Below are 71,096 nucleotides of genomic sequence, written 5' to 3' on the forward strand. Positions count from 1 at the left end.
GTGGAGAGTGTACTAACTTATGGTCTGTGCGTGTGGTTTGGGAGCTGCACGGCCAGGGAAAAAACAATGCTATCCAGGGTTGTAAAGACTGCAGAGAGAATTATTGGGTGCACTCTTCCCACTTTAGATCAAATCTATGCTGCCAGGTGCCATAAGAAAGCGGCAGAGATAGCGCAGGATAGTATGCACCCCGGAAATGATCTCTTTCAGCTTCTGCCTTCTGGAAGAAGGTACAGGGTTATAAAGGCCAGGACTCACTGCCTGAAAAACAGTTTCTATGCTAATGCAATTCTGGTTCTAAATGCAGCATAAGTATAGTGTATTTTAAAATGGGGTTTTAGAGTTTTGTAGGGGTTTTTGAATGTTTTATGTAGTTTTATGTAGTTTTTATGTAGTTTTGTGGTAGTTTTATGTAGTTTTTATGTAGTTTTTATGTAGTTTTTCAATTTCATTGTTCCGCAAGGGACAATGACAATAAAGATATCGTATCGTATCGTATTACGTTATGCATTTTGTGTTTTTATGCTGGAAGCCGCACTGTGACCTTTGGAAAAGGATTTCACCCCTTGCCAACCTGCACCGGCTAATGTAATAGGCTTGTAGTTTTACCTTTAGGCTTGTAGATTTAAAGATCCATTTCAAGAAGCACGAATTGAGCCGTGAATCAAAGACTTTGCTCTGCCTTTCCTAATGGATGAACAGCCCTGGGAGGAAGGCCAGCTCTAGAATTCCAGTGGTACAGCGCCAGACTGCAGCTGCTCAGTGGTGAGTGAAAGGCACTCTGCACATGCACAGAGTTACTTTAAAAAAAAGTATTACTTCATACAGGTTGCTTTACAAATGGGCTTGGCCAAAGAGGAGAGATGGTTGTGCTCAACAGGAGGTTAAAAAGGCTATTACACTAAGGTCCACAGCACCTGCAAGAGCTTGCCCCCCCCCCCAATAAAGATCCTACTCCATAGCATTCCTATATCTAGATTTCTAGAAAGGAAGGAGGACCAGTTGCAGACCATTGAGGCTGTGTTGGTGGTGAAAGAAAGCCTACAATGTCACTGGCTACAGCTAGCTACAGAAGGGGTGTGTGGGCTCACAAAACAATAAACAACGCTTAAGCGAAATAAGGATGTTTGTTGTTTCCCCCCCAAACACGGTCTTAAATAATGAACAGATCAGTTAAAACATTTCAGTACTTTTTTTTCCCATTTCAAGTACAAAATTGAGGGGAAATTAGAAAAGCAAAGTTCTATACACTACAGGTGCCGGGGCTTTGGAATTCCAGATGTAGTAATCTGAAGAAAGCAATTCTCGAGCTGAAATTAAAATAAACACACACACACACGGAGAGAGAGAGAGAGAGAGAGAGAGAGAGAGAGAGAGAGAGAAATAAGCTACTATACAGTATCTCAAAACACACAAAAGCACAAATGATTAAAATACATTTGAGATTGTAATTTCATAATTAAAAAAAACATGTTTATAGTAGACATAATAAATAAATCATATAGTTGAAAGCTACATTTTGGAGCATTTGGGCAGCAATATGCTAATAGCACACAGCTCTATTTCTCCTTGACATCTGCGGGTGAGGCAGTGGAAGCACTGCACCGGTGTCTTTCCTTGGTAATGGACTGGATAGAATCATAGAATCCTAGAGTTGGAAGAGACCACAAGGGCCATCGAGTCCAACCCCCTGCCAAGCAGGAAACACCATCAGAGCACTCCTGACATATGGTTGTCAAGCCTCTGCTTAAAGACCTCCAAAGAAGGAGACTCCACCACACTCCTTGGCAGCAAATTCCACTGTCAAACAGCTCTTACTGTCAGGAAGTTCCTCCTAATGTTTAGGTGGAATCTTTTTTCTTGTAGTTTGGAGCCATTGCTCCTTGTCCGCTTCTCTGGAGCAGTAGAAAACAACCTTTCTCCCTCCTCTATGTGACATCCTTTTATATATTGGAACATGGCTATCATATCACCCCTTAACCTCCTCTTCTCCAGGCTAAACATGCCCAGCTCCCTTAGCCGTTCTTCATAAGGCATCGTTTCCAGGCCTTTGACCATTTTGGTTGCCCTCCTCTGGACACGTTCCAGTTTGTCAGTGTCCTTCTTGAACTGTGGTGCCCAGAACTGGACACAGTACTCCAGGTGAGGTCTGACCAGAGCAGAATACAGTGGCACTATTACTTCCCTTGATCTAGATGCTATACTCCTTTTGATGCAGCCCAGAATTGCATTGGCTTTTTTAGCTGCCGCGTCACACTGTTGGCTCATGTCAAGTTTGTGGTCAACCAAGACTCCTAGATCCTTTTCACATGTACTGCTCTCAAGCCAGATGTCACCCATCTTGTATTTGTGCCTCTCATTTTTTTTGCCCAAGTGCAATACTTTACATTTTGCCCAAGTGCAATACTTTACATTGAGCCAACAAACTGAAGCTCAATCCAGGTAAGGCTGCGGCTCTGTTAGTGGGCAGTTCCATAGACCAGATGGGTGGCAGGTGCCCAATTCAAAGTGCTGGCTTTGTCCTATAAAGCCTTAAATGGCTCAGGACCACAATACCTAAGGACTGCCTCTCCCTATATGAACTGACCCAGACCCTGCAATCAACATCCGAGGCCCTTCTTCGTGTGGCCCCTCCTCGAGAGGTCCGGAGGGTGGAAGCACAAGAACAGGGCCTTCTCTGCAGTGGCTCCCTGCTTGTGGGATGCTCTCCGAAGGGAGGTTCGCCTGGCGCCTTCATTATATATCTTTAAGCGATGGGCAAAAACCTTCATTTTCTCCCAGGCTTTTGGCTAATTAAATCTATTGCCTTTTAAACTGTGTGTGTTATTGTTTCTGTTGCATTTTTGTATTTTATACGGCAAACTGCACTGTGATCATCGCACGATGGGTGGTGTAGAAATTTAATTACCAACAAGAATGATAAATTCTGCAGAAGGTAATTTTGAAATGGAGGCTCCGAGGCAAGTTCACCTATATACACCTTGCTAAAGGTGTCCTTCTGTTTTAACGCAAAACCAGCGGCAGATGTGACCCCGCTCACCTGTACTGATCTTTGGTTTTCCTGAGGAAAAGACCTGGATGGAATGCTGGTCTGTGTAACAACCGGTCAGCGTGAAATCCAGGATTCTAAAATAAAGCTAAGCGCAGCAAAGCAGAAAACAGTAAGATGTACAGATCCTCTGCTCAAACACCTCCCTGTCCCCATCAACTAGGTAGAATATACCGTATTTTTCCGTCTATACGACGCCCCCATGTATAAGACCCCCTCTATTTTGGGGGACTCAATTTTAAGAAAATGAGAGGAGATGGCCCAAAGTTGTTGAGCTTCTCCCTGTTACGAAAAAGGACCAATGCAGCAGCGAGCTGCAGCTGGCTGGAATGCCAAACAGGATGTTGATGTTTGTGGCTGTGCCATGGGAACAAAGGGATAGCCTATTCACTGTACTGAGCACCGGATGTTAGCTCAGAGTGTCATCTGATCTGTACTGGAAGTACAGGGGTGGAGTTTCTCTCTCTGCTGTGCGTGTTTGGAGAGTGCAGACGTGTTTCTCTGTACTGCTGCATAGACAGAAATAAAGGCATGTAAATACATTTCTGTCTGTCTCTTTCCCCCTCCTGGGGAAGACAGGGAGGAGTGAAGAGTGGTGTGTTCTTCTCACATTTGAGGAGAATCGCCGATAGAGACCTTGCCTGTATCCTGCCGGGAGTTGCTGACAGGGAGGTCAACAAGGAACTCAAGCCGGGTGCCTGGACAGTGGCAAATTCCTCTGACAAGGCTTGAAGATTCCAACACTCCCCCCATGCAGCTGCGGGCAGGAAACACTCCTTAGATCATTTCCCACGCACAGCGACATTGGAGAAAGTTGCGCTCCCAACCGGCTGGGTGGTGTGCCGCTTCTCCCCCACCCCCAATGCCACTATCCATGTATTGGACGACCCTAGTTTTTTGACATGATTTTCGAGTCAAAAAACCTCGTCTAATACACGGGAAAATATGGTGTATCTAATCTTTGCATGGGGACGCAGGTGGCGCTGTGGGTTAAACCACAGAGCCTAGGATTTGCCGATCAGAAGGTCGATGGTTCGAATCCCCGCGACGGGGTGAGCTCCCGTTGCTTGGTCCCTGCTCCTGCCAACCTAGCAGTTTGAAAGCACGTCAAAGTGCAAGGAGATAAATAGGGACCGCTCTGGCGGGAAGGTAAACGGCGTTTCCGTGCGCTGCTCTGGTTTGCCAGAAGCGGCTTAGTCATGCTGGCCACATGACCTGGAAGCTGTCTGCAGACAAACGCCGACTCCCATGGCCTATAGAGCGAGATGAGCGCGCAACCCCAGAGTCGGTCACGACTGGACCCAACGGTCAGGGGTCCCTTTACCTTTACTTAATCTTTGCACAAGGAGGTTACTTCCTACAGCTAGTGAAGGCTCTCACACCCCTTGAACTGTTTCGGTATTCCTGCACATAAGTGAGTAGAATTGGATGACAGGAACGGAAAATGCCCATGTCCCTCTTGTTTCCTAACATCCACCCATATCCAGGTTGAAGGCCCTTACAAAGTTTCTTGATGAAAACAGTGCCTAAGTCCATCCATATTTTTTTTTTTGGGGGGGGGGCGACGACGACACACAACTGCACAATTAAGACCCAGCTTCTCTTGAAGCTGACGACTTACTTTGATGTAAGTGGTGTTTCCAGTACACACAGGGTCAATCTGCTGCTCCTGATTCAAGGTGCCAAAAGCGACAGTCCCAGAAAGGGATATTTCCAGTGACTTGGGGAATTTTTGTCCTTTAAAGGAAAAAGAAAGGTTTCAGAGTTGTAACAATAGCAATAGCATTTATGTAAGACTTCTAAGAAGGGAGGCGGGTGGCGCTGTGGGTTAAACCACAGAGCCTAGGGCTTGCCAATCAGAAGGTTGGAGGTTCGAATCCCCGCAACGGGGTGAGCTCCTGTTGCTCGGTCCCAGCTCCTGCCAACCTAGCAGTTCGAAAGCACGTCAAAGCGCAAGTAGATAAATAGGTACCGCTCTGGTGGGAGGAAAAGTGGCATTTCCATGCGCTGCTCTGGTTCGCCAGAAGCAGCTTAGTCATGCTGGCCACATGACCCAGAAGCTGTATGCCGGCTCCCTCGGCCAATGAAATGAGATGAGTGCTGCAACCCCAGAGTCGGTCATGACTGGACTTAATGGTCAGGGGTCCCTTTACCTTTACGACTTCTAAGAAAGGGGGGGGGTGAAGCCCAAGATTTGGAGCCCATGAGAACCAGCTCCTAAAGGGACCACTCGTAACTTGAAAGAACTGTTGGGGCAGCCCCACCTGGGGTACTTTAAGTCCTGAGCGAAGGCTGAAAGAAGCCCAGCCCATCAATCTTTAAATCAGTCACCCTCCCCACTTCCTGCCTGGTTTAAACACATGGATCTGGCCACACCTGCACCTCTGCTTTGGACCTAAATCCAAATAAGAAGAAGAAGAAGAAGAAGAAGAAGAGGAGGAGGAGGAGGAGTAACTGTTAGTGGTTCCCCATGGGTTGAATGCACAACAGCTCATAACCAGCAGGAGCTCTGTGGAACTCCCTTCCAGTTGAGGTCAGGCGGAACCCCCCCCCCCCCGTTTATTTATTTTATTTCATAAAATTTATACACTGATTGTAAAAAAGAACCACACACACACACAACCTCAAAGTGGTTTCAAAAAGAGAAAACAATAAAACCAAGAAAAATGTGCAGCCATACTTTAAAACGTACAAAAATTAAAATACTGAAACAGATTAAAATTTCCTCAATTTTCCAAGCTTGTTTCTAATAATGTTTTTAGCAGGCGGAGCATAGTGAAGTTGCCTGCTTGATCTCACCAGGCAGGGATCTCTAAAGTTTAGGCACCGCAGCACTAAATGACTGAGCTTTACAAATGCGGCACCTTCAAAACTTACTTTAAAAAAATATTTTTTTGGCAGGCATTTTAACTGAATTCTGATTTTAAGACATTTTTGTCTTATTGTATTGGCTCACCAGCACGCTACTCCGAGACAACTGTGTGTAAGTGGTATACAAATTGCTGAAATAAATACATTGCATCATTTAGAATTGACACCTGACATTGGAATATTCCAGGCGCTTCACATTGTTAAGGTTTATTTCAGTCCCCCTTACAACAAGCTTCATAATGTAGGTCAGTATTTTTTATCCCCATACTGCAGATGGAGGCAAGAAGGACTGAGGCGGATAGAATTGTTTGTGGTTTGCCTAAAGGCAACCTAGGAAGGGACTGCAGGGCATAGAGGGAATTCGACAACCAAGAGGAAAATATCCTCAGGTGCCATTTAAGATTTTCCGAGGCTGAGCCAAGGTTTTAAATTTTGGCTAACCCAATTATCAGAATAAGCAGTTCCAAGAATTAAGTGTCCCGTATCTGACAAATGCAGCTTGGGAACTTGTTCACAAAGTGAGACACCAGTGATGCTAATAAAGTACAATCCAGCTCTTTTCATGGGAATCAGAGTAAATGGGAACTACAATAGGCCTGTGAAATAAATCAGACCGAGTGCTGAGAATTATTTGCTCAAGTCTATTCAAGGAGTCGCTGGCTGCACATGACATCATGGGCTGTCCTCGAAGTTCGCTAGATGACATCGCGGGAGACCGCTGCCTCAGGAGAGCGAGGAAAATTCTTAGGGACGACTCACACCCTGGCCAGCACTTCTTTAATCTCCTACCTTCGGGCAGGAGATACAGAAGTATCGCCTAATAGACTTTTATAAAAATAACAAACCCTTGTCAACACAAGAAATACAAGACAAACTAGAAGACACCCAAATGCCCTGGTTAACACAACACCAACTACATGCCCTCTTAAACAACCCAACAGTAAAATCAGCAGCAACTAGGCCCCTGACAACCTTTGAAAACCTCCTCCTAACAACAAAGGGAAATGGTAAAGGGACAGTATCCGCAATATACAAAATACTACTCCAAAATCCCGCAAATCCCCTAGACGCAATCAAAAAACAATGGGAGAATGACATAGGCTATGAGATTAACCCCACTCAATGGACCAGAATGTGGTCTAAACCCCCCTTTAAATCCATATCAACGAAAAGAAAAGAACTCACACTGAAACTCACCTACAGGTGGTACCTAACACCAAGGAAACTAGCGCTAATACACCCAGGAACCTCACCAAAATGCTGGAGAGGGTGCACCTCCACAGGCACATACCTCCACATGTGGTGGGAGTGTCCCAAAATCCAACTATTCTGGACAACAGCCATACAAGAAATATGTAAAATAACAAAGCAAGTATTAGACTTCACCCCAGAATTGGCCCTACTAAACATCTTCCAAGACAACAATGCCCATTTACTCCACAAAGAACTCATAACCCACCTACTTTCAGCAGCCAGAAACACCATAACCAGACACTGGAGAGACCTGTCAGGAGTAAGCATGGACCAATGGTACCAAATAGTATGGGAAACAGCCCTACTAGAAAAATTAACTAACAAACTGAAACTGACACGGGGACAAACAGAAGAAGACACCTTCACCCCGGTATGGCTCCCCTTTATCACATACACAGCCCAACAGGACAATGACAATAATCCACCAACAGCATACAAATCAATATGGCTAACTTGATCCAAAACACCCACCCACCTCACTCACACACGAAAACAAAGATCACCACAGCCAATCACAAACAAACAATCACATCCTAGGCCAACCCCAACCTCTCTCACCACCAAAGGAACACAAGTGAACAACACAAGCACGCTGACACCAAACTACATACATTAAGCATAATAGAAACACCGCTACCCCACCCCACCCCCATCCATCTCCCCTCCTTCCACCCTCCTTTCTTCTTCTTTTTTTTCTTTTCTTTTTTCTTCTCCCCCTAATGCCTCAACAAATGAAATGGATTTGTAAAAATGTTACACGGGAAAAAAAAATACACGAGGCATTACACTTACACTGTAAAACAAGAAAACCCTTAATAAAATATATTAAAAAAAAGAAGAAGTATAGTCAGCCGCACCAACAGGTTAAAGAACAGTTTTTATCTGTGGGCTGTTGGGCTGCTGAATGGAAAAAAATAGTGGTGTAATTGACTTCAGACGAGCACACAGAGCGTGAACAAGGCTGAGTGTATATGTGGGGGGGGGGAGGGGGGCTCGTTTAATTCACTGCACACAGGTGGTGTAGTGACAACAAAGGTTTGTTGTTGTTGTTGTTGTTGTTGTTGTTGTTGGTATTATTATCATCATCATCATCATCATCATCATCATCATCATCATCATCATACCTCGGGCTACAGACGCTTCAGGTTGTGTTTTTTTGGGTTACGGACTGCCAAAACCCGTAAGTACCTGTCAGGGAACTGCCATCGGAGCCAGAGGGAGAGGGAGGGCTCCAGAGGGATTACGGAGAGCATCCCAGAAAGGAGAGAAGCAGCCCAGCTATTGGGGAGGGAAATCAGAGTAGCACCAATGAAGAAGGGGGGCAGATGGGGGAATCGGCGAGGTGGCTCCATGACTCCTTGCCAGGGACCAGCGGGGAGAGCACGGGTCCTCCGCTGCCCACACCCTCCCTGCGCAGAAGGCTTCCGCGCAGGGAGAGTAGGCGGAGACTAGGCGTCAAGGAGCTTCTTTGCTGGAAACGCCCACTGACGGATTCTGCCAGCGACTGAGACAGCCACGGGTGAGTGGCTGTCCGAACAGAATCGGGTTCACCCAGGTAACTCAGCCAGGTGTGGCGACGACTTACGCACGAGCAACCCCTAGAACCATTACAGTACCGGAATGGGTTACTTCCAGGTTTAAGCAGTTGCTCATGCGCAGAAGCGCTAAATCACTCTTTGTGCATGCGCAGAAGCGCCGAATTGCAACCTGCGCATGCGCAGACGCTGTGAGTTTTTGCCTGAGATGAGAGCATGCCTGGCCTGAGTTCAGAGCTCACACTCTTGGCCACCAACTCTATGCTAGAGAAGTAAAAGAAGTCCTGGTTGGCAAAGCCCACCGGGAGGGAAAAGGCTTTAATGAGGACTTGGCTAATCTTCCCATGGACCAAGAGTGGATGGAGCAGCCAGCAAGGTGGCTGTGATGCCTTTTCAAACAAGTTCAGTAAGCAGCCATGCTTCAGTAGGAAAGGGGGGGGGGAGGATAGGTTTTATCTTACCTATGACCCAAACCAGCAAGCTTTTCTCTTTCGCCACCTCCAGCTGGCCGTAGCTAACTTTGTATTCCAGGTGTGTAATGGGTCCCCTGTCGCCAACAGAAAAACAAACCCCGTTACAGCAACCTGGGGCTTACCTGGAACCCCTTCATTAAATAACCGGTAACAATACACAGTTTTTGTACAAGGTGAATTTGGTGCAAATTAAACATTTGCACCAGGAGACGATGTAAGCAGTAGCCTTCGTCACTCCTCTGTTATAAATTGTTCCAGCTGTAGGGCGAGTGGAGACACCTCTCCCATTTCCATCATACTGGTAAAAGGTGAACTGCTGGTCCAGTCCTTACTCATTGCCCATTGTGATGAGCAGCACTGAGCAACATCTGGAAGGACAGTGGTTTCCCAACATTGGGCTAGATATGATCTGTCCTATGCTCTATTTCAAAACTCGTTCCAACGACAACTTTTACCTGCACCCAAGGAGGGAAACATGTTGGTTCTTGAAAATCCCACTCCCAGAAAAGAGGGGACAATTGCATGATTCTCACCTGTTGAGAAAGGGAATACGGGCCTCACAGTACTCAAAAGTGTTTTTCACACTTTCATGAAGCTTCAGGTGAACGGTGAACTTCCACTGTGATTCTTCCTCTTTTAGCTGATAAAACCCCAAAATTGGTGGAACAGGCACCTGAGCGGGAGGAGAGAGAGTTGAATTCCTTATATTCATATTTTAAAACCATTCTTATGCGTTTTATCAATTGATGGTTGTAGGCTTTTTTATGGTTGCGGGTTTTCAAGTTGCCCAGAGGCCTCTTTGGAGGCATGATAGAGTGCAAATTCTAGAATAAAGTAAAATAAATAAAATTAAAATGGGTTGACAGCGTCCAGATGTCAGATATAAACTCTCTGATTGCTAAACAGTAAGATAATTAGGCAGAAAGTGCTTAATTCTGATGGAAAACAGGAATTAACAACTCATTTGCAAGCTAGATTCTCTAAACCACCGATCAGCAGGGTGCTGGAAATATTTCTAGGATGGAGGCCAAAAACTTGCCCAGTGCCACACTCAAAGCATGTAATGAGATGGAGGGCCATTGCTAACTTGCAGATTCCTTTCAGAGAGACAAAGATGAGAAGAGACCAGGCTTTGTTATGGGAGGCCATGTTATTATACAGGAAGGTGTGATTGTAACTTTGCCTTCCATCGATGTAAATCTCTGTACGTGCGGCTGCATTTAAAAACAGTCCGGAAACCACAGTTGGTCCGGGAAAGGGGCGCAAGATTATTAACCGGGACTGATAATTTGATGATATTGCACCTGTGCTGTGTCAGTATGACAGCGCCCAGCTTAAAAGTGCTGCTTTTAACCCTTAAACTTCACATTACGTGGTGCCATGCTGTAAATAAATAACCCAGGCCAAGACGGGCACATATGATAAGTATTTTTCAGTGGATAACTGATCAGGCAGGCAGGCAGGCAGGTCTCTTGCTTCTGCAGCCTTCATAAATCTGGTAAGTGTGCCAGCCCAGATTCTTTCCTGCTCATAGAATCTTAGACTTGCAAAGGATCCCAAGGGTCACCCAGTTCACCCCTTGTAATGTAGAAATTACAGCTAAAGCATCCATGACAGAGGGCCACGCTCCTCCCTCTCCCCCCCCCCTTTCCTTCTCCAGATCAGGTCCCGATCACCACCACTTCATCAACAGTGGTGCAAGCTGCTTCTTATCCTCACGGCTGTTGCTGCTCACTTGGTCATCCTCACGAGGCCAGAGGGTGGGAGAAGAGGGAGGAGGAGGGCCAGGGGATCTTGCTGGGGTACCGACTCTGGCAAGTGCCTGACCCTGCTGCCGGATTAACATTGCAAATCGTGCAGCCTTACCTGGGAAGTATAAAAGCACAGGTCGAAGGGGTCTGCAGGAGGTATTAAAGGGAATTTGTAAGGCCCGCTGAAGGCAGAGTCGTCCATTACGTCAACGCTGCTGGAAGTCAGAACGGCGGAGTCGAGGGACGTAACGCAAGGGTGGGCCAAAATATCCTGGAGAGGAGAGCCGTTGGCAGGGAGGTTCAAGCTGATGGTCACGTTGGGAGCAGTGCCTTCTATGTCGCACTTCAAAGACAAAGAAAGAGAAGTCTTCAAAGCATCCCTAGTTATCCATGAGAACGGAAGAGACCTCCTTAGAGAACGGCCCAATTCACAACCTCCTAGAAAGGCTTCCCTTTAAATAGTTAATAGCTATAATAGCGGGGATGCGGGTGGCGCTGTAGGTTAAACCACAGAGCCTAGGGATCAGAAGGTCAGCGGTTCGAATCCCCACGACAGGGTGAGCTCCCGTTGCTTGGTCCCTGCTCCTGTCAACCTAGCAGTTTGAAAGCACGTCAAAGTGCAAGTAGATAAATAGGTACCGCTCTGGCGGGAAGGTAAACGGCGTTTCTATGCGCTGCTCTGGTTCACCAGAAGTGGCTTAGTCATGCTGGCTACATGACCCGGAAGCTGTACGCTGGCTCCCTCGGCCAATAAAGCAAGATGAGAACCGCAACCCCAGAGTCGGTCACGACTGGACCTGATGGTCAGGGGTCCCTTTGCCCTTTAAGAGGAACCTCCGACCTTCCAGATGTTGCTGACTATAACTAGAATTGTATTATCGCTTTCATTACTATTCTTACTATTGTAATTTATTACAAGTATAACCTACAATGTCTGAACTGAAACAGTGTCTCTCAGCTCGCAGGGCTATTATGAGGATGAATAATGCAAGCGCCGCAGGATGAAATCTAAACACTGAAAAATGATATCGAAATTAGCAGTGGCATCTTTTAACTCTTTATTCAGCTAGCAAAACTAGGAGGGAGATATGCAAGAGCATATCTGTAAAGCGGGATTTTCAGTTTGGTATAGTTCACAAATCTAAAAAAAGAAGCATTTCCTCTGCGGCATGCTGAAGCATTAAAAATATTAGGTTCAGCTTCCCCATATGCCAAGATAAAAATGAGCTGAATTTTTGCTTTTCCAGGTGCATTCATGTGTCAAATAGGTTAGAGAGATTTGCGCCAGAAAGTGTCTCACCTTGCAAGTTACAGTTCCATAAACCTGCCACATGTCTGACACATCCCTTTTGTCATACTGCACAGACTTGACTTTTTCAGTAATGCAGACATTAACTTGAGGCTTTCCCTTGTACGTGCTGGTTCTCCAAGCTGGTGGTTTCTGAGGATGGCTACTTGGAGCAATGTGATTGTTTTCCAATGACGAGCCGTTCAAGTTCATATCCAGCGGGGTGCCAAAAGGACAGCTCTGCATAAGCAAGCCTGGGAGCTGGCCAATTTTGGAAGTCCTCTCTGCTTTGTTCTTCTGGCTGGAGTTCATGAAAGCCAGCAGCCCCGACAAGACCGCAAAAGCCTGAGAGACCCCACTGATGCTGATGAGAGGTGGGCGTGGTGCCAAGGGCTGCTCTACCAATGGGAGGCCGACGTAAACCAACCCGCTCTTCTGGAAGGCCACCACAGGCCAAAGTTCGCCGCTTTCAGTCTGAAGGGCATAGACCGAAGTCTTGTTGATTCGGGAGCAGCCATCCCTACGCTCTATGAAGCTCTGGTCTTCATCGGCCAGCCTCAGTTCGAAAAGCAGCGCTTTAAGGAAAGGGCCGTCTTCAGGCACGGCCACATAACTTGCTCTGTTGAGGCATATTGCTCGCTTTTCAACCGTGGGGTAACGCCTGCAATGTGGAAGCACACAGGTTGCAGGAAAGTTAACATTATGTTGCTTGAGACATTCAGCCAAACACTTAGGCCCAGCTCCAAAGGCCTTCTGGCAGTTCCCCCACTGTGAAAAGTAAAGTTATACGGAACCAGGCAGAGGGCCTTCTCGGTGGTGGCACCCTCCCTGTGGAACGCCCTCCCAGCAGATGTCAAAGAGATAAATAACTATACGACTTTTAGAAGACATCTGAAGTATATGGAAGTTTTTAATGTTTGATGATTTGTTGTGTTTCTTTATCTGCTGAAAGCCAGCCAGAGTGGCTGTGGCAACCCAGTCAGATGGGTGGGGTACAAATAATAAAATTGTTATTGCTGTTGTTGCATGCTCCAAATTGGTCTGAGCTGCATGGCACCAAACTGACCCAGCTCCTAAGGGGTTGGTTCACCAAGCTGCTTTTACAAGTCCCAAGCGAGGTGAAGGCTCCATGAAGACACCTATCTGCACAATGGCTGTTTTGGCACAATCCTTTTCTGGGGGGAAATGACAGCATGAATCAGGCCATTGTACACAAAGGCCTTCATCTGAAGTTCCACTTCACACAAGATATTATCTAGACCCAGGGGAATGAGGCTTTGCAAGCACTCCAAGGCTTGAGTTGTGACCCAATACTTTGGTAAACCTAGAGCCCTGCCTGTTTACAGTTCTATTACCAATAAGACAGACAATTCATTTGCTTCTGTGCTCATGTCCTTTTCCAGCCCCCTAAATTTGAGAAACCTTTACTGCTTTTTGTAGGCTCTGATTCATCAACTGATTGTCAACTGCTTCTGTATCTTCCTTTATTAACTACAGCTCCATAGTTAATTCTCCTCTTATTCAGAGGAGTAAAAGAAATATCAAACCCTTGTAATATCCACGGGAGAACAGAAAAACCTTTTTTTATATATTAAACAATTGGATTTAACTACTACGTTGTACAGTAATTATTTTTAAAAGACGCCACTGTCAGAAGCTCAATTTCCCCCCATCAAAATTAATTTAATTCCAAATATCAAGTTGACAGTGTCACTTTAAAGTACAGTAGGAATGAACAAAAGGGGATAATTGGCATTATGTGGAATCGGTGTTTGAACCTGGCATGGTGGAAGGTTTTTATTTGTTGTCTCTAATTCCCATTTTGGCTGAAGGATGGCTGAAGTATTCCTGAGTCTACAATGCAGACTACAATTACTGCTGAACCTCAACAATCACAAGCACAGTTTGTGTAGAGATTTTACAGAACTGGCATATGCTCTTTACGTTTCTCTTTTTAACTCTCCCAATGCTCATGTGAAAGTAACAGAGAACTGCGAGTGAAAGTGCGTGCAATGTTCACATGCTCATCACGATTTTGTATACTGGGATAGACCCTTCTTCCCCTCACATCCATAACATGGGCACTCCAGGCAAACTCTTCCCCTCCTTTCTGAGGAAGCAAAATTAGGTATAGTCATACCTCGGGTTGAAGTTGCTTCAAGTTGAGCGTTTTTGGGTTGCGCTCCACGGCGATCCGGAAGTAACGGAATGCGTTACTTCTGGGTTTCGCCGCTCACGCATGCGCAGACGGTCAAAATGACGTCATGCACATTCACAGAAGCGGCAAATTGTGACCCGTGCAGATGTGGGTTGCATTCGCTTCAGGATGTGAACGGGGCTCTGGAACGTACTACTGTATCCAGAGGTACCACTGTACCTGCATGACTGCACAACCATGTGCCACATACATATTTTATGGAATGTCACATGCATAGCGATTGGAGAGGTGCTCGCCACTCCTCCACCATGCAAAAGCATGGCTGAAACCCTAGACAGCTGCTGCCAAACAGTGTAGACAATATTGAGCTATGTGAACTAATGCTCTGACTCAGACTAAGGCATTTGTTCCTATGTAAATGCAGGACCCAGGGCAAGTAGCCCATCCAAGGTTGCCAAGAATTTGGTCCCCGTGGGGAAACAGGAGGAAAATGGTATAATATTGGAGGTAGAGTACACATTATGTTTAGGACACGATGTGGTTTCTGAGGTCTTTCTCTGCAATACGGAGGAACACGTCACCAACCTGTTTTATACATTGTTCGGAGTGTGGCTATTCCAAATAGCCACTCCAGAAAAACGGGGAAGGGCTCCATGATTCTGCTTGCAACTGAGAGTGTTCCACTGTTTTCTGCTAAGCTCCATGAGCTCCAATCTCTTTTTTCCAGCCATGAAGGTGGAGAGGAGGCAGAGCTCATAGTCAATTACACTGGCCTTTGGAGCAGCTGAGACACAAACACACAGAGCAAGTTGCCACTAGGGTTTTGTGATTGCAAACTTGAACTGGTGACAACCACATTCTTGGTCCTGTTCAGGAAGACAATGCTGTACTAGAGAGCTAGGAATCCCCTGGCTATTCCTTTCATGCTTGCACAACGCAAACTCCCCAGCATAGACCTGGAACAAAAACATTGGTGATGATAAATAATTGCCTCCTGTGGCCCCCACCAATGTACCTCACCACCCAAAATACAATATTACTGTACTGTGTATCCGTCATACAGAGGAGCCACTATCAATACAGTGTGCCCGCAACGTATGCACATTCACCTTTACGTACAAATAATAAAAAGAGGGTGGATGTCCAGGAAAAAAAGTCTCTGGCAATCCTACTCACCATTGCACCCAATGTCTTTTGACTATATGCAATTTTGGCTTTAGGCACAGTCCCCAAAATGCAACCTGTGCGTGGGTTGCAGGCTTACTATATAGGAAGAATAAAGGAAGCTGCCTTATTGCCCAGTATTGTCTTCCCCCAAGACACTATAGAATTTTAACTGCCATGACTTTCGAAAAGGATCTTGGTAATTGTAGCGCGGGTTTGTTAGAGCGCTATCCCATGCAGATGCTCCAAACTACAATTGCCTGGAATCTTTGGGGAGAGGGAACGTAGTGTAAATATGCCCTTTGTTTTCAGATGGCTCGCATGCTAGGAAACCAAAATCACAGTAAATCACAATGTCATTGGTGGGCTGGTTCCTCTAAGGGAGATCACCCCCAGTCTTTATCTCAAGCTGGCAATCCCAGGGGAAACTGGGCAGGAGAAAGGCTACGCAGGAACAGCAACCACAGAAGTTGTTTTGCATCAGTTCAGACTATTCGCCCATCCAGCCCAATGCTGCCTACTCTGACAGGCAACAGCTTTTCAAAGTTTCTACTCTGACTGGCAGCAGCTTTTCAAAGTTTCAGGCGGAGGAGGGTCTTTCTCATCAAGTCTGCCCAATCTATTTTGACTGCAGATGCCCAGGGTTGAACCTGGAAACTTCTGAATGCAAAGCACAGTGTTCTGTCATCGAGATATGACCCATCACTTACAGAGATGCTCCATATGTGATGGCTCAACTCACAAGAGGCCGTTCTGCTTCACAATGGCCGAGAGAGGGCAGAGAAACAGCCACTGGGTGGGGGAAAGGAACATACTGACCAGACTTACATGTAGGTTCACTACAGCATATTACCTGGAAAACAGCACGGTGCCACAGGACCCTTGTTCGTGGCCGACGAGCCAGAGTCCCCTCAAGGCCATTGCGGGTGGCTTAACGTAGCCTAGGAACGTCTTCTCGCAGGCATCATTCGGGTGCCAAGGGAAATTTCGGATCCGGAACCGCCCAGGTCTTCAACCCCAGAGCCACTGCTAGCTTCTTCCCTGTTCCTCAATCAGAATTTGGCCCACAGGTTAGGGCACCCCTCTCACCGGCCATGCCCCAACCCCAAATCTACTTAAATAAACAACAACCACCCTCCGAAGATTCGCTTCCCCGGGGTAGCAGGCCTTCCAAAAGTCGCAGGCGCCCCAAACTAGCTATGCAAATCAGCAAAGGCTACGCTCCAAAAGCAGAGAGCCTCTACCAGTTCCAGGCTGAGGACCCCCAACCCCACTATCCCCTTGCAATGGGGAGCATGCACCCTAATGGCACCTTTGCAATCAGGAAAAAAAAAGCAGACACAAGGAACCAGATCTCTCTCTCCCTTTTTCTGTTCTTGCACAAAGCAGAACCTCTTGCAGTGCACAGAGTAGGGGCAGTGGCGTAGCGTGGGGGGTGCAGGGGGGGGGGCGGCAGCACCATCTGGGGGTTAGGGTTAGGGGGCGCAAATCCATGGGTTAGGGGGCGCAAATCCATGGGTTAGGGGGCGCAAATCCACGGGTTAGGGGGCGCAAATCCATGGGTTAGGGGGCGCAAATTACTTGCCTTGCCCCGGGTGCTGACAACCCACGCTACGCCACTGAGTAGGGGTCCCCTATTTAGAGCTCCCCTATTTAGAGGGATAGAGCAGATTCCTCCCCCCCCCCAAGCCCTGCCTTAAACTCCCCAACAGTCTTTCAACATATATATATATATGGAATATAAATATATATATATATATATATATTCTCACCTTCCTACCCTTGTTACCAGAAGGAGACCCTCCCTCCCCACTTCGCTCCGTGGGACACCCCCCTTTTCAGAAGCCCCCCACTGACGCTGCTGACAGGCCGGCGCCCCTCCCCTCGCCCCTCTCCTCAGGCCGCCTTCCTCCGCCGGGCCTTCCCGCTACCTCCGAGGCGCGGCTTTGGGGCCTAGTCGGCGGCGGCGGCGGCAGCAGCAGCTGACTGGGGCGCCTCTGTCTGGGCGGAGCCGCCTGGCAGGCCCCGAGGAGCCGGGGAAGCGCCCAGCCGCGGCCTGGCGAGGGACGGTTTCCGGCGGAGGAGGAGCAGCGGCGGCAGCAGCGAGAGGAGGAGGAGGAGGAGGAGGAGGAGAGCTCGGGACTGGGCCTCGAGAGGCCATGGAGGAGGCCTGGTCCGGGCGGCGGGGGGCGGCGGGCCTGCGCGGGCGGCTGAGGGACGGCGAGGGAGCAGGGACCGGCGCCATGGCGGCCGTCACGCCCGAGCTCTTCGAGGTGAGGGGTTGGGGGGCCACCCGGGGCGGGGTGAGGGGGGAGGAGAGAGGGGGCTGTCACTGGGGCAAGATGGGGTGTGTGTGTGGGGGGGTGATGCCCGCTCCCCTCTCCTCCTCATGGGGTGGGGAGAGATGTCTCCCTCTCATGTGGGGGGTATGCCTCTCATCATGGGGGTATCCCTCTTCTCATGTGGGGGGCACACCCTTTCCTCATGTGGGGTGGCACCCCCTCTCTCATGTGGGGGGGATATCCATCTTCTCAGTGGGGTGGCACCCCCTATCATGGGAGGATACCTCTCGTCATGTGGGGGATATCCTTCTCATGTGGGGTGGCACCTCCTATCATGTGGGGGGGGTATCCCTCTTCTCATGTGGGGGGCACACCCTTTCCTCATGTGGGGCGGCACCCCCTCTCCTCATGTGGGGTGAATATCCATCTTCTCAGTGGGGTGGCACCTCCTATCATGTGGGGGGTATCCCTCTTCTCATGTGGGGGGCACACCCTTTCCTCATGTGGGGTGGCACCCCCTCTCCTCATGTGGGGTGAATATCCATCTTCTCAGTGGGGTGGCACCCACTATCATGGGGGGGATACCTCCTTTCATCATGTGGGGGGATATCCATCTTCTCATGTGGGGTGGCACCTCCTATCATGTGGGGGGTATCCCTCTTCTCATGTGGGGTGGCACCCCCTCTCCTCATGTGGGGTGAATATCCATCTTCTCATGTGGGGTGGCACCCCTATCATGTGGGGGTATCCCTCTTCTCATGTAGGGGGCACACCCTTTCCTCATGTGGGGTGGCACCCTGTCTCCTCATGTGTGGGGGATATCCCTCTTCTCATGTGGGGTGGCACCCCCTCTCCTTATTTGGGATGATACCATGTGGGGTGATACCCCCTCTCCTGCAATGGGACACCCCCTAGGGAGGGAGTGTTTTCTTTGAGGTGAGGAAATAGGCAGATTGTTTCTTTGGGGGGTGGGGTGGGGTGGTCTTGTTCCTCTGGGGAGTGAAGTATTGAAGGCAAGCAGAGTGACAAGGGGTGGTTTCATTGATTTAGTTACTGCATTTTCTATACTGCTTTTCGTTCACATGAATCCCGGAGCGGCTTACGGACAATGAGTGATAGCAGTGTAGAATGTCTCAAACGCAGCATAAATCATATAGAATAGTTAACAAATCACCGGAGAAGCAGTCGCAACCTGCAAAAAACGCTGTTGACAAAGCAACAGCTAAGAAATAAACAAAACACCAGAATTAAAGCAAATGTCGTATGATTAACAAATCATATGATCTGTCTATAATCTATTAACAAGCATTTATAATCTATACAACCATATTAACAACATAGCAAGAATAGCAAGCAAATAATAATAATAGTAGTAGCAAGCAAAAAATAAGCAAAGCCCTATTAAGTTCATACATGGAGATGAGGGGAGAGGAAGATGGGTGGGCAAAGTCCCAGCCTCAGGCGGCAAAGGGGTGCAAATGGCATGCTCCTTTGTCTATAAACTTGCCTTTTTCTATGTCTGCTGAGGGAGGAAGAGGGTTTAGGTTGAGCTGATTTTGGGGAGGGGGGAGTGTCACTGTAGGGGAGAGGGAAGGGAAGGCAAGCGGTGGTGGAAGGGAGCTGTCAGTGGGGCAGCGAGGGTTTCCGGAGAGAGCAAAATGGGTGTGTGTTTTGCAGGGAAAGGTGGGGGGGGGCAGCTGTCAGCGATGTAGTGGGGTAACATCTTGTATCTGTTAGGTCAGAAATAGGGAGGCATAAGGTTGGTCTTAGAGGGGAAAGGATGGAGGGGGGGTAAAAGTGTCTAGTACCTGGACTTTCCCCTCACCCCTTACTTTGACAGCCACGTGAAATGGAGAAATGACCCCCCCCCGTCCCTGAGATGGAGATGCAGCGACAGGCAAAAGATTCTCCTACTGGGTTATTTGCTTGCCATGCAGCTGTTGGTGTTTATGCTTTACTAGGATTAAATAATAATAACAAATTGGGAAGCCTCATGTGTGGCACAGGGCGAATGAGATGGGGAGCAAGAGATTGTGAACGGTGGGTGGAAATTGGGGAGCCATTGTTTTGAAGGTGCAGTAGGGTGGGTGAGATGCTTCATTGAGTTGTGTCTGCGAAGATGATGAAGTTTAGCCAGAGAGACAAATTCAGAACATTAATAGTAGTAGTAGTAGTAGTAATAATACATTAATAGGCAAACCCCCCCCCCGAACTGGTGGCATTGCTGCTGTTCCCCCCAAAATACTGTAGTAGAACTTCTAAGGTTATTTTTATTGGAGGGGAAAGGTCTTAAGAGTTTGTTTGATAAATGATGTCTTAGCCCACTTTCCTCCAGTATTGAGGTAATCAGGGCATTGAACAATCCCTGGTCCAGTGCTGACGGGACTGAAAGGGCGGAAAGCAAGGCGGCCAGGGTCAGAAAGAACCAACAAATTCCAGTTTCATCTCCATCCTCTTTCCTGATGAGTTCTCCTAAGGCAGCAGACTAAAGGAGGAGGAGGCTGACAGCCAGTGCTTGTAAATAAGAAGGCTGGCAGGTGGGGGAGTGCCCCATCTGCCCTGCTGGAATTGCCTCCACTGCTCTGGCCTTGAGTATTCTTTGCAGCCCTAAGCTTCCGAAGAAGTCATATACCGATTTGTATTAAGAGATGGTCTATGGTTGCCACTCTTTCTTTTCTTGGCATGTCTTCCCCTTGGGCCCATAACATCTGCATTTCAGGCAGAAGTGCAGCCGGCATGGAGATGGGATTTCATTTGCTGCATTTCCTCTACTTCTGTAGCTGTTCAAGGACAGGATCCCTGCTAGGAATGATACTGGCTAAACGAAGTGACCAATCACGCCTTAGGCCGGACACGTTTCTTTGAAACACCCTGCAAACGGATGTGTGTGTGTTTATGTTTACAGGCTACAAGAAGCAGCTGGCATATTTTATTAATTTTTGTAAACATTTCTCCACCTTTCAGCCCATGAAGTGGCCCCAAGCATCTCCCAACTTATAGATAATATATATGATAAAAGCAAGGCACGTTAAATAGCCTCAGTTGGTCTGTTAAATTTATATCCCTGTGTTTCAGTTTGTACCAGAACCCGTGGAGTGGTTTTCATTGTGAACAAGCATGAAGATACACGGGAGTATTTTACCTTTGGAACAACCCCCAATTCCAGAGCCTGACTGTAACTGTGCCTGTAACTTGGCCTAAGCACATGCAACCAAAAGAACCTTGAACTCATTCCTTGTTTTACCCTGCCTCCATTTCCTTCCACTTCCTCGGTAGTTTCCTCTAAATTGATTCCTGCATAGCAGAGGGTTGGAATAGATGACCCTCGGGGTCCTTTCCAACTCTACAATTCTATGATGCTGTGAACGCTGTAATATTTATCTGTAAATGGGAGGCGTGCTAAGGAAGCATAATCACCAGAAGTAGAGGCAGTGAAAGGAAGATTGCATTCATTGTGTGATGGTTCAAATGGCAGTTCAAATGCCTGCCAGGACTCGCCTGCCAGGCAGTTTGAGTAACCCAGACATAATGTAACACTGGCATGCACTCATCGTACTGTAACATGACCTATGTGATTAGTGGAAGAGAGGGGGAAACAGATGATTTCATCTGTGCAGATCTATCAGCCATCCTTAAATACAAAGAGGTTTCCAGAGAATGTGAACCTTGGATCTCTAGGTCTGTGGCGCTCTGCGTACTTAGCTGGAGAGTGTGTCTCCTAAATTCAGTTGGGCTTAATTTCTGAGTAATGGTAAGGGTTGCACTGTAAATGTACCACTGTGGTAGACAATATGCCACTTGCCTAAAGTTTTTAAGAACCTTTGGCATGATTACTGGCTTTACAATTAAGTGTAGGCCATACAGAGTCTTCCAGTTTTGCAGGCAGCCCCATTAGCTAGCAATGCAATATGTATTGTTATTAGATTACAGAAAAAGTGGGCAGTGTAGAATGTTCTCACAGTTGGCAGGTATAGAGAAGAAATTGACCTTCCATTAGAATAAACATTCCTCCTCTGCATTATATCATAAATGTTCCAGGTAGTGTTCAGTTTGGGCAACATATGCCCTAATGATTCATTTTGTGCTGTTTCCATCCATTTCACGACCACAGTGGACCTTGCCCAGCACATTGACTATCATTTGGTGGCCTGCTTCCCACGTCATTGTGCTTTGTTGTACTTACGGTACCTGGGAATAAGTCCTGGGCACTCAGTAAGGTTTGGGTGCTTCTGTAGAGGTAAAGGGACCCCTGACCATTAGGTCCAGTCGTGACCGACTCTGGGGTTGCGGCACTCATCTCGCTTTATTGGCCGAGGGAGCCGGCTTACAGCTTCCGGGTCATGTGGCCAGCATGACTAAGCCGCTTCTGGCAAACCAGAGCAGCGCACGGAAACGCCGTTTACCTTCCCGCCAGAGAGGTACCTATTTATCTACTTGCACTTTGGCATGCTTTTGAACTGCTAGGTTGGCAGGAGCAGGGACCGAGCAACAGGAGCTCACCCCGTCGTGGGGATTCGAACTGCTGACCTTCTGATCAGCAAGTCCTAGGCTCTGTGGTTTAACCCACAGTGCCACCCGCGTCCCTGGGTGCTTCTGAATGGGGACTTAATATTGTAAATGGGTATTTGGATATTGCAGATGAGTTGCTGGCAACAGGATTTTTTTTAGCATGTTGGGTTTTCTTCAGAAAGGGTAAATCTGGCTTAATTTTGAGGTGGAGGGAAGTACAGGCTGGCTTTTATGCTAATAATGTTGTTTGGACACTGTGAGCTTGCACACTTGAGGAGCACCAATCTAACAATAAACCCAGGTCTGGAAGCAACCTTTTTGCTTTGTCAACTCACATGTGATTGTGGTGCATGTCTCCCAGGGTGGCATGCTATGCAAACAACAAAGCACTATGTTAAATCTGTTCGGATCCTAGAAGCAATAGCCAGGGACCAGTGAAATCAGTAAATCCATAAAACTAAAACTGACGGATATAAAACATGCCGGATTGCCCCTAGGAAACAAAAAAGCATTTGCCTGCTGCTGAAAATACATCAAGGTTGGCACCAGGCAAGTGTCTCTGGGGCGGGCATTCTATTGACAGAGCTTCACAGCCGAGAGCACCCTCTCCCCAGTCACCACCTGCCTAACGTCACATAGCACATGGACCAAGAGGAGGGTCTCAGAAGATGAACAAAGGCTCATGCTGAAATGGACTGACAGGTAGTGCTGCCTGTTTAAGAGACCTGCTGAGCTACCTTCCCTAAAGATGTTCCCAGTTAGCAGCATGGCAGCTGCACTTTGTGCTAGCCGAGGTTTCCAAGAAGTCTTCAGAGGCAGTCCCATATAACAACACATTGTGGGAGTCCAGTCCATAGGTTAGTAGAGTATTAATAATACAGCGGTACCTCGGGTTACATACGCTTCAGGTTACATATGCTTCAGGTTACAGACTCCGCTAACCCAGAAATAGTACCTTGGGTTAAGAACTTTGCTTCAGGATGAGAACAGAAATTGTGCGGTGGTGGTGTGGCAGCAGCAGGAGGCCCCATTAGCTAAAGTGGTGCTTCAGGTTAAGAACAGTTTCAGGTTAAGAACGGACCTCCGGAACAAATTAAGTACATAACCAGAGGTACCACTGTAGTGATCAGACAATCTCTGTTGAGGAGGGAACTGCACATCACACTTGCCTGGTGAAAGACTCTACGGGGTGCAGAGGCCATTTAGGGAATACACATTGTTCAATCAAGAGGCACGTTGCAACACTTTGCTTGTGGGCGTCTGGTTGGGAAACAAGATATAGGACTAGGTAGGCCTGTTGTCTGATCTAGGAAGTTTTTTAAAACGGGGGTCCAACAGGTACTTGAACTATAAACAGAAAAAAGTTTTGTAAATGTGATCAAAGACCCTTGAGGCTCCTTAGAGACTAATAAATTTATTATGACGTAATTTTTACGGTGCTACAAGACTCTCTGATTGTTTTTGCTGCAAGGGCCTAACATGGTTATTCCTCTTGGAAATATTTGCAAATGTCCATACGAAATTTCACAGTGGTCTCGTGATCTGTATTGTCACTTTGAATCAGATACGAAATTCATAATGGGTTTCTGAACTTGTGATTTAAAACTGTGTGGTGAGCATGTCTACCATTTTTTTTTAAAAATCTCTATGCCGCATGGAACAATCGCATTACAAACAAATGTAGCAATGGAATGCTAAAAAGACAAGTTAAACCAAAGGAGAAGCTTGGCTTTGCCACTAAACAGAACAAGCTTGTGGTATAGCTTCAGTGCACTGTAGGTGTGGAATAACTTGTCTATCTAGTCAGGTATTGTTTTTCAAGGTGCTAACGCTTGGCACTGATATTAAAAATGTCTGGAATAAAAAACTGCTTGTGGCCTCTGAGCACTTTGAATTTGGAAAAAGATAGCTTATTGCTATTGCCCTCAATATCATGTTTTTAAAACCTCATATCACTTTCCAGTAATCTAGGTTTTTAAATTAGCTCAAAGACATAAGATTACATTTTCTTTGCTTTTTTCATTTTATTCCTTTTTTGAAAAAATATATTGCAATTAATTTTTTAAAAAACCCATAAGATCTATTCTTGATGAGCTTCTACAACTCTGTGTAGGACTGTTCTGTAATTTATTTTAAGCTGTTTTTAATACTGACTTTTGAATTGCTGTAACCTGCCCTTGGACCTTGTGGTGAAGGGTGGATTAGAAACCTATTATTATTATTATTATTATTATTATTATTATTATTATTATTATTATTGTTGTAAATGTAAAAACCCTCTAAAAGTAAACAGAGTGTGTTCCTGGTGCCATACAGAAGGGATACAGTCTTCCTATGAAGTCTACAATCCACATGAAGATAGGAATGTGCTCAGGGTTTGGGACAGAGAAATGAATAATGTGGGGTGGCAGGTGAGATTCACAGCAGTGAAGGAACAGGCAAGGAAAGAGGCTTCCTGCTTCCTTAAATCTTTGAAAATGGAAATGGTGGCAGTGAGCCTGGCCCTTTTTGCATTCAGAGCGTGTTCCCCTACAACTGAGATACGGCCTCTCCACCCATAAGGAGCTGCATGGCAGAAAGGCACACGATTAGAGTGTGGCAAGTTGATAGCGGAGGCTGACAAACTTAAGGGAACAGCTTGCGACTTTCCTTGTCTAATCCAGCCTCTCTCTGAGCTGATGGATTGGAAGGTCCCTGTGTGCAAATCGCTAGCGTCACCACTGAGTGAGCACACTCTTGAATGCATTGGGCCTAGATCCTGATTGGGCTTTGAAGTGAATGACAGGTCCTGGAGTGTAAAAGGCTGGGAGCCGCTGCTTATAGCGGGCCAGTTCTGCAAGCGCTGAACGAGATGTTCACTATATTCAAAATGCCTAATTTTTAGATTACGTTCACAAATGTGTAAAGTGCCACTGGCCCTATTATCTATGGTTTGTAAAGCATTCACTGCAGAAAAAGCTTTTAGCCGCTTTCACTCGGCGAGGTGTAAACAATATGTATCTTGCGCTTCCTGCTGTGGCTTGCTGTAAAAAAGTGATTCTTTTCTTGTGTGGTTAGGAGCCCTTTGTGGCAGATGAGTACATTGAACGCCTGGCGTGGAGGACTCCTGGCGGAGGTTCCCGAAGTAGCGTGGAAGCTTTTGATCCCAAAAGGTAAAATCCAGCCGCATAATCCAGCTGCACAATGAACACTTTTAACCATCCCTTAACAAAGAGCAAGCATTGTGCGTATCATATAAGTACCCAATAAACACCAGCTGTGAAAGCCGCTGGATCGCGATGACACCCCCTCCTCCACATCCCCCGTGCAAGCTCCTTAGGTGGTTTTCATAATAGCGTGTTGAGGGTAGAAAGGGGGTTGAGAAAGTATAACATAGAAAGAAAGAAGGAAACGGGAGAAAAGGAGAAGTTTTCTTCTGAAAGCCCATATTGGAGAAGGAATGGGTCTTACGTGGCTTATTGACATGGCCATTTTGGCTTCTACAAGTAACATTAAGAGCATGGTTAAGGAACTTGGAGGATTAATCCCTAAACTGCTATACTTGACCAATTCTTGCAAGTTGCTAGTTTAGTATAGAATTCAATATGACATAATTGCTAGGTGTTGGTGCAATGGAGTGAATAGGGGTATTTTGATAAGGTTAAGTGCCATTTCACAACATTCTTTTAATCCATTTTAATAAGCAGATCGATTTTCTCATGGCTGTCTTATTTTCCCAATTCCTCTAGAGTTTGTTTTTGCTGTTTTTAAGGTTGGCAGGGTAGCTTATTCAGGTGCATAGCTGGACATAAAGGCTGACAGGCTTTAATGGCTTTGGACCTTGAACCTAGTTCTTCACTAGGTCCAGAGGCCTTTCTAAATCCTTTTGAAATCCTTTAACTGGGACGTGGGACTCTGTGTGTCTTTTGACCAGTTTGGGATTCCTGTTTTATACAACTGTGCACCCACATGTTTGCATGAAAGGTCTTTGGGTGTCCCAAGGTTGTTCCTGGTCTATGTACTTGCTAGACTATATGGTGTGGGGATGACCCGCTATGTGAAGCCTAGATTTGTTTTTTTAATGGGGTAAACTTAAATGGTTGTCCTTATCTAAACTCATTCACGGCCAGAAGTGTGCTGTGAAAGTATCACTTTGGACAAATTAGGATCCTGCAAGAAGACTTCAATTAGACTAGGGACTGAAGTTTTTGGGATACAGGGGAAGGGTAGGACAGAAATGCTTATAATAAAATGAAATGCTGTAGAAGTTAGGTTGTGTGGTGTGTGTGTTTTTTAAGCATTTTAGTCTTAGTACTGATGTACCTTCACCAGTGCCTTCAGAACTATTTGGTAACACCAATCACACAATGTCATCACGATACTGCAATTTGCTTTCTCAAACCCTTTATTAAAAAAACCCTTTCAGATTACAAGAAGAATTTGTGAATCATATCAATGAACTCAAGCTGCTAGATGAAAGAATCCAGAGAAGAGTGGAGAAGTTAGAGCAGCAAGTCCAGAGAGAAGCCAAGGAATTTGCCAAGAAGGTTCAAGAGTTGCAGAAAAGCAACCAGGCAAGTCAGGGCTCAATCCACATTCTTGCAGTACAGTGGTACCTTGGGTTACATACGCTTCAGGTTACATACGCTTCAGGTTACAGACTCCACTAACCCGGAAATAGTACCTTGGGTTCCGGATGAGAACAGAAATTGTGCTCCGGCGGCGCAGCCACCACAGGAGGCCCCATTAGCTAAAGTGGTGCTTCAGGTTAAGAACAGTTTCAGGTTAAGAAGGGACCTCCGGAACGAATTAAATACTTAACCTGAGGTACCACTGTACTCTCTCGTCGTTTCAGTTTATTTTGCATAGGAGAACTTGTGCTAGATTGTGTCTTAAGCTTATACATCAGGTTTTGATGTAATTTTTGTCCTTTGAATGTCCAACCTAGGAGTGGTACAGGCACACACTAACAGTCTCTCTGCAATTGCCACTGCCTTCCCACACACCTAACTGCAAACAAAATTTGAAGGGGTGGTATCTGTTATTTATTGTAAGGGAAGGTGTGCGTTCAAGACATATCGTTTTATTTATTTGGACAATTTATTTAGCATTTATATTTAATAAAATCTCTTAAGCGGCTTACAATGCAGTTGGAGACATCTTAAAATTAAAAAAGCAAATACAAAAAATTCTAGAAAATATCCATATTCTACAAAACACTATTAACCTCTTTAGCATCAGAATAAACATTGAGCATAAAAATTAGTTATAGATATACAAGGATATTTCACGTTATAAAACATTAGTAAACACATAGATATAATATGCTTTAAAGATCAGTGTTACAAATGGAAATTAACTAAAACAGTTATTTTTGACATTCTTCAATAACAAAAATTGGCAACTAGGCAAAAGAGGGCATCTTCACTGTTCTGGATAGGTAGTTACAATGATAGTGGGATCAATCTCTTGCCTCTCGTCAGCCACCATTGGGGAGGAATGGAAGGTGAGCGGATGGCAACTCAGCTTACCTTAATATCTATCAAGTGTACTTATATACAAGCGACTTTTCTCCAGTTGCTTTGAGTTCATTAGCCTCTATATCTGCAATCATTACCTATTCCTGCTGGTTATGCAGCAATCTGCAAATGCTTCTATATAACACAAATTTAATCTTAAGTGGAATAATATGAATTATTCCGGATACTTCACCAAATGGTTGGAACCAATCTGTGTGAGCAACTAGGCAGACAGACAGTCACTAACCATATTGAATCTTAAGATCCGCACTGGGTACCAATGGAATTAGCTCAGTTAATGCAACTTGATGCACTTTCATCAACTTGATTTATGTGGATGCTTCTCTGTTTTACTGGAGAGGGGACGAGTACTGAACCTTTCCCTTTGTTGGCTTCTGTGCTTTTGCTCTTTAGAATGTTATTGAATAGCTTGACTTTCCTTAATTACAGTAAACACAACCGCTATTACTTTGTCTGCTCTCTTCTCCCAGGTTGCCTTCCAACACTTCCAGGAGCTAGATGAGCATGTCAGCTACGTGGCAACTAAAGTCTGTCACCTTGGCGACCTGCTGGAGGGGGTAAACACGCCACGGCAACGGCTAGTGGAGGCTCACAAACTGATGAAATACTTTAATGAGTTTCTAGATGGGGAGCTGAAGTCTGACGTTTTCACCAACCCTGAAAAGGTAAGGCCCGTCAGCAGAATTGAAAGAAGTTGCACGCCATAAGCTGAGTTGCCCTAATTACAACCCCTTGCTGCAACTTTTCCACGCTCTGACTCCCCAGCGAGAGACTTGTCCAAGCGCCATTGTTCTGGAGTACAGATTAACTTCATTTGCCTGCAGATTCAGCCGTTCTCAATGTGGCAATGCTGTCACTTTTTCATTTTGCAAAAATCATAAGCGACTTGGAAGAATGCTGAGAGAGTAACTTTTTAGAATACCTTGGAAATCTCTTGTGTTTTCTTCTTCTTCCTCTCCTTCTTCTGAAACTCTTGCCCTAATTCTTCTCACTTGTGAATGAACATTTCCCTGTTATATGTCTCTTGGGTAATCCCTCTTTGTAGCTAGAAGTATTATCAGGATGGGTCTTTTGGCTCTACAGAATGGTTAATGTACTCCTCCTCTTCCTGGGGACATACAAATAAAACTGAGGTGTGTTAAAATAAATTTTGCAGATAAGTATGTGTGTGTCTTTTTCTGCAAATCTGACTTCCCTGTTTTGCACCAGGATGTTGCTTCTGAAAGCTTTACTGTGGCCTAGTTTAAGTGTTGCCATCTTGTTTGATAAACTATTTTTTGCTCGATCAAGAGTGAGCTTTGTGCCTGAGCACTTACTCCTCCCCTCGCATCCCTGGCTTAGGGACAGATAACTGAGGTTTTGTCAAACCACAGTTTTCCATGACATTCAATCAGATCCTAGTTTGATACCCTGGTTTGCAAACCACTCTTATGCCAGTTTCTTGGTGGTGTTGTTGTTGTTTAGTCGTTTAGTCATGTCCGACTCTTCGTGACCCCATAGACCAGAGCACTCCAGGCACTTCTGTCTTCCACTGCCTCCCGCAGTTTGGTCAAAATGCCAGTTTCTTGGTACAAACATCAAATACCATTGATCTAACCTTTTGTAGCAATTTTCTTTAAGGGCCAAACATACAGAGTTACTCTCTTCCATGTATATTTCCCAAGTCTTTTCCTCCAGCATTATCACCAACTTTCCCTCTCATTTTAATACATAGATTAATTTTTATTGTCCTTTTGTATTAACAGTTTATATATCCGTAACAGTACTTGAGTGTCTTTTTTATATCCTTCTTTTATGTTATGCAAGGTCTTTCAGCATCTTATATTTTCAATTAAGAAGTTTCTGATATGAAATAATTCAAACAAAGGTGGCTTATTTTCTCCTACTGCTTCCTTAATCTGATTGTATGTTCTCATGCAGTTCATACATTTCCATTTGGTTTCATGTACTTATTTATTCCAAAACATTCTCACTTTTTAAAGCATCCACTACTCCCAAATTCATTGAAATGTAGATTGAGTGTCAGTGAACAGATTTGGAGATAGCTGTTACCTAAACTTATCCCAAATGCTCTATACAGAAACTAGAAATGTATTTTTCCTAAGTTCTAAGGGGCTTTTAATTAGCTCTTAATCATAACAAGGTTGGGAATAGCATCCTGCTAACAGTATACTCTGATATTTTGAGCACAGTGTTTTCTTCTTTTCTGCACCATTCCAAAAATTAATGTTCATCATAGTTCTTGTTATCCTCCCATCAAAAACAAGTTTCAGCATAGTTGAGTTATCTAAATCTGATTTTATTTTTATTTTCAAGCTTCCATAGTTGTTCCAATTAAAAAACAACAGGTTTTTGCTCTTTCTAAAACCTGAAATGAGTTATTTCCAGTATGTTACTATCTTCCTCTTTTAGTTAAATGTAAGCATGATACCTCGGACCTTCTGTTGTTCATTTTTAAACTTGATTGGTGTTATCTTTTAATGACTGTTCTGGTTGAGTAGGAAATAACAGCAACGCTGTCAGCATATGTGCGCACTTTAAATTCTTTCCTGTTGATTTCTAAACCTTTGATCTTTAGAATGGTTTCTTATCATAACAGCAAGGAGCTCCGAATTTCAACAGAAGTGAGGACAAGGGGCCGCCTTGTCTAGTCCCACAAGTAAATTAAGTTGTCACTGTTAAATTAGCATTTATGACTGTACATATGTGGAAGAGGGCAGTTGATAAACCAGTTGATAAATGTTCCAGTGCTAGGAGCTTTTAATCCATGAAAGTCATGCTCCCATTCCATGCAGTCAAAAGCCTTTTCCCCATTAGTAAATGCAGTAACCCCCTGCCTTTACATTATGTATATATACGTGTGTGTGTGTGTGTGTGTAAAAATAAAACAAACTTGCTTCTCTGTTTGCTGGTCCTTTAGCAGCTAGAACAGCCTGATGCGTGCATAAGAGGGAGGTCAGTGGTGGACCTTGGGGTCTCAAATTTCAATAGTGCCCTGTGTGATGCCAAATTCGGTGCCTCTTGCCTTCCATTCTACATTATAGTTATGGTGCCCCCTGCAGCATCCCGAAGGCTCCATGCCCAGTGTGATCAAACTGGTTACACTCCCCTAAATCTGCCTTTGAGGAGGTGCGAATAAGTGTAGGTTTGCAAAAGTGGAAAAACAGCTAGTTAACAACCCTGGGGGTTACAAGTTCTACATGTAATCTATAAGAAACTGATAGAAGACTGGTAAGGTCCTTGAGAGAGAGTATTCCATAGTGGAGGGCCTTCTTCCTGGTGGATCAGGGTTGGGGAACCTGGTGCCTTCTAGATGTTGCTGGACTACATTGGCTCCAGTGGTCAGGGATGATTGGAGTTGTAGTGCAGCAACATCTGGAGAGTCACAGGTTTCCACTCTTGTAATAGATTATAATACTGCCTTCAAGTCCCATCAGCCAGTGCATCTGGAGTGCTCAGGCTGGGGAAGACCACCCTAGGAGGTGGCCTATGCTAGCAGGTGCTCTTTGATTATATAATCCAGAAATCCCTTTCCATCCGTAGCTATATAATTTACTAATTTCTTTTGCTTACAATGCACCTACAACGTGATCTGTTTGTACTGCTCCCACAACATCCTCAGAGCTCGATAGAACTGCACTGATCTCTTCCCCTCTACTCATATGTTTGAATGGGTGTGTGAGAGAGTTTTATGTGCTTCAAACGATTATCTTAATGCACCTCTGCCTGATTCAAGATGCTTTCGCTCCTAGACCTGGCAAAGTGCAGCCTGGATTGGCGGCAAAATTCCAAAGCACAGACAAGGGAGAATGGCTCTCCTGCCTCATCTTCCCAGCTTGTTTCCCAGCCTTGCGAGATCAAGCCCTTCTGAGATCTTGGCAATACGTTTTCATCACTTCCCACAGGATGCCCTTTGGGTTTTTGTCCACAACCAAATCTCCAATCGTCTCTGTGTTTGCAGGGCCACTTTATACTTCAAAGGGCTTTGATTGCCTACTAAGCAGTTTTCAGAACCGTAATTTTTGCCTATTTTTAGCGCAGCTTTAGAAATCTCACTGAAGTTTACTAGCCTGAGTGATAAAACCTGCTCAGCTACCCTTGCCTGTCATGACAAGCAATCATGAAGAGATGAATCATGGGCTTCACCTTGTCAGGCAAGGCCATCTTGCTCTGCGCCACACAGACTAGAATTTTGCATTAACTGTTTTATATACATAGTATGTTTCTAGTACTGGAGTTTTTGGTTCAGCCTTAGTTGAATGTTTCCTTCATACAGGCCCAGGGTTAGCTCTTTGCTTTTAAAAATTGGAGCTCTGGGGTTACTCTTATTTTGAGAACTTCTCCTTATCAAAGATTAATCATTTGGACATTTGAATCACGTTCTTCTTCCATGGAGCCCAGGGTGGCTTACAGTGTTCTTCCTCCTCCCATATTTTATCTTCACGACAAACCTGTGTGGTAGGTTAGACAGGGGGAGGTGATTGGCCCATGGTCAGCCAGTGAGGAACATAGGAAGTCACCTTCTACCGAGTGAGACCATTGTCCATATCACTCAATTTTGTATAGCAATAATAATAATAATTTATTGTTTAGACCCTCCCCATCTGGCTGAGTTTCCCCAGCCACTCTGGGCAGCTCCCAATCGAGTGTTAAAAACAATGCAGCATTAAATATTAAAAACTTCCCTAAACAGGGCTGCCTTCAGATGTCTTTTAAAAATAGGATAGCTGCTTATTTCCCCGACATCTGATGGGAGGGCATTCCACAGGGCGGGTGCCGCTACCGAGAAGACCCTCTGCCTGGTTCCCTGTAACTTGGCTTCTCACAGGGAGGGAACTGCCAGAAGGCCCTCGGCGCTGGATCTCAGTGTCCAGGCTGAACGATGAGGGTGTAGACAGGACCGAGGCCGTTTTGGGCTTTAAAGGTCAGCACCAACACTTTGAATTGTGCTCGGAAACGTACTGGGAGCCAATGCAGATCTCTCAGGACCAGTGTTATGTGGTCTTGGTGGCCACTCCCAGTCACCAGTCTAGCTGTCACATTCTGGATTAATTGCAGTTTCTGGGTCACCTTCAAAGGTAGCCCCACGTAGAGCACATTGCCGTAGTCCAAGCGGGAGATAACTAGAGCATGCACCACTCTCACTTTAGAATGGGAGAAGGCATACAGAGGAAAGGATAGCATGACCCAAGGTCTCTGCAATGCATACAGAAAAATTTACCTCCTGACTTATTAGAGAACCATTATACCCCACTTATCAGAGAACCATTATACTCTACTTTATCCTGTCCTGGCAGCAGCTGTGCCAAAAGGAGCAACAGATTTAAGAACTAGGGGAATGTCCCAGAAAGTATTAGTTTGGTCCATTTCCATAAAGGAGATGATTGCAAGTTTCATGATTAAAGGCAAGAAACTAAAGCTTGAAATAAACTCTTAGCAAGTCATTTTAGGAAGAGGATTCAGAATATTGGAGTGGGGGAGCGAAGGGGGGGAGGGGAGTTCCAGGCTACTCATTGGATCGATTGTGGGAATTTTCAGAAATAAGTGATGTTTATCACTTCTGTGCATTAAGAAGGGCATTAGGAAATGATTTCGGTTTGAGGGAGCAAGTGATCTGCTTGCATGGTTTATCTCTTGTGGTAAATTGTACGTCTTCTCCCAATAGATTGAAGAGGCAGCTGATATTATCCAGAAACTGCACCTGATAGCACAGGAGTTACCTTTTGACAGGTGAAGTATGACTGACAGCTGTAAAATGGTCTTTGTGATTTCTGATGGATTTCAACTGACTCTTGCTAGCATTTTAAAGGGGGGACAAGTTGGGTAGGGGAGTAGTCATGAGCTGAAATCAAAACAGTACATTTCAAGTGAAAAAAAATAATTAGAATACAACTAACTAGTTCTGCTAGCAGAAGCCCACATAAGGATTTCTGCCCTCATGGGGGGAGGAGGGGGGGATAATTCTTTCTGGCCAGCTGAAAAGCTTGTGCTGACAGGACAATTGCCATAGTGTTATATTGGTTTCCTGCCAAAATATTTTGAGGGCTGCACCTAAAAATAATTCCAACTGTAACTCTGCCCTAATTTTTCCATTGCATTTTCTTCTTGTATGTTGATGTTTTGATATGTATTTTAATATATTGTATATGAGATTCTCTGATAATATTTTAACATACTGCTGCGTACCACCTTGAAACTTGGGGAGGTGGTGTAGAAATCATAAATAAATGTAAAAATGTGATGTGTGAAGCTAGCTCTTTGCTAGAAGCTTGAAGTGCAAGCCTTTAATTTTAATGTTATTTTGTCAATAGGTTTTCAGAAGTAAAATCCAAAATAGCAAGTAAGTTCCGCTCTTTGCTGTCCTGAATTTCTTAAATTGACTTGAAAATGTCCTCATTGCTCCCTTTTCACTAACTTGTGGAATGTTGTTTTATACCCCCACCTCCTTTCCCCTTGCATGCAGGTAAGTATCACGATTTGGAGTGCCAACTGATCCAGGAGTTTACCAGTGCACAAAGAAGGGGGCAAATCTGCAGGATGAGAGAAGTAGCTGCAGTCCTGCTTCACTTTAAGGTAAGAGGCGAGAGTCTCTTTCTAAGGTTTGAATCCTGTGCACACTTACCTGGGAGTAAGCCCCATTGAACTCGGGAAGACTTACCTCTAACTAGCATGCATAGTGCTGCAGCCTCAGCCCGTCAGCCAGGGTTTTGAAGAATAAGTATCCGAATGATTAGGCTCAAAACAGGGCCTTCCAGATTGCAGCCATTACTTAATCCATCCAGATGATGTGGCTACAGCAAAGCGATTCCCAGCACATAGAACATTGTGCCATTGGAAAAAGCAGTTTGTTATGCCCCCTGTATGTTTGACTTTTGTACTGTTTGCCTGCATGGATGGCAGTTGCACTGAAGTTTATGGGTAGCAGGGAATGTCCATTGCAAGGCACGTCACAAGGCTCTCCCTTCCTTCTCTCCCTTTGAAAGCACGGGCCATTTTATTTTCTTAGCTTCTCTTCCAGCAGCCTCTCCATGAAAACTACACTCCTTCCTTGTTTCTTTACATACACACAAATGTGCAGCGGCTGTTTCTAAGAGCCTCTGCTGCTTTGTTGTGATTTCTACAGTTGGCAGAGAACTCCGTTATTTGAGTCAAACTTATGTGTGCAAGTTCAGACCACTGGGACCTATAGAAAGGAATTGTCAATGACCACAACTGCAGGCTTCTTTTCCTCTAGAAACTTTCCGGGGCTCCAAACTGTGTATGTTTTGGAAGTGCTTTGTACGATCACCTGTATGAGCTCCAGTGGGTGGCCATGACTATACCTGGTTGGAAGCAGAATGGGCACATATATCTCAAGGCGTGTGCGAATTCCTCTCTTGCCTGTCTCAAGGCAAGTTTGGAGCCTCAAATGTTTTGTATTAAAGGCCCCACTCTGAATGGGTAGTGCCAGGTCTGCTGCTTCCAATTTTGTTAAGCAAATAATGTGCCTGAGAGGCTGTTGAGTTCGACAGATTAAATAGCCATTAGCATGTGCAGTGAAGTGCCACTTTTTGGGGAGAAACCAATGGTCCATCCAGCAGACCCATCTGTTCTCCTGGTTATTTTGTACTCCCGGTAGTATGTTTCTGGCAAGGTGGAGCTCCCCAGGGGCCAAGCAAAGAAAGAGAGCTGGGAGGCAGAGAATTCCTCCCCCAGTGCCCTTGTCAAAACAGGATGTGAAACAGTCATTAACAGTAGTCGCAATGTGCCTAAATTTCAATTCCTTTTTTGTTTTGTTTTCAATAGGGCTATTCCCACTGTGTCGATGTGTATATAAAACAGTGCCAAGAGGTAAGGTTCTGCTTACGAAGGATCTATCTAAATAACATTGTTTTACAACTGTGGATATTTTAATGGTGGCAGCTCTCTCCTAATTTATTCAGGGTGCCTACTTGAGGAACGATATATTTGAAGATACTACTGTCCTCTGCCAGAACGTGAACAAGCAGGTTGGCGATATATTTAGCAGCCCTGAGACTGTGATGGCCAAACTTATCCAGAACATCTTCGAAATCAGGCTTCAGGTGACTTGAACTTTTAAAAGCACATTATAAGTATTCTTCAAATACAAACAAGTTACTGTTGTTTCATTGTGTTCTTTGTGTAGTATATTCCTTTTCAGAATGGTTATCTGTAGCAACCTTAATTATTACAAACCTTGAAGTTTTTTGGTGCAAGAATGTGTTGTTTGATATATGCTGTCCAGTTATGGCTATCTGCTGTGCTTGCTCCCCCAATGCTATAGAAGTCGTGTGGGAGAATCTTTTTGTGGTACAAGGCTTTGAACTCCACAGCTTGGTTCTAATCATTATAATAATATATAGTAATAATTTATTATTTATACCCGGCCCATCTGACTGGGTTTCCTCAGCCACTCTAGGTGGCTCCCAGTTGGATATTAAAAACACAATACAGCATTAAACATTAAAAAATTCCCTAAACAGGGCTGCCTTCAGATGTCTTTTAAAAGTAAGATAGTTGCTTATTTCCCTGGCATCCGATGGGAGGGCGTTCCACAGGGCAGGCGCCACAGCTGAGAAGGCCCTCTGCCTGGTTCTCTGTAATTTGGCTTCTCACAGTGAGGGCACCGCCAGAAGGCCCTTGGAGCTGGACCTCTGTGTCCGGGCTGAACGATGGGGGTGGAAACACTCCTTCAGGTATACTGAGCTGAGGTTATTTAGTGCTTTCAAGGTCAGCACCAACACTATGAATTGTGCTCGGAAATGCACTGGGAGCCAATGTAGGTCTCTCAGGACCGGTGTTATATGTTTGGTGTTATGGGCCTTAATGGGCAAGTCACAAAAACATAGCCTTGCATTCCCCTATGTACACTGAAAATAGTAATAGCCACCGCACAGAATCTTTATGGGCATGAGCAAGGAAAGGATTGTAGGACGTTTTGCTGCTGAGAATGGGTTGGCACCTCAAGCAACCGCCAAGTGAGCATCATATTCCACAGAGCGGCTCCTTCTGTCCCTTGCCTGTTGCCCATCCTTCACTCTTTATGAACTCTGTTGTTTCCCCTCTGGGACCAGGGATTTTCCACCTGACTGCATCCCTGAGTGTGGTGAAGGGATGGAGGAACAATTTGTGAGTAGGCAGGGCCCCCGGTGCCTGTGCTGGCAGTGTGTATATCTATGCTTAATACCTCATCCAAGTACTTTGGCACCCCTTCTATAATGGGGAGGTGGGTGGTTCAAGGGGAAGTTCATACAGCACATTAGTGGAAATGATAGAAAGGGGATCGGGATAGCCACATCTCCACTCCCACTCTCTCCAACATGTAGGAAAAGAGGCAGAATAGTGGTAGTTAGGTTACGGTGAAAAGGCAAGAAATGGCAGTGATGGTTGTTTTGAAATGACAGAGGGGTAAATGGAGGCAGTGTGATGTTGCGGTTGATTATGCTGGAAACTTTGCTTTTCTGAGAACTTCCATTGTATTTTAATATTTTGCTGGAAGCTGCCCAAAGTGGCTGGGGAAACCCAGTCAGATGGGCAGGATATAAATAAATAATAATAATAATAATAATTATTATCATCATCATCATCATCATTAACCATTGACTTGGATGGGAAGTTTTTCAAAACTGGATTATTATATATGAATGTGTTTGAGAACTAGCAATGCTGGTCTTCATTTCACAGAGTTATATAAAAGATCAGTTGGAAGAGCACAAGAAGTCTGACGCAGAGCAGTATCTTCAGAGCCTCTATGAACTGTATACAAGGTTGGTGCTGTACATCACAAATTTTAAAACTGGGCACGGGCAAGGTCTGCTGGTGTCCCCCTCCCTGCCACTCCCCAATTTTTGTCCTTCTCCAGCACTTTGTGGCTATTCTGTCCATAGATGCTATTTCCTCCCAGAACTGTGGGCTGTTTCTTCTTTTTAAAAAATAATATGTGCTCATAATGTGTGCCTGCTGACCTCTGTGCCTTCCTACATGTGCACCCATGCCTAAATTTGCTGTAATACGAAAGGAGAAATCCAGGGCTGGGGGGCAGGCTAGACACCTCTGCTTCTGTGGTGTTCAGAAAGTGCCAATAGCCAGGGCTTTCTGGCATCACAGGAAATGTGTCAAAGAACAGTGACTGTTACTGGTGGCCCCAGGTGAATATTTGACCCAAGTACATTCAGTACTGTTTGTACTCAGGACAGCAGGAGCTTTGATTGGTGGTGAAGGAGGAGTGGCAGGAGGGTGGCTGGGATAAGAGGTGTGTGTGAAGGTGGATGCCTTCACGCTAAATAATCAGGGAGAGTAGCGCTAGTTCCTGCATTGCAGGAGGTTGGGCTAGATGACCCTTGAGTTTCTTCCAGCTCTACATTTCTATGATTCTATGATAACAGGGTATGGGGAGCCAAGTTAGTAGACTAAGTAAGCTATCCCTCTTCCAGTAAAGTGAAAATCACCCGGGAAGGGTTGGGGTTGACATTCTCAAACTGAACTGTAATAAAATGAATTTAAAAAGTAAAAAAAAAATGTCCAGTAGCACCTTAGAGACCAACTAAGTTTGTACTGGGTATAAGCTTTCATGTGCATGCACACTTCTTCAGATACACTGGAACAGAAGTCACCAGACCCTTATACAGTAGTACCTAAGGTTAAGAACTTAATTCGTTCCGGAGGTCTGTTCATAACCCGAAACCGTTCTTAACCTGAGACGCGCTTTTGCTAATGGGGCTTCCTGTTGCTGCCGTGCCACTGGCGCGCGATTTCCGTTCTCATCCTGAGGCAAAGTTTGTAACCCGAGGTACTACTTCTGGGTTAGCGGAGTTTGTAACCCGAAGTGTTTGTAACCCAAGGTACCACTGTATATAGTAGGAGGGTGGGGTAGGTTTTTTTTCAGAAGAGTAGTAGGAGATGGGTGATTGACTCAATGGGTATGGTAAACCTGTTGACGACTGTTAACGACTTGTCTCATTATATATGCTAATACTATTTTTGGTCGTCTGCATACGATCCCTTGCTTTTTCCTTTAGGACTAATTGCAGTCGTTAACAGTCGTCAGTAGGTTTACTATACCCATTGAGTCAATCACCCATCTCCTACTACCCTCCTGAGAAAAACCCCACCCCACCCTCCCACTATATATATATATGGGTCTGGTGACTTCTGCTTCAGTGTATCCAAAGAAGTGTGCATGCACACAAAAGCTTATACCCAGAACAAACTTAGTTGGTCTCTAAGGTGCTATTAGAAATTTTTATTTATTTATTTTGACTGCGTCAGACCAACACGGCTACCTACCTGAATCTGTAGACCAGGTCCACACTTGCTTAGCCTTGGCAGTGCTGTAGCATTTGCTGTGCCCAGGCCCCTCACTCCAGTTCCTTAGTGAACACTGCAAATGCTTTATACCTGAATGTTACCTCCTGCTAATGCATTCCTTCTTTCCTTCTTGCTCCCTCCCCTCTCTCCCTTCCTTTAACATAAAGGACTACTAATCTTTCGAGCAAATTGATGGAGTTTAACTTGGGCACTGATAAGCAGACTTTCTTGTCTAAGCTTATCAAATCCATCTTCATTTCCTACTTGGAGAATTACATCGAGGTGGAAATTGGTTATTTGAGAAGCAGGAGCTCCATGATTTTGCAGCGCTATTATGAGTCGAAAAACCACCAAAAGAGATCCATTGGAAGTGGAGGGTAAGGTTTGGCTTCCAGTCTTGTTTACTGTGCTTCTTTCTTTCTTTCTTTCTTTCTTTCTTTCTTTCTTTCTTTCTTTCTTTCTTTCTGTATTCTCAAATTCACATTAAGGACAAGTCTTTTGTTTAAGATACTGGTATGCACACATTTAGGGATGCGGGTGGTGCAGTGGGTTAAACCACAGAGCCTAGGACTTGCCATCAGAAGGTCGGCGGTTCAAATCCCCATGATGGGGTGAGCTCCTGTCCCTGCTCCTGCCCACCTAGCAGTTCGAAAGCACGTCAAAGTGCAAGTAGATAAATAGGTACTGCTCTGGCGGGAAGGTAAATGGCGTTTCCGTGCACTGCTCTGGTTCACCAGAAACGGCTTAGTCATGCTGGCCACATGACCCAGAAGCTGTATGCCGGCTCCCTCAGCCAATAAAGCGAGATGAGTGCCGCAACCCCAGAGTCGGTCACGACTGGACCTAATGGTCAGGGGTCCCTTTACCTTTACCTTTTGTGCACACATTTATAATTTTGTTTGCTATCTGCTGCAGTGGTTGCTTGCATGTCTTAATGATGCAGTCACAAAACCAAGCTAAAAACTTTGCAGGGATGTTTGTTGTGTGAAATAAACACCGTGACAGAAACCAGAGCACACAGCAACACAGTTTACATTCCTGCCGCAATGGTACCTATTTATCTACTCGCACAGGTGTGCTTTCGAACTGCTAGGTTGGCAGGAGAAATTGCCAGCTGTATACCATGTATACCCCATAGGTTTACAACATATGCGTTGACTGTGGATGCCTGAAGGATTTTGTCCAGCCCATAGCGATACTGCAGCAGAAGGTTGTTTCCTTGCTGTAGCTAATAGCCACCAAGACCACCTCTCTGTTTCCTGGCTGTGCTAACTTGGCATAAGCAGTAGCTTTTAAGAGAGTGTTGGAGGCAGCACGAGGGAGAAGGCATACCTTTTGCCCTATTATTATTCCTGGTCCAACAGGCTTTGCTGGTTTTGAAACACTGCAAAACGTCTTGTGCCAGAGACGATAGCAGGACAAAATAAATGGTTCTGCACCCCACAGGCAGGCTTGCCTCTGCTGTATCAGCTTTAACTTTCTTCACATGAGTTGCCTGTCTCCAATTTTTTCATATTGATGGTGTGGCATTTGTTGTTCTTTCTTCAAAAATGTGAGGAATTTGCATTCTGTATTTAAAATGTCTAGCATTGTTCTTCATGTGGCTGAAAAGTTAACGGTTTTCATAACCAGACGTCAATGGGATAAATGGTTCCTGCTTGGTGCATCTCTTTCTAGCATTCAAGAATTCAAAGAGCGAATACGGCAGCGGACAAACCTGCCATTGGGCCCCAGTATTGACACCCACGGCGAAACTTTCCTGTCCCAGGATGTGGTGGTTAATCTTTTGCAAGAAACTAAGCAAGCCTTTGAAAGGTGCCACAGGGTATGTACTTTTTAATAGAATTATTTTAGGCTATCTCTAAAGGTTTATCAGAATACACCGTGAGTGTTGCTGTGTGGACACAAACATTTTCTGAGTGTGTGCTCCCATTTTGCTGTTTTTACATCTTCTAATAGTTTTTTTTTATTATCTTAGTTCTTATGCGGTTTTTGAAAACTTTTTTTCAGTAGAAAAGTGGCATAGAGATGCATGAAATAAGTGTTTCTTCCTGAGCTCCTATATCCCAGCTCAGTCTCTGAGATAATCTGGAGGAGCTTCAACTAGTAGCTGGGCATTTACCTGTGGGTATAGGGTGGTATTTAAATGTAATAAATTTATTATTATTATTATTATTATTATTATTATTATTATTATTATTAAATGCTGCTGGTGACATGTTTCAGAATGCTGTTCCAGCAGAGATTCAACAACACCCTTTCTCTTGACTTTCAGGCATCTCTTAAGTATATTCATTAATAAAGTTTTGCTGTTGGGACTGGAGTGAAATTGACGGGAGCTGCAAGACTGTAGTTCCCCCTTCTGGATTCCCTTTTGCAGTACGATAGTGTTTTTTCTGCCCCACCTTCCCTTGGTATAATAGATGTGCCTTCAGGTCCGGATTGCCAAACTCACTTCCGTGTTTGGTTGCTCTCCTCCATTTCCCCCAGCTTCCAATAACATTTTCAGAAGTTGTTGGGGGGAATAGGACGATAGCACTGGAGTCTGGAGAGAGGGCGAGAAGGGCAAGAGGAGCAGTAGGAAGGGTTGTTTCATGAAAGATGCAAGGAGCCGCGAGGGGCCCAGAAGGCGGATGCGCAGGAGTGGGGAACCCTGGGCCCAGGGCAAAATGCAGCCTCCCAGGCCTCTCTATCCGGCCCAGGGAACTCTCCCCTCACCCAGACTTCCTTCACACCTTCCTTCAGCGTTTTTACCTGACTGGAATGTGTCCTTGAACTCTGATCACGCCTCCTGCTTGTCTGAAAGGGGAACAGATAGAGACCTGTGCAAAAAACCTATTGCACTATACAAGGGCAACGTTTTCCATTCATTGCTCTGCCTTGTACTTGCCCCACCCACAGTTGGCATGTTGCTTAGAAGGGAGTGGCCCTCAGTACCCCACCCCTTCATTTTTAGAACTTCCTTTTCAGGAAATAAAGGTAGGGGTCCTTAGTAAGGTTGGGCGATAAATCGTCCAAAACCGGTTTGAAGTCCATATCGTGATACCATAATTTTTGACCTGGCAGTATATCACAAATCATGATATGTGTGTGCGCTATGCAAAAATCACAGTGTGGGAAAAGACATGGAGCCGGCCAGTGCTTCTCTCGATTCCTGCAGCCCCTGTTTTACTCTGCTGGCTCGGCTCTCCTTGCCTCCTGCAGGGGGCAGCAAATCACAAGAACAGGCGCCAGCAAAAATCACGATGCGGGAAAAACCGTGAAGTCAGCCTGTTCCTCTGCATAGTTCCACCCTTATTTCACACATAGTGATGCTTAGCTGGTGATATATCAGGATGTTGAAAACCAGATATCGCCCAGCGCTAGTCCTTAGGATGTCCAACAAAACTTGTCACTTGCAAGTTGCTCCAACTCTTCATAATTACGTGGTTTTGGTTGGTCTTTGCATGAATCCATGCAAAGTTGTCTGTGTTTTAAAATAGTTTGCATATAATTTTTCACATCTCAGTGCCAGAAAGGTCCTAACAAGCTCTTTCCACTTTTAAAGCTTTCTGACCCTTCAGATCTGCCGAAAAACGCCTTCAGAATTTTCTCTTTGCTCGTGGAGTTCCTATGCATTGAGCACATTGATTATGCTCTGGAAATTGGGTTGGCTGGTAAGTGCAATACTGCCGTTATTCCCATTAAATATTGCACTGTAACGTAGCTAAAATATGTGACCCTTCTTTGAAACAGTACATTTTTGGAAACTACTTAAAAATTCATTTAGTTCGAGGCTGCAGTATTCTGATGTAACTTGCCCCAGCGGTTTAGGCTCCAAACAAAACAGCATCGTAAACATAGAAACAAAATGTAATGTAAACAGCATTCTTAAAATTGCTGATATGTATATAATTTAGAAGCAACTCTGATGAAATAGATTGGAGTAGTCCCATTTTCAGCTTTTAAAGAAATGAAAATATCAAACACTTAACCTTCATACAGCTTAAAGTCAGTGTCCTTGTTATCACTGGTGATTCTGCTAACTGGTTCTCAGGATTCCTGATGCTTCAAAAGTCCATTCAAAGGTTTTTACTGGTTTCATTATTTGCTTGCCTCTAGGAATTCCTTCTCCAGATGCCAAGACTGCAAATCTTTACTTCCTGGATGTCGTGAACCAGGCTAATACCATTTTTCACCTCTTTGACAAGCAGTTCAATGATCATCTGATGCCATTGGTTAGGTAGGTTGCCTGTTGTGTCTTCAAGCCAAGAAGCCATGTAGAGTTTGCATTCTGACTCGTAAATGTTCCTTTGTAGGGGCAAAAAGTGTTATGCTAGAATCATCTCCTGTCTGGGGGCCACATGAAAGCTCCAGAATAAGCAGTCCACAAGCTCCAGCAGGGCAAAGACGCAGTAAGAGTCAATAGTTTGGTTGCTCTTTCTGCATCCTAGATTATCCATTAATAATCTCCAGGCTGTTGCCATGTTATGCCCATTTACATGCAAGGCCTGATTTATCGCAGAGGCTGAAGTAGGAAGCATTGGAACTGGATTTGAAGGAAAGAAATAGAGGGTTCTGGGACTTCTGAAGGAGGACATGGAGGCAGTCACTATGGGATTTCTTGCACCCTGACCTACTGGAAGCCCCCATACTGACTTCTGAGAGATCACATATTTCCATGTAATCCTCTGGAGGTTTAAAAACCTTCTTTGCATTTCCCCCAAATTAAGTTACCGTATTTTTCGCTCTATAACACGCACCCGACCATAACACGCACATAGCTTTTAGAGGAGGAAAATCCGTAGGCATGCCACCCGTAGGCATTTCCTCCATAACACGCACAGACATCTCCCCTTACTTTCTAGGAGGAAAAAAGTGAGTGTTATGGTGCAAAAAATATGGTAGTTAACTTGCAAATTGAGATTTTCAGTATTCTGTTGGCTACCGAAGCCCAAGAATGGCATTACATGAGCTTGTTTGGAGGTTCTAGAAGGGGAGTGCTGCTATCATATACCCTTGACCGAAGAATGGTTGTTGTTTAGTCGTTTAGTCGTGTCCGACTCTTCGTGACCCCATGGACCAGAGTCAGACTCATGTTTGTAGCTGCAAGAACACTGTCCAACCATCTCGTCCTCTGTTGTCCCCTTCTCCTTATGCCCTCCATCTTTCCCATTGAGGGCACAGGGAGAAGGGGGAGCGCAGCTATCATATACCCTTGACTGAAGAATGGTACACTCCTTCTATCTGGGATGGTCGTCCTCTTCCACCGAGCATGCAGCTTTGGGGGGGACGCACTGTAATCAACAAATTACGCTAGTAGGACTACAAGAAGTTTTGTAAGGAGAAAGTAGAAAAAGTAGGAAAAGAGATATTGGTTATGAGTTTGAAATGTGATAAGGAAGATAAGAAATGCATACTGAGAGATTAGATTGGAAAAATTTCAGACAGGATTGATGGAAGTCAAAAATTTGAATGAGATGTAAAAGTATGTTTAATTACTGTTGAAAATGATATGTTAAAAAAAACTAATAAAAATTTATATATATAAATAATGGCATTACATGAGTGATAAAAGGCATCAGTGGTTATTAGACACGATGGCTGTGGGCTAACTCTGAACGACAGTCACTGGGGAACAGCAATAGGAGAGGCCTGTGGCCCTCAGGTCTTTTGCTGGGCTTCCCATAGTTGGTCACTGCAAGAAAGAGCTGGGCTCCCTTTTATCTGATCCAGCTGGGCTCTTTGGATATTCTTCTGCATATGTAATACTTTTCCATACTTTCCTCCACACTGCACTCCCAACAGTTGCACGGCCAGGTTCTCCCTCCCACGTAGCCTGTTCCACACATAACTGCGACTAGGAGGCCTCTTTCACGAGAGGCGAAAATGACAGGGTGGACGAACTGGGAAACCCTTTCAGATTCAAGTGCCCTGGGATCGAGGGTGCTTGGAGTGGATGTGTGTGTGGCAGAGAATGGTAGCTAACGACTTCCCCTCCCTCCATTTATCACAGCTCTTCCCCCAAGCTCTCCGAATGTCTTCAGAAGAAAAAGGACGTCACAGAACAGATGGAGGTGAAGCTGGACATGGGCATTGACAGGCAAGTGAAGGCTCCATCACCTTTCTGGACCATCACTCAGTTTCCCCTTTTGCATCAACTGTTTGTGGTTTGGGACAGTTTATTATTCTGACAAATAATGGAAATTTAGGGGTAGGGGGAATTGTGGGCCTGTGTCTAGCCATCCCTCCATCCCAGTGCCTAGTTCTGATTGCAAGTCCCTTGGAGGAAGGGACAGCCATGCTGCTGCTTTGTGAAGTGCAGAGTATCAAGATGGTGTTATATAAATAATGTGCATGTCAATCTCTAATTTTAAGAGTGACGTTTTAAATCGCCTCTGCTGCTCTTTAGCGGCCCACCATTTCTGGAAGCCCAGGGGAGTAGGCCTGCGATGGCACACTTCACCGCAAGTTAGCGGTCGCTTTGAGAAGAGGATCGTGTTGGCTTGGGCTTTGTGGGGCTCAAAATGCTAACTTTAAAACAGCCACCTGGTATTTTAACTTTGAAGGACGCTGAATTGCATGATTGGGCAGATGAAGCACATCTTGGCGGCGGAACAAAGGAAGACCGATTTCAAACCAGAAGATGAGAACAATGTTCTGATTCAGTACACTAATGTGAGTAACTATATATAGATTAGTCAATGACAAGTGACACGGCAAGTAATTGGACTGCCGCTGGCGTTCTTCCCTGCTGGCTCTGCTCAGCATATGCATTTTATCACACATGCACCTCCCTTAATAGTCAAGTTTTCTTCACTCTTCTAGGAATTCTGATGCATTTCCATTGTGCGATTTCAGCCTGGGAGAGAACAATAGTGGTTCCTAAATGCTCAGCGTTTTGAGTCATTGGTGTCCTGTTGTGCTGTATAGAAATCATAAGAATGTGGAAGCATAGAGTGGGGTGAGGCTTGCAGATAGTTTAGTCCAGCCCCCTTCAATAAGGCTGTATCCTCTTATGTACTAAGCTACGCTGTATTGACGACTGCAATTTAGCATTTATACCGCACCAGCAGCCAAACCCACCCTCCCACCCTGCAGAGTAGCTCCCAGCACACCAGCTGAAGTGTGCCGCGTTCAAAAAGCACAGAGTAAAAATAAATACATTCCTCACTGTGCCCTTCAGGCTCCTAGATCTTTGTGGTTGCCACCAACAGAGCCACAGTGTATGAAGAAATCCAAATGTTGCACATGGAGCAAAATGCTCAGAATGAATGATGCCTAAATTATCAGGGAACTTATTTTAATAGCGGTGCACCTTTTGCGACCACATTTGAAGGCATTACATAATACAGTGGCACCTTGGGTTACATACGCTTCAGGTTACATACGCTTCATGTTACAGACTCCGCTAACTCAGAAATATTACCTCGGGTTAAGAACTTTGCTTCAGGATGAGAACAGAAATCGCGCAGCGGCGGCACAGCAGCAGCAGGAGGCCCCATTAGCTAAAGTGGTGCTTCAGGTTAAGAACATTTTCAGGTTAAGAACGGACCTCTGGAACGAATTAAGTACTTAACCCGAGGTACCACTGTATAAGGACAGTATAACTCCAGAACCTTGACTGGCTTTGGTAGCAGCCAAAATATTGGGATAATTGTAGCACATGGATTCAAGTTACGAGAGATTCTGACTAGACATCAAGACAAACTTTCTGATAGTAAGAGCTGTTTGACAGTGGAACGGTGTCCCTCAGGAGGCGGTGGACTCTCCTTCCTTGGAGGTTTCTAAGCAGAGGTTGGCTGGCCGTCTGTCAGGGATGCTTCAGTTGATATTCCTGCATTGCAGGGGGTTGGACTACATGACTCTTAGCGTCCCTCCCAGTTCTACAGTTCTGTTGTTCTGTTTATTTATCTGAAGTGTGAGTGCATGAGAGAAAGAGATGGGTGCACATCAAGACCACTACTGCGGCTTACTTAATATTACCGTTTGAGTAACATCAGTGGAATTTACTTTCAGATACTTCCACTGGGATATTTGAATGCTTTTTAAAATAAGAGGTATGAAATAGATGTAGTGAAACGTTTTGTTGCATCAGCATCTCTCTCTGCACGCAAACTTCTGGATTACACAGAACTACTTGTCAGACAGACTGGAAAAAATGATTAAATCACAAGTATGATTCTTGTACTTTAGTCACTTCAAATAACTGCCACATCACCAATATTTTTTTCACTTTAAACAAGTGTAATATAGTGATACACAGGGATTACAAGCCAATTCTAGAAATTTTTCATTATGAGTGAATCCCATTGAATTAAATGGGGTTTACTCTCAGATAAGTGGGCACAAGAATGCAATCTGTATTTTGCTGCAGTTCCTGGGAGTTTCACATCCCAGGAATGCCATCTAAAAGTATTTAACTCATTTTCTTCCAAGAGGGCAGCTGAGAAGTTTACGAAAGAGTGAAGTGTCTGTTCTTTATTCAGTTGAAAAATGTTGTATGACCACAATATGTGAGATGTCACCTTTCCCCAGTCCGTCAGTTCAGAAACCCAACACACGCCCCACAATTTCCACCCCGAGTGGCTGTCAAGCCTGACAGAGACCTTTTCTTTTTCTCCTCCTAACTTTCCTGCTTACTTTCCAGGCCTGTGCCAAAGTCTGCATCTATGTCAGAAAGCAAGTGGAAAAGATCAGGAATTCTATGGATGGCAAGAACGTGGACGGTGTTCTGACGGAGTTTGGAGTTCGCTTCCACCGACTCATCTATGAGCACCTGCAACAATATTCCTACAGCTGCATGGGTGGCATGTTGGCAATCTGCGATGTGGCTGAATACCGGAAATGTGCCAAAGAGTTCAAGGTACGTGGCCAAAAGGCATGCCCAATGCAATCTCAGATGCAGCACCTTGTCCTTGTATTTGACTGGGTGGCCTAATGCTAAAATGGGATTTACCTATCTGTAAAATGGGAATAGTCAAACTGTCAGCCTCAAAGGTTTGTTGCGTTTATGAACAAAGGTGAGAAAAATATCTCTGCATTGGGTGCATTATGCAAATAATGTTTTGCTAATACAGTGGTACCTCGGTTTTCGAATGTAATCCGTTCCGGAAGTCCGTTCAAGTTCCGAAACGTTCAAAAACTGAAAGCGGAAGCCTCAAAATGGAAGCCTTGATACCAGGCATAGGCAGACTTGGCCCTCCAGATGTTTTGAGACTACAACTCCCACCTCCCTGACTACTGGGCCTGTTAGCTAGGGATGATGGGAGTTGTAGTCCCAAAACATCTGGAGGGCTTAGTTTGCCTATGCCTGTTCAATACGGAAAACTCAAATCGGAAGCCGTGTTTCCTGTTTGACTTCTGAGATGCGTTCAAAAACCAAGGCATTTACTTCCGGGTTTTCGAAGTCTGAGTTCCTAAACGTTCGACTACGGAGGCGTTTGAAAACCGAGTTACCACTATCAACTCTAGGCCTGTGGTGTATCTGAAAAGCACCGTTGGGTATTTAAATTGATCTTGCTTTGCTTTCCCCCCCATTGCTACAGATTGCACTGGTACTGCAGCTTTTTGACACGCTCCACTCCCTTTGCAACCTCCTTGTCGTCGCTCCGGATAACTTGAAGCAGGTCTGCTCAGGAGAGCAGCTAGCTATTCTGGACAAGAACATCCTCCATTCCTTTGTACAGCTCCGCCTTGACTACAGATCCGCTCGCCTCGGCCGCCACTTCAGCTGAGAGCGCAGAAGAAGCAAAACCCAAGTGTTTGCTGGGACTTGGCCTCCTAGAGAGCATAGTGGCGGCTTTTTCTGAGGGCGGGATGGGGGCCAGATTGGGGAGGGGGCTAGAGAGAGAGAGAGAGAGAGCTCTTGGTAGAAAAATGTCCAGGAGTAACTTAAACTGGTCCTTTCCATTTGTCCTCTTTCTTATTCCGTGTAAAATAAACAGCCTCCAGAAATTTAGATTCTGCAAAAGCACTTCCTATTGCCTGTTCATCGGAACGCCACGTGGCCAGTCTTTCTGACTTGCTGTCTTCTGAATGAATTAAATAAATAAAAACAAATAAATACATTTTCAGCACTGGTTCAAAAAGAATGACTTGTGTTTCAGAGCATCCAAAGTGGATTCTTTTGCCCGCGCTGCAACCTAATACCTTACGGTTACCCAGTGGAGAGAAGGGAACAGAGGTGTTTTGTAGATGGGCGTTCCTTAAAACCACTTCGTGCTCACTCAAAATGACACCCACCACAGATGTAAAGTTTTGCATGAGGAAACTTGGGAAAGCATCAGGAATCGTCTCCCCCTGCAGAGTTAAATGCTGTTCCTGAGGCAGAGCACTCATTCTACGGCTGGCATCTCTGTTCAGCTGAACAAGTCTCTTTGCTCTTCCTTTCTCTTTTCCATTTCCTTTCTCGCTGTTAGGGTACCAAGGGGTTGCTCAGGAGCAAGTAGGCAAATGCCTTCCGGCTCGGCTGTGAAGCCTTGCTTTTGATGCCAAAATAAACTTTCTCTGTGCAGAGCGCCACTCTCCCGTGGCTGGCTCATTCACTGGCAGAATCTGTGAGTGGGCGGTCCTTAAACCTTTCCCAGCAGAGTAGTTTCTTGACGCCCAATCTGCGCCTCCCCTCTCGGCGCGGAAGCCTACTGCGCAGGGAGGGCGTGGGTAACGGAGGACCTCTCTCCTCCCGGCTTTGCTCAGGCAAGGTGTCCTGGCAACGCCTCGCCTCCTCCGAGCCCTGAAACTCCTCTCCACTGGAGGCGTGATTACTCTCCTCCTCTGAGGAGGTGCTGCTTCCCACGATCTTTGGGGGCTCTCTGTAATCCATCCGGCTTTTCCCCTCTCGCCCCTGAGCCGATGGCAGTTCCCTGACACTCGCCATGCCTTTCCTAGCTCCCAGTAGCCACCAGCGGCCCCCGTCTTGCTGCCTCCTTTTCCTTCCGCTGATGGGCTTGTGCACATCTCTGTAGCATCATCCTGATGAAACATAGTGATGAGCCTTAGTGTACCTGTGGTGACAGCTTGCGGGGTTGCCCCACCCCCTTTCCCCCCTGGAAGAGTGTGGGAATGTTAAAGACAGTAGGAAAGGATATACAGTGGTACCTTGGGTTAAGTCGTTCCGGAGGTCCGTTCTTAAACTGAACCTGTTCTTAACCTGAAGCACCACTTTAGCTAATGGGGCCTCCCGCTGCCACCGCGCCGCCGGAGCACGATTTCTGTTCTGATCCTGAAGCAAAGTTCTTAACCTGAAGCACTATTTCTGGGTTAGCGGAGTCTGTAACCTGAAGCGTATGTAACCTGAAGCGTATGTAACCTGAGCTACCACTGTATTGGATAAGTATTATCTGTCCTTCACTCACACTAGTAAGTGATGTAGCAGAGCAGATTCCCTTCAATATAGGTGAAAGCTAGTTTGCAGATTCGTTTGAATCTCTTAGTTAAGATTATTTCCTGGTGTCCCCTTTAATCCCCCTCAAAAGAATAAAGACACAAGAGTTTCTGAGTAAAGTAACAAAACGTTTACTCACATTTCAGTTCACGGTTTGATCCCTGAAAGGCAGGCTTTACTTAATAATTACATAACAAAGTCTGAGTTTGTCTCATATGGGGACTGAACTCATGTGCTGCTGGCTGAGAGCCGGCAGACAGCAAAACTACATTAAGATAACAAAATGGCTGCAGGAGAGCAGCATGGCAGCAAAAGATCAACAACCCACTCTAGGGAAATAAGGAATGTTGCATTTGACTGTATCAATGAATTACATCCCACAAAGTGTTCCTGAAGCTTTGACAGCGGCTTGATGCACTGAAGTTCAGCAGCTGAACCTTTTCCCTTCCTTGTGGATGCCATGATGGGGAAAGCTTTGCACAGACGACTTGTACTTGCTACGTGGGTGTTAAAAGAATCGTGACACACACGTTAGCAGTGTGTCTAGATGGAGAGCGGTGCTGAACCCTCCAGTAACTGACTTAAATCTGTGTAGTATCCTCACAATTTTCACAATGCTCCTAAGGGAAAACACCTGACTACACTTTGACTTAGTTCTGGTGAGATCTAAGAGCCCCATGAAACTGTTAACAGGGCCTCTTTTCCCCATTCATAAGACCATGTTCAGAACGTAGCAAGACAACATGCAGTCTTCATTTTATTAACTCCAGAATCATGTATACATCCACAGGCAAAGTTTTAACTCCTTCCCTGTCTCAGTGGCATGGAACTTCTCTGTTTTAATCAGAAAACACCTGTCGGAAATACCGTATTTTTTGCTCCACAAGACGCACCTGACCATAAGACGCACTTAGTTTTTAGAGGAGGAAAACAAGAAAAAAAATACTCTAAATGAAACAGTGGATGTATGTTTTTTGTGGTTCATGCTGTTGCCATAGACATGTGATTTGACGGTGAGTTTGGGGTAGCCCAATGCAAAAATCCTGAGAATCCATGTGGATCCGTGCTTTGTAACCATGTTTTTGCACCACTGCAGCCCCACGAAACAGTGGATGCATTTATTTATTTTGGTGCAGACTGTAGCCATGGACAAGCTATGTGATCTGATGGTGAATTTGGGGTGACTCGATGCAAAAATCCTGAGGATCCATGGGCTTTTGCCTCCCAGGTAGCCTCCTTTATCGCTAGCATCCCTTATCTCACTTCTGATCGCTTGTCGATCAGCGGCTTCATTTCAACACCCATGTCCCTCTCCCCCCCCCCCAAAGCATGATCTGCTTCTTGCCCCTGGGCAATTCGGCTCCAGGGACCACACATTCGCTCCATAAGATGCACAGACATTTCCCCTTGCTTTCTAGGAAGAAAAAAGTGCATCTTATGGAGCGAAAAGTACGGTACTCTAGGGAAGTTTCCTAATTTGGTACATGTGCATCTTTATAAAGAGTTGCCAGCAAGGCAGATTTAGTATGCCAAGGAGCATCTCTCGATCACCTCTCGCTCCCTCTGGTTTAGAACTGGATCCCTTCTCCTTTCTGTGGGGCAAATGAGATGATGGGGGTGGGGAGCAGCTGGGGCTGGGCATACCTGTTCTTTCCTGCATGCCTTGAGGCTGGGTAAAATAAAAATAAAACATTTTGAGTCACAGCGTATGCACGTGAGGGCAGTTTGTCGTGGCAAAGACGCACACCGGTCGTACTATTGGGACCAAACAATCCCTCTTGGCTCGCCCCCAAGGAGATGACTGGCCTGTTTTTTAGTGCATCTTACAAAAGGTCTTTTCTCTCAGGCCTGCACTTAACACTTCAAGCCGCAAGGATCTTCCTGCGAGCCTTTTTGAAGGTCTCCGGGCCCAATAAGTACTGCCTGATTTATAGCGCTGTAGTTTTTTATGGGTTTTTTTTAGGGGGGGGGTGAATACATACAAGCTCAGTATTATTGTGATAAAGGAGCGAGGGAGAGCCATGCCAAGCTTTCCCAAAGCATTCTGGGAAAACGCCTGCTTTGTTCCCTTGCATCGCTCTCTACGCTGGCCATGGCAGAGGCACAAAGCGTTCGGTGGACACCGGAGAAGGAAGGCGCTAGCTGTACAGCTGCCATTTTTGCGAGCTGTGATGTGGATTCCAAACATACCTCTCTGATACCTCAGAATCTTAAGTGCCAGCATTGCTGGTGTGTGTGTGTGTGTGTTTTTTTTTTAAAAAGCAGTGGTTCTGCTCACCAGTATTACAAATCATTCTGCAAAAAAAAGGGGGATTTAGTCCATTTGTGAAAGATTTCAGAATGGCAAGCAAGAAGCGTTTGGCATCATCATATGTCTGCAAATCGCATCAGAAGACTACTTCAAAACTTCCTATGGTTGTGTACACACACACACACACACACACACACTTTTAAAATAAAGTTCTAATGCTGTTACAGATGTCCCTTTACTCGGCTTGGCCACGAACATCAATACTAACGGAGGAAGTTGTGGATGGTTCCTTTAAACTCAGTCACACAGCCATCGCTGCACCAGCCTTCTCCATTCTGGGGTTCTGTTCTGTTCACATGTTTTTGTTCAATATCCCCACCTGCAATCATTCCTGCCTGAAGAAAGCCGATGATTTCCGGGTTGAAAATTGAGAGAAGCCAGAACTTGCTGCCACCAGAACTTATTCTTCAAAGCTGTTTGCTGCGGTACCATTTTGGGGTGTTATTGTGAGCAGCCCTGAAACTTGGGGGTGCATCACGTCAGGTCCTGCAAAGATGGCATGGGGTCCTTTCCCCTGTGCACTGCCTCCTTTTGAACCAGTTTACTCCAATCTGACCCCCTCCAGGTACCTTGGCCTTCAGCTCCCCTCTGCCAACACAGCTGCGCCAGTTTGGACTGATGGGAACTGTAGTCAGGCAATGTCTGGAGGGCATCAGATGAGGAAAGGCTAAAGGTAAAGGGACTCCTGACCGTTAGGTCGAATCACGGATGACTCTGGGGTTGCAGCGCTCATCTGGCTTTATTGGCCGAGGGAGCCAGCGTACAGCTTCCAGGTCATGTGGCCAGCAGGACTAAGCCGCTTCTGGAGAACCAGAACTGCTTGGTTGGCAGGAGCAGGGACCAAGCAACGGGAGCTCACCCTGTCGCGGGGATTTGAACCGCCAACCTTCTGATCGGCAAGCTCTAGGCTCTGTGGTTTAACCCACAGCGCCACCTGCGTCCCTTCCACCAAATCGGACCAATGAGCTATTGAACTCAATTGCCTACTTTGACTGGCAGCAGCTCATCAGGGTTTCAGACTGGGAGTCTTTGCTGGTCCTACCAGCAGATGCTGAGGACTGAGCCTGCGGTTTTCTGTATGCAAAGCTGTTGCTCTGTCCCTGAGCAATGAGGGAAAGTGCTTTTTGCCTGCAGAATGCCCAGGACCAAACTCTAGCTTGCAAATCCAGCAACTTTGGCAGGGCTAAAGAGACTTCCCATTTAAATTTTGGAGAACCACTATAAATCACTGCATCCAGCGCTGGGTTAGATGGAGCAATTATTACTATTACAGCCGTACCTCTACTTACGGAGGTGATCCGTTCAGGGTGCCGTTCGCACCCCGGAAAGTCTGTAAGTAGAGTGCCGCTTCTGCGCGTGACATGATAGAGCACTCCTGCGCATGTGTGAAGCCCACAGATCGCTCCTGCGCATGCGCGAAGTGGCGAACCCGAAAGTAAACACTTGAAAAAACGCAATGTGAAGCAAACGCAACTCGAGGTTTTTGTTGTTTAGTCATTTAGTCGTGTCCGACTCTTCGTGGCCCCCTGGACCAGAGCACGCCAGGCACTCCTGTCTTCCACTGCCTCCCGCAGTTTGGTCAAACTCATGCTGGTAGCTTCGAGAACACTGTCCAACCATCTCATCCTCTGTCGTCCCCTTCTCCTTGTGCCCTCCATCTTTCCCAGCATCAGGGTCTTTTCCAGGGAGTCTTCTCTTCTCATGAGGTGGCCAGAGTATTGGAGCCTCAGCTTCAGGATCTGTCCTTCCAGTGAGCACTCAGGGCTGATTTCCTTCCAAATGGAGAGGTTTGATCTTCTTGCAGTCCATGGGACTCTTGAGTCTCCTCCAGCACCATAATTCAAAAGCATCAGCCTTCTTTATGGTCCAGGTCTCACTTCCATACATCACTACTGGGAAAACCATAGCTTGAACTATACGGACCTTTGTTGGCAAGGTGATGTCTCTGCTTTTTAAGATGCTGTCTAGGTTTGCCATCGCCTTCCTCCCAAGGAGCAGGCATCTTTTAATTTCGTGACTGCTGCCACCATCTGCAGTGCACGATTTTTACTTATTTACACAAGTAAAATACAATAACACAAGGACTGAGAGTGGTAAACGAGCCAGGAGTGCCCCTGTCTAAAAAGGTTGGTGGGTTGTGGTCCATGGGACTCTCAAGAGTCTCCACCAGCACCATAATTCAAAAGCATCAAAACTCGAGATATGACTGTACTATTACTATTACTATTACTATTACCATCTCAGGGCAGTTCACAGAATAAAATAAAGTTATAAAACCACAAAATACCTAATACAAATAAAAACGACAACCCAATACCCCTCGCGACAAAACCCCACATTTCAAAAGGGCATAGGATGTAAACAGGATCAGCCAAAGGTTTGAAAAAAAACACATTTTTGCCTAGTGCAAGGACTGCAAGAAGATCAAACCTATCCATTCTGAAGTTTCCGAACCGTCTTCAGAGGCAACTGTCTGACTTGGTGTGATATGTTGCACTCAGGAAAGAACAAATGGTTGGCATCCGTCTGTCTCAGGAAACAATGGAGGAGTGCGCCTTTGGGGGTGAAGTCAAACGGTTGGAAGGTTGCAGCGCCTGCTGTGGCTGTAGAGACTGATACGGGAGAGACATGCTTTGTTGCAGCTGGGGCAGAGGAAGGCGTCCTGTTGGGCTGCTGCAGATGCACTAAGGAGTTTCTTCTCTCTGCTCTCCTCCCAGCGGTCATTCCTCCTCTGGTCACTGCTGTAGATGTACGACTTGACTGTCCATCTCCAGGCACTGCGGTCGTCTGCAAGGGATTCCTACACAGCAGGGTTCATGTTGCCAGCCTTCATGTCCCGTTTGCAGACATCTTTGTAGCTCAGCATTGCTCTGGGGAGAGGCCTGGTGCCTCCGTAGAGCACATTCTTGGAGATCCTTCCATCTTCCACTCTGCGGCCATGACCAAGTCAGTGTAGATGTCGTTGAAGGGACACGGATGGCACTGTGGTCTAAACCACTGAGCCTCTTGGGCTTGCCGATCAGAAGGTTGGCGGTTCGAATCCCTGTGATGGAGTGAGCTCCTGTTGCTCTATCCCAGCTCCTGCCAACCTAGTACTTCGAAAGCACGCCAGCACAAGTAGATAAATAGGTATCACTGCAGCGGGAAAGTAAACGGTGTTTCCGTGTGCTCTGGCTTCCGTCACGGTGTCCTGTTGCACCAGAAGCAGCTTAGTCCTACTGGCCACATGACCAGGAAAGCTGTCTGTGGACAAACACCGGCTCCCTCGGCCTGAAAGCGAGATGAGCGCCGCAACCCCATAGTTGTCTTTGACTGAACTTAACCGTCCAGGAGTCCTTTACCTTTTTACCTTTTACCTAGATGTCGTTGAGGAGTGAGAACATGCTGGCTTGGAAGAGCACATCATTGCTTGAGGTTCTGGAAAGAACAAGCTGGCCCATAATCCTACAAAACAAACTTTGGCTAACGTCAAGGTGGGAGTGCCAGAGTTGAGATTCTCAGAACCAAGATGACCAAACTGGGCACCTTTGACTATTCCTTAGCCTTCCTTAACCTGCTGCCTCCGTAGTCAGAGGTGGCCATGCTTTTGAATCCCAGTTGCTGGAGGCCACAGGAGGGGAGATGGCGCTCTCATGCTCATGTCCTGCTTGTCGGTTTCCCACAGGCATGTGGGCAGCAACTGCAAGAACGGCATAGCTGTCAAGTTACAGATTTGAAAATAAGGGACCATCAGCCTCGAAAATAAGGGACCAGCAGCCAAAATAAGGGATTTCAGTCAACCAGCTGAAATACAAAGTTAAAAGGGACCAGATAATTTTGAAGAGCAGCGCTGGTTTTTAGCCCTTCGTTTCCAGAGGTTGCTGCTCAAGACACCAGCTGATGAAACGCTGCAATTAAATAACTACAAGCAGCAACCACTTTTCGCGCAAAACGAAGTCCAAGCTACGAAGATGCTGCTGCAGTTCTGTATCTTTTCACTCATGCTCCATCTGCAGCTCTCAGTTCCATCAGGCAGGGCGGGAGGAAGGGGGGGGGGGAATAGCGCCTGAAGTAAACCCGCAGATCAGACCATCTATGCTAGTCTACCACTACAAATCTATGGGAGAAGCGCTTGCGGTCCTTCCCTTGTAGCCCTTGGAACACCTGCCTCCGCCTCCTCCTCTGCCTCCTCTCTCTGAACTGTTTTCTCTATGGTTGCCCTTGCTCTCCTCTCAAGGCTCCTCAGCAATTCATGGGCCATGCCAGGCTGCTCATCTCATCCGGGTCCTTTGGCAGCGCAGCCACAGTACGGCCTAGCGGGAGTGGCGGCGGGCAGAGGGGAGGCCCCAGACAGAGACGCTCAGTTCAGCAGCCACGAGGAGGATGGCGGCGGAAGGGCCCGAGGCTCCCGCCAGTCCCAGCAGGGAGGGCTCCCGGGGGCCGAGGCTTTTGAGAGGAGGCCGGAGGGGGGGCGGACCGGGCCACCAAGCAACACAGTTAGAGCTTCCCTCCTCCCTGGCTGGCAGGGAGGGAGGGAGAGGAGCTGCTTCCTTTGAAACCCGGGAAATTTAAGGGACATCATCAATAAGGGACAGCAGCGGGACACGGCGCTGGGATAAGGGAGTGTCCCTCCAAATAAGGGACGGTTGACAGCTATGAAGAAAGGGCTGTTGGATGAGACGGGCCATTGATCCAGCATGCCCTTCTTATGCGCTTATGCGTTTTCATGTACAGTCTATGTTTTCCCACCAGTGGGGCCCAAGAGAGCTCGCTGGTGGAATATCCCCTCCCCACTCAAGCAAAACACAAAAGTAATTTGAAGAACAAAATTTGCACTGGGGAGGGGGGGAATTTAAACTCGCTGTGCGTTTCAAAGTATTATAGCTATTACGGCGTGCAATTTGGGAAAATATTTTCCAGTCGCACCTCAATATAATTTTAAGTACTATCCACAACTAAATTTCAAAAATGCCTTTTTTATTTTCAGGTAATGAGTTAAAAGTGCTGCCTTTCCACGGCTCCCTCTTCTAACGTTGGCATTTAATGAGCGGCAATCAAGCGAGGTCTTGAGAGGGGGGCGGGTGTAATTATACGCCCTCCAATTGGTTAAAATAGGAAATTGCCAATAGGGCAGAAAATAACAGATGTGTTTTCCCCCTCCCCACCCAATTTACAAGTCCTATAATTTTTTAACACAACTTGGCGTTTTGTATTCCGTTTTGCTTTCCAGCCGAAGGGGTGACGATAATGAAGGGGGGAAGGCAGAGTAGTTACAACTCCATCCGCGCAACTTGGGAGGGGGGAAAGAAGAAGAAGAAGTGTGTGCGTATTGTGAAAAGGGAACCTGGAGGAGGATTGTAGAAAAGAAAGATATTTAAATGCTTAGAAACAAGCTGATGGGGAGTCATAAATGGTGAAGGCAGCCGTAACATTTTAAGAGCAGCGGAAACACTTGGGAAGCTCTTTTGAAGCCCTGAAAACACAAACATACAAATTTCCACAGTCCTGGGGTGAGCTCAGAATGTGGAGGGGGGGGGGAGCACACAAATTGCTTTGCGAGTTTCAGCATTGCTCAAGCTTCAACCAAACATAAGAAGCTGCCTCATCCCATAATGTAAGAATATAAAAAGAGCATACCCTCCAACATTTCTCCAATGAAAATAGGGACATCCTATTCTATTATTATTATTATTATTATTATTATTATTATTATTATTCTATTTGTACCCCACCCATCTGCTTGGGTTCCTCCATCCCATACCCTCCAATATTTCTCCAATGAAAATAGGGATATCCTATTATATTATTAGGGACGCGGGTGACGCTGTGGGTTAAACTACAGAGCCTAGGACTTGCCGATCAGAAGGTCGGCGGTTCGAATCCCCGCGACGGGGTGAGCGCCCATTGCTCGGTCCCTGCTCCTGCCAATGGGCGCTCACCCCCTGCAGAGTGCAAGTAGATAAATAGATACCGCTCTGGCAGGAAGGTAAACGGCGTTTCCGTGCGTTGCTCTGGTTCGCCAGAAGCGGCTTAGTCCAGCTGGCCACATGACCCGGAAGCTGTACGCCGGTTCCCTCGGCCAGTAAAGCGAGATGAGCGTCGCAACCCCAGTCGGCCACGACTGGACCTAATGGTCAGGGGTAAAAATAAATAAATAAATAAATTCTATTATTATTATTATTATTATTATTATTATTATTATTATTATTATTATAATATTTGTACCCCACTCATCTGTCTGGGTTCCTCCACCCACTCTGGGTGGATTCCAACATATGTAAAAACATAATAAAACATTAAACATTTTAAATTTTCATTTCACTTTTAATTTGTATTCCGCCTTCCTATATTACTATACCAATGCGGTTTTTACAAGCCGAAGAAACAACGAAATAGACAGCAAAGATCACACACCTAAATAACAATCTAATCCAGTACAGAAAAAGTCACAATAACTTTAACAATAAAGCAATATTCAACAATCCATTAGAATATAATACTAAACAGTAAATGGCCTCAGCCCAGTATATCTGAAGGAGCGTCTCCACTTCCATTGTTCAGTCCAGACACTGAGGTCCAGCTCTGAGGGTCTTCTGGCGGTTCCCTCCCTGCAAGAAGGGAGGTTACAGGGAACCAGGCAGAGGGCCATCTTGGTGGTGGCGCCCACCCTGTGGAACGCCCTCCCATCAGATGTCAAGGAAATAAACAACTATCTGACTTTTAGAAGACATCTGAAGGCAGCCCTGTTTAGGGAAGTTTTTAATGTTTGATGTTTTCTTGTATTTTTAATATTTTGTTGTAAGCTGTCGTTGTAATTATTCTTGTTCTTATTCTTATTCCCTTAAGTCATGGGTAGGCAAGCTAAGGCCCGGGGGCCAGATCCAGCCCAATCTCCTTCTCAATCCGGTCCGCGGACGGTCCGGGAATCAGCGTGTTTTTACATGAGTAGAATGTGTGCTTTTATTTAAAATGCATCTCTGGGTTATTTGCGGGGCATAGGAATTCATTTTATTTTTTCTTCCCAAAATATAGTCCGGCCCCCAACAAGGTCTGAGGGACGGTGGACTGGCCCCCTGCTGAAAAAGTTTGCTGACCACTGCCTTAAGTCATTCATTCATCCTGCACTTCTCAGACCATTTCCCTCTCACTTTCCAAACTGCAAAAATTCTGTTTTTTTTTTTTAAAAAAAAATTAAAGAGAGGCAGAGCACTTTAATTCATTCTAAATGTGCAAACCTAACATTCTGGCATGTGAGCAGACTTGCCTGCACAAGTATCGCTGGACTTTGAACCCTGGTCATCGTTCGCAAGGCCCCTGTTGAGTATTTTGAGAGAAGCCATCACATTTGGCTGTCCATATGAAAGGTGACATTTCCCCCCCATTTTGTGTGTGGTGGTAACATTCATTTGACTGTAAACAATTCATTAAAATAACTAGCTAAGTCTCAGACAAGTGGATTTTTTGAAGGTTGCTCAATCTCCTTACTTATCTATCCAAAGTCAATTTGAGTGTGAATATGGTGCACTGTCCCCATGATGGCAAACAGCGTCTCCAAAGAGACGTTTATTCCGCCGGCATGGATTCCAACTAGACAGCAATGATGTATTACAAATATATAATTATTTGCACTAATATTTGAGCAGGTGGAATGGATTAGTAGACAGTCAACAGTACAGTGCTGATAACATGTATTTTTCTATATTAATATGTACTGTGCAACATGTATTAAAATTGTCAATAATTCATTTCCACAGCGTTAGCAGTATTTATATTGCTGTGTTCTGCCGAGGGGGGCCGGGGAGGGGAGGGGGCAGAAACAAAGCAAATGGGGGGGGGGAATGCATGACGAAGACGAACTTTTCAAAAACATTTAATGAGTGGAAGTTTTCCTACAATGAGGAAAGAAGCAGATGATGCTCATCTTCCATTTGGGTTGAAACAACAGATCCCTAAACAATGGGTAGGCAAACTAAGGCTCGGGGGCTGGATCCGGCCCAATCACCTTCTCAATCCTGCCCGGGGACGGTCCGGGAATCAGCGTGTTTTTACATGAGTAGAATGTGTCCTTTTATTTATAATGCATCTCTGGGTTATTTGTGGGGCATAGGAATTTGTTCATTTTTTCTTCAAAATATAGTCCGGCCCCCCACAAGGTCTGAGGGACAGTGGACCGGCCCCCTGCTGAAAAAGTTTGCTGAATTAAGTTCATAACCAAGGCCAGTGCAGTGTTACCATGGGTTAAGAACTTAATTCGTTCTGGAGGTCCGTTCTTAACCTGAAACTGTTCTTAACCTGAAGCACCACTTTAGCTAATGGTGCCTCCCACTGCCGCCGCACCATTTCTGTTCTCATCCTGAAGCAAAGTTCTTAACCCGAGGGACTATTTTTGGGTTTGCGGAGTCTGTAACCTGAAGCGTCTGTAACCTGAAGTGCCTGTAACCTGAGGTACCACTGTATACCTGAAGGAGAATCTCCACCCCCATTGTTCAGCCCAGACACTGAGGTCCAGCGCCAAGGGCTTTCTGGCAGTTCCCTCACCGTAAGAAGTGAAGATACAGGGAACCAGGCAATCTCAGTAGTGTCGCCCACCCTGTGGAACACCCTCCCATCAGATGTCAAAGAAATAGACAACTATCTGATGTTTAGAAGACATCTGAAGGCAGCCCTGTTTAGGGATGTTTTTAATGACTGATGTTTTAATGCATTTTTAATCTTTTGTTGGAAGCCGCCCAGAGTGGCTGGGGAAACCCAGCCAGATAGGTGGGGAAATGATGATGATGATGATGATAATAGTTTATTTATTATGCTATTGTCTGAAAGAGAAGAGGAGGACCAGCCCTACCATTTGGCAAGGGGAAGCAACTGCCTCGGGCGGCACATGCTGCGAGAAGTGGCATCCCCCTAAACCAGGTCCAGTGGTACCTCGGGTTAAGAACTTAATTCGTTCTGGAGGTCCGTTCTTAACCTGAAACTGTTCTTAACCTGAGGTACCACTTTAGTTAATGGGGCCTCTCATTGCCGCCGCGCCACTGGCTCGCAATTTCTGTTCTCATCCTGAGGTAAAGTTATTCACCCGAGGTACTACATTCGGGTTAGCGGAGTCTGTAACCTGAAGCGTCTGTAACCTGAAGTGTTTGTAACCCGAGGCACCACTGTATGGGGAATCTTCAGCCTTCCAGATGTTACTGAACTACAGCAGCCATGAATGAAGGGAGTCATAGAGAGGCTCCCCACGTTGGCCATGCACTGATCGTATTTATTAAGTGGAAATTTGGGGTCTCCCCCTCTTCTCCTTTTTTCTGCTTTTCCCCTTCTTGTCTTTTTCTTTTTCACCTTCCTTTTCCTGGTGAGCCTGTCTTTTCTCCTAGTTAGTTCCTTGGCTGGGAGCTATTATCATCCACAGTGAGAAAGGGACAGCACGTTTCTTTTTAAAAATATAAATCTGTCAGAAACAATTAAACCGCAACACTCTGCTGCAAAATGTTGCGTATGAGGCTGTGTGTATGTGTGTGTGAGAGAGAGAGACTATAGCCATACAAACACAAATCACCAGAGCCTCCTCTAGCCCGTTCTTGAAGACTTCACTGGGCAAAAGATAGTGCAATGTGTTTGGAACAATCCTGTGCAAAAAAAAGGGGGGGTGCAGGAAGCAACCCAGAGAGGAACGGTAGCCTGATATTGCTACCACCTGCTACATCCAGTGTGAAATAAGAACCCCATTGAGACAAAAATTAAAGTCTTAGCTTAGCTGAGGCGAATTATCTTTCTGAACCTGCTTGCTTTCTTCTATTATGGAAAAGAAAGAATAAATAATATCCCGAATATGGGCCCCTCCGCCTGAATTTAAGGAAACAGATTTAGCTTCTGAGTTTGCCTGAAGTTCAGGCAGGGTGAAAGTTGTGGTGGCCGTGTGGCCTATTTTTACAGGTATCCAGTTTAAAGATGGGGAGCAGAGGCCTGTCTCCACAAAAGTGAGAAGAAGAAGAAGAAGAAGAAGAAGAAGAAGAAGAAGAAGAAGAAGAAGAAGAAGAAGAAGATTTTATTACTTGCACGCCGCCCATTTCACTGGGTTGTCCCTGTGTTTGCATTTCTATTTAAATTGTAGCATTTGTTTCCAAATTTGCCCCCTACATATGAATTAAGACCTGAAAGTTTTATGCAAATCAGAATACCCAATCTTTGTGACACATTTCCTCTCTCTTGGTAAGAAGCTGCCCTCGTGGAAATCTATTGAGATTTGGGGTCTGTAGCAATACTATTTAGCCTGCAATCAGTGGATCTCTGACCCTACCAGTTGTTTTGGTGCTAGCCACCAAGGCCCAGAAAGCCATGACACCCCAAACCCCAGGGCTTGCCAACCTTTTTGGACCAGTGAGCACATATCAAAATTTGAGAGAGTGTTGTGGGTGCCAGTCACAAAATGGCGGCATTGGGGAGGGGGCGTGACATTGCACAAAATAAAACAAATTCCTTCCAGTAGCACCTTAAAGACCAACTAAGTCAGTTCTTGGTATGAGCTTTCGTGTGCATGCACACTTCTTCAGATACTTCTTCAGTGTGCATGCACACGAAAGCTCATACCAAGAACTGACTTAGTTGGTCTTTAAGGTGCTACTGGAAGGAATTTGTTTTGTTTTGACTATGGCAGACCAACACGGCTACCTATCTGTAATTGCACAAAATGTATGCCATGGAAGGGCATTTCTGTTCCTCTGGCAACCTCATGCTTCTCAGGGGATTTCAACTATGTCCTGCTGGCCTTGAGTGTGGAAATATGGCTGTTAACTCTGTCTGATGGCCTTCTGGTGGTTCCCTCGCTGCGAGAAGCCAAGTTACAGGGAACCAGGCAGAGGGCCTTCTTGGTAGTGGCGCCCGCCTTGTGGAACGCCCTCCCACCAGATGTCAAAAAGAAAAACAACTACCAGACTTTTAGAAGACATCTGAAGGCAGCCCTGTTTAGGGAAGCTTTTAATGTTTAATAGACTATTGTATTTTAATATTCTGTTGGAAGCCGCCCAGAGTGGCTGGGGAAACCCAGCCAGATGGTTGGGGTATAAATAAATAAATTATTATTATTATTATTATTATTATTATTATTATTATTATTATTATTATTTTCACCAAATGGTAACCCTAGGCTGCCATTCTTTAGCCATTTACCTGGGAGTGTTGTTGTTTAGTCGTTTAGTCGTGTCCGACTCTTCGTGACCCCATGGACCAGAGCACGCCAGGCACTTCTGTCTTCCACTGCCTCCCACAGTTTGGTCAAACTCATGCTGGTAGCTTCGAGAACACTGTCCAACCATCTCGTCCTCTGCTGTCCCCTTCTCTTTGTGCTCCCCTTCTCCTTCTCCTTTCCCAACATCAGGGTCTTTTCCAGGGAGTCTTCTCTTCTCATGAGGTGGCCAAAGTCTTGGAGCCTCAGCTTCAGGATCTGTCCTTCCAGTGAGCACTCAGGGCTGATTTCCTTCCGAATGGAGAGGTTTGATCTTCTTGCAGTCCATGGGACTCTCTAGAGTCCTAGGCCATATAGGGCTTTAAAGGTTAAAACCAGCACCTTAAACTTGATCCTGTCCTCCACTGGGAGCCAGTGCAGCTGGTATAGCACTGGGTGAATGTGATCCCGCAGCGAGGACCCCATAAAGAGTCTCGCCGCGGCGTCCTGCTGGAGTTTCTGGGTCAGTCTCAAGCACTATCATAGCACTATCAGCAAAAGGCACAGCCCATCCCAAATGATTATTATGCCGTTTGTTTTTTTTTCCACTCGGGAGAAGGTTGAATCAAATCACAGGGTTAAAGCCATTGTGTGGCTACTTTGAATAAGAGACTGGCAGTTTTTGAGAGACCTGGTCTGAACAAAGACATTGGATTCTTATCTCATTATACATGACAAAGCCATTTTTCACCTTCTCACCCCTTGCTTTTTCCTGTAAGACCTATTGCAGTCGTTAAGAGTCGTCAACAGGCTCATCACAGCTATCTGCCAATCACCCAATCCCACCACCCTTCTGAGTAATACCCCTCCCCACCTTCTCACTATATAGAAGGGTCTGGAAACTTCTGTTTCAGTGTATCTGAAGAAGTGTGCATGCACACGAAAGCTCATACCAAGAACTGACTTAGTTGGTCTTTAAGGTGCTACTGGAAGGAATTTGTTTTGTTTTGGCTACCTATCTGTAACTGGCAGTTTTCAGACAGCCTGGGAGCCCCGCTGCTCATGTTTTGATTCTCTCCAGCTCAACCTGCCTGTTCACACGGCTGGCAGCAATTACGGGTTCACCGCACAGGTGTGCCTGCTCCACCTTGAGACTCTGCTCACTTTTTCATTGCCCGGAGGCAGCCAGGTGTGGTTTGGTCCTTCTAACAATCACTGTAGGTCTGAGTGAGGCCTCTTTCTGTGTTGGATTGCATTGGTAGGGCATGAGGTGAAGGTTTATTCTTATTCTCTTTCCCCTGCAGAGGAAAGAGGGAAATCTCAGGGTGAGAATGGCAGACTCAGGGATGCCTTAGTTTAGACAAGTTGCTGGGACGAGTTGCAAAATGAGCCGGATTGAGAAGGCAATTGGGCTGCATCCGGCCCACGGGCCTTAGGTTGCCTACCCCGATGTAGCTTGTTGAAACTAGGCCTGAATATTCCATTTGCAATGACTTTTTAAAAAGTTTATTCTCTGAAACAACAATGCAGTTTCAGATATGAGAGAAGAAGTGTGCACGTGTGTGTGTGTGTGTGTGTGTGTGTGTGTGTGTGTGTGTCTATCTATCTATCTATCTATCTATCTATCTATCATCTATCTATCTATCTATCATCTATCTATCATCTGTCTATCAATCTATCATCATCTATCTATCAATCTATCATCATCTATCTTTTTTTTCTGGGGGGATGCAGGGGTACACATACCGCTAACCATTTTGTGAATCAAAATTTGGCCTCATTGAGGGGCAGTATTTCAATACGAGTAGGAAATTGAGAATACCCCTAAACATTTTTTTTAGAAAAAAGCACGTTTGTGTGTGCATGCGTGCATTTGCATAACACAAGACAGGAAAGAGTTAAACTGATTAAGCTGGGCAAACCATAAATAAATAAATAAACCTGTTATTAAAAAAATGATAATCATGAAACCCTACAAAAAAACTTTGCCGCTGCCCCCCCTCTCTTGAGGGGGGGGGGGTTGAGGCAGCAGGGGTGAAACAAAAGATTTGAGGGTGGTGGTGGTGGTAAAAGACAGGCTGTTCTAGGTATGCAAAAAATGTTTCCCCTTTTATATATATTGACAGCCAGAGGGGTGTTATTATTGAGAATATGGGCAAAGTTGCTGCCAAGGTTCTGCTGGTACTCGTGTTTAAAAAGAAACTATGGAAACCAGGGCTAGGAATATTAATTAAGTCCAAATTTGGAATTTCTCCGCCAGGAGCGGCTGCAGGCATTCAATGAAGCGACCTGTTGCGTCTGCCATTCACAACAGTGTTAGCAATTTAACCAACTGCCAAACTTCTCCCCCTCCCTCAAAAAAATAAATAAATTAACATGTTGTTGCAATAATCAGATTAAAAGGTTAGGTGTTGATGGGATTTTTCCCCCTTTCATTTCTTTGTACCTTTACCTTCTTTCCCCTCTTGTTTTAAAGGACAGGGGACTGGGTTTCTCTTTCTATCTAGCGGCTCCTTTGTTTCAGCACAGGAGGAGATTCTGGAAAGCTTTTTTTGCTGTAACGTATGGCAAAAAATGTGAAATATATGCTGCACATACCAGGGTTCATGGACCTCAAGATTTGCCTTAGATCTGTTGTTGTTATTTTTTTGTTTTAGTGTTTTTTTTTAAAATCCAATCTGTTTCTGAGTCACTCTGTACTCGCCTTCCACTTTGATCTGTAATTGGGGTTCTGATCTGTAATTTGGGTCCTCTGAGCCACTTTGTCTAAAACAAAGTTCCCTATTCCCCATTCACCATAACAGGGATTCAAAAAACGGTTATACCTTTCTCTGCTTTTGGCAAAAGTGGATGAAATTTTCAGGCACACGAGCTCCTCTGGCCAGCCAAACTGCATATAAGCAAGACCAGGGACTTAAAAGGGACACACTTTCTTCCATAGCCCCTCGTTGAGTTAGAGGTAGCATTTTAGACAGCATCTTAAAAAGCAGAGACATCACCTTGCCAACAAAGGTCTGTATAGTTAAAGCTGTGGTTTTCCCAGTAGTGACGTATGGAAGTGAGAGCTGGACCATAAAGAAGGCTGATCGCCAAAGAATTGAGGCTTTTGAATTATGGTGCTGGAGGAGACTCTGGAGAGTCCCATGGACTGCAAGAAGATCAAACCTCTCCATTCTTAAGGAAATCAGCTCTGAGTGCTCAATGGAAGGACAGATCCTGAAGCTGAGGCTTCAATACTTTGGCCACCTCATGAGAAGAGAAGACTCCCTGGAGAAGACCCTGGTGTTGGGAAAGATGGGGGGCACAAGGAGAAGGGGACGACAGAGGACGAGATGGTTGGACAGTGTTCTCGAAGCTACCAGCATGAGTTTGACCAAACTGCGGGAGGCAGTGGAAGACAGGAGTGCCTGGCATGCTCTGGTCCATGGGGTCACGAAGAGTCGGACATGACTAAACGATTAAACAACACCAAGCGTTTCTCTGGACAATTCTTACAATGACCCTGTAAGCTAGACCAGTGTGTTATTACTCCCATACTGCAGAAGGGAGCTGAGATCGAGGTTGGTATGCAGGAGATTCAAATATGGAAACATAGGAACGGACAAAGCTGCTTTATGCTGAGCTGCCTTATATCCTGGTATGTCCCACAGAGGAACTTACGATCTTCAAATATAAACATCCTGAGGGTCCCAGGCCACAGAGAGGTTAGGCTGGCCTCAACTAGAGCCAGGGCTTTTTCGGCTGTGGCCCCAATCTGGTGGAATGCTCTGCCACAAGAGACTAGGACCCTGTGGGACTTGACATCTTTCCGCAGGGCCTGCAAGACAGAGCTGTTCCACCAGGCCTTTGGCCAAGGCACAGTCTGACCCCTTCCTTTGGTGATCCTCACAGAACTCTAGCCCAATGGTTGCCATCAATTTGATTTGAATTAGTTTTATAACCAAATGATTTTAGAATGTTGTATTATTTTATTGTTGTTAGCCGCCCTGAGCCCGGCTTCAGCTGGGGAGGGTGGGATATAAATAAAAAATTATTATTGAGTCCAGCCAGCCCTAACTGGAGATGTCACCGGGGACTGAACCAGGGGTCCTCTGCAATGAAAGCAGGTGCACTGCCACTCAACTACATCCTCCCTCATTTTTGTTTCATCAATCAACCTACTAACTATGCTCTTTGAGGAATAACAATCACAACCCACCAACCTTTTTAGACAGGGGCACTCCTGGCTCATTTACCACTCTCACTCCTTGTGTTATTGTATTTTACTTGTGTAAAAGTAAAAACGTCAAAGTGCAAGTAGATAAATAGGTACCTGTCAGGGGCTCAGGAGCAGAGGCACAGGGAGGAGAGGGAATGGGAAGAATCTGAGGGCAGCATGGGAGAAGATGACAGTGGCCCGAGAGATTCCATGAGCCTTTCCAGTGAATCAGAAGATTCCCAGAGGGGGGCGCCGATGGCCAGGGCAAGGGGGGTTCCAGGGGGGACGCACCAGAAGCAAGGGGCCAGCGGGGACTCTCAGAGCAGCGGCTGGAGATCAGGACCAGCTTCCCCACCAGAGCGTAGTGGGGGGGAAGAATCTCAGGTGTCAGGGCCAGCGTCTCCTCCAGGAGGGAGAGAAGATGAGTTAGGGCTGACCACGCCTCTATCGCAGAGTGAGGGAACGGAGGGGAAGTCAAGTGCAGCTAGCACTCCCGAAGGGGGAAGCAGTGACAGGAGCAGTGTAACGGTCAGGAGAAAGGTTGCCGGCTGGGCGCGCGCGCCAAGTTCAAATGTACAGGCGCGCGGGACAGCAGAAAGCCCGGATTGGGAACCAGGTCCTAAAGCCCGCCAGAGGCAGGGGGAAGAATCAGGGGACTCAGCGTCAGAAGAGTCCAGAAAGGGCAAGACCCCAGCGGACAAGTGGACCCAGAGGAGGAAAGAGCAGAGGAAGAGGTGGAGCAAGGCTAGAGTCTTGAACTGGTGTCTGGGGGGAGGAGATTCAGACGGAGCTTCAGCGGTCTAGAGTTCAAGACGTAGAGCTGTGCGCTGCGGCTTTGAAATGGAAACTGAACTCCAATAAAGACTTTTGTATATAACAGGAACTGGCGTTGGTCCTTTGTGAGCTGGGACCTCGGGCAGCTCTGACAGTACCGCTCCAGCGGGAAGGTAAACGGCGTTTCCGTGCGCTGCTCTGGTTCGCCAGAAGCGGCTTAGTCATGCTGGCCACATGACCCGGAAGCTGTACACCAGCTCCCTCGGGCCGGTAAAGCGAGATGAGCGCCGCAACCCCAGAGTCGGTCACAACTGGACCTAATGGTCAGGGGTCCCTTTACCTTTACCTAAGGAAAAACAGGACATTCCGGGATCAAATCAGTAACTTCTGTCAACCCAGGAATGTCCCTGTAAAATAGGGACACTTGGAGGGTTTGAAATCCAAGAAATATTTCCCCCAAATCTTTGTTTTACAGCTTCTGTCTCGACAGCCCACAGCTGAGACTGCTGACGGGGAGTCACTTTGCTTTGGAAATTGCTACCACTAGAAAATCTACTCATGTGCCGGGCACAGTTCACTGGGGGGGGGGGGAACAGTGCAATTGAACGGCAGCTCAGTCATTCGGGTTGAGATGTAGGAAACCTCTCCATTGCATCCCTCTCTGGCTCGGATTCCAGCTGAAAGTGAGCCGGGCAGATGGCAAAAGAGATGCATTTCCTTCTCGCGGAAGAAGGGAGGCAGCCTTGACTCGAGCAAGGCTATTTCTGGGCGACGATAATCCAAAATGCACAGTAGGCAGAAGTTAAAAGGAAGTGCTCCCTTTTTAGGTTTTTAAACCATATCCCTTAATCCCGGGCAATGATTGACAATCATGATTTAGAGCATGAGGTCCCCTTCTCTAATCCAGCAAGTTTGATGTTATGTGCATCTCTCGTGTGGCATTATTCAACTCCAAATAAATGGAGGCCTGGTGCAATTGATGCTACATTGCTCTGATACTTTCTGGATACTTACAGATTAGTATCCATTCAGAGTATCCATCGCCGGATCCATTAAGGAAAAACAAAAGCAAATAGGCATGGGTGCAATTTAGCAGCTCCTTCAAAATGCACATACAATTAAAATCTCCCCTTGCTGGGTGGAAGGATGCCAGTCTGGGGAGGGTTGCGGGGACAGTAGGCATTTATACAAATTCAGATCAGAGAGAAGAGAAGAGAAAGGCAATACGCATGGCTATAGTAACCCTGATTTGATGATGATAATATCGAGAACCACTAACCATAAGCCTCACACATCTTTATATCTGCTGGCAATTAAAAATAATTTGTTTATTGGGCTCATGGTACTTCTGTAAGGCAGAGGTGCTTGATCAGAGTTCCCACAAGAAAAGAATAAGCATTAAAAAATTATTATTTTGCATTAGTTTACCTAGCACAGATGCCAAACCAGAAGAAGGGAAGGGGTCCAGTGATGTCATTTTAATAGTACAGGTGAGATTAAACCTCCTTATCTCATATGCTCAGCAGCTTTTAAAGGCCTGTTTGGCTTTGAGGGAAAAGACTGTAGGTCACAGTGGTTGCAGCAATGGAACAGAGATATTTGGTCCTGATGGAGGAAAAAAATATGGTTGCATACTTGAACACAGCCTGTTGAGCAGTGTTTCCCAAACCTGGGTCTCCAGCTTTTTTGGGACTACAATCCCCATCATCCCTGACCACCGGTCCTGCTGGCTCAGGAATGAAGGGAGCTATCATCACCCAGCAACATCTAGAGGGGCACAGCTTGCCTACCCTTGACCTAGAACAGTGACATTTGGATGTTGAAGACACTGTAGGGGTTGCAGGTGAGTAGGAACTATAAGGGGAAGAAATGGAGGCAGTGAGAGATTTTAATTTCTTGGGCTCCATGATCACTGCAGTTGGTGACAGCAGTCACGAAATTAAAAGATGCCTGCTTCTTGGGAGGAAAGCAATGACGAACCTAGACAGCATCTTAAAAAGCAGAGACATCACCTTGCCAACAAAGGTCCATATAGTAAAAGCTATGGTTTTCCCAGTAGTGATGTATGAAAGTGAGAGCTGGACCATAAAGAAGGCTGATCGTCGAAGAATTGATGCTTTTGAATTATGGTTCTGGAGGAGACTCTTGAGAGTC

General features: G+C 45.7%; 2 protein-coding genes across 2 annotated transcripts; one reads left to right on the forward strand and one right to left on the reverse strand.

Moving 5' to 3' along the window:
* Positions 1–1,173: 1,173 nt before the first annotated feature.
* AP5M1 (adaptor related protein complex 5 subunit mu 1) lies at positions 1,174–16,483 on the reverse strand. Its single transcript, XM_081863010.1, has 8 exons — positions 16,397–16,483; positions 12,234–12,882; positions 11,049–11,276; positions 9,716–9,855; positions 9,171–9,256; positions 4,671–4,786; positions 3,041–3,137; positions 1,174–1,310 (listed from the first exon to the last, which is right to left on the reverse strand). Exons 1-8 carry the CDS (start codon positions 16,462–16,464, stop codon positions 1,228–1,230), a joined length of 1,467 nt encoding a protein of 488 aa, XP_081719136.1. The 5' UTR covers positions 16,465–16,483; the 3' UTR covers positions 1,174–1,227.
* A 1,182-nt stretch (positions 16,484–17,665) lies between these two features.
* Positions 17,666–49,218, forward strand: EXOC5 (exocyst complex component 5). Its single transcript, XM_081860863.1, has 18 exons — positions 17,666–17,816; positions 25,392–25,486; positions 26,740–26,887; positions 28,324–28,518; positions 33,519–33,583; positions 34,165–34,193; positions 34,317–34,426; positions 35,639–35,683; positions 35,776–35,916; positions 37,538–37,620; positions 39,328–39,537; positions 40,838–40,985; positions 42,708–42,816; positions 43,262–43,382; positions 45,156–45,242; positions 45,709–45,817; positions 47,790–48,005; positions 48,688–49,218. Exons 1-18 carry the CDS (start codon positions 17,703–17,705, stop codon positions 48,874–48,876), a joined length of 2,214 nt encoding a protein of 737 aa, XP_081716989.1. The 5' UTR covers positions 17,666–17,702; the 3' UTR covers positions 48,877–49,218.
* Positions 49,219–71,096: the final 21,878 nt, after the last annotated feature.

The sequence above is a fragment of the Podarcis erhardii genome (genome assembly GCF_964252035.2).
Source record: "Podarcis erhardii genome assembly, chromosome: 1".
NCBI lineage: Eukaryota > Metazoa > Chordata > Lepidosauria > Squamata > Lacertidae > Podarcis > Podarcis erhardii.

Coding starts and splice junctions, on each gene's coding strand:
- AP5M1 (XM_081863010.1), bottom strand. CDS start 16,464: ATGGCCTTGAGGGGACTCTGGCTCGTCGGCCACGAACAAGGGTCCTGT. Junction 11,277..12,233: donor ATGGAACTGTAACTTGCAAG/GTGAGACACTTT, acceptor TTGTCTTTGAAG/TGCGACATAGAAGGCACTGC. Junction 1,311..3,040: donor AAAACCAAAGATCAGTACAG/GTGAGCGGGGTC, acceptor TTTTAATTTCAG/CTCGAGAATTGCTTTCTTCA.
- EXOC5 (XM_081860863.1), top strand. CDS start 17,703: ATGGAGGAGGCCTGGTCCGGGCGGCGGGGGGCGGCGGGCCTGCGCGGG. Junction 34,194..34,316: donor AGTAAAATCCAAAATAGCAA/GTAAGTTCCGCT, acceptor CCTTGCATGCAG/GTAAGTATCACGATTTGGAG. Junction 34,427..35,638: donor CAGTCCTGCTTCACTTTAAG/GTAAGAGGCGAG, acceptor TGTTTTCAATAG/GGCTATTCCCACTGTGTCGA.